The sequence below is a fragment of the Arachis ipaensis genome, chromosome B10 (assembly GCF_059453495.1).
Source record: "Arachis ipaensis isolate K30076 ecotype BB chromosome B10, ASM5945349v1, whole genome shotgun sequence".
In the NCBI taxonomy this organism is placed as follows: domain Eukaryota; kingdom Viridiplantae; phylum Streptophyta; class Magnoliopsida; order Fabales; family Fabaceae; genus Arachis; species Arachis ipaensis.
In genome coordinates, this window is record NC_142435.1 from 122,253,877 (window position 1) to 122,325,965 (window position 72,089).

Below are 72,089 nucleotides of genomic sequence, written 5' to 3' on the forward strand. Positions count from 1 at the left end.
TTTTTATTATTATGTTCGTCATTTGAATACTATCGAGAAACAACAGTTACTTTAAGTTCAGAATATTATTAGATAGCTATATAATAAGTATCTTTTAAATTATGTAACGCATAAAATTTATATCTTTGGATTTATCTTGAAAGCTAAAAATTAAAGTTAAATGATATTAGTTCTTTTATTAAGCACAGAACTAAACATCAAATGACTCAACAGTAGGTTCGATTAGAGAACAAAATATCCTATAATAAAAGAATGACTTAAACTAAAAAATGCATAACAAAATATGACATGTCTCAGCAAATATAAAATGCGATGAAAAAAAAAAACTTCATTCTTTTTGCAGTCATGACTGATTTTGTAGTATATCTTTCATATATGCATGTGCCTTATCCATAACTTCTGACTTCTTCATATTGAATTCCTTGCTAACCAAGTCAATTGCTAGCCTCATCCTATCATTGTCATAGACCTAATAATTTTAAAAAGTACGAAGCAATATATATATATATATATATATATATATATATACACACACACACACTTAGACATATATTACATTTTTCCTAATAATAATAAAAAATTTAGAAAATGAATAAGATTGGTTACCGTGATGCCAAAATTATCAGTCCACCCGCACTCTTTCAACCATTAAGCAACCTAGATACCGCAGTTATTACTGTTTAGTTAAATGTGTGATTGTACTACTTTATCAGTTTAACCGAACACATGATTCGTACATAACAAACTTAATAGACATTAAAGTAAATTTTTTTTAAAATAATATTACTTACGAGCCTTTCCTCTGTTGTGGCAGGTCAAATGGTTCCATGATACGAAACTTAGAAATCCGAGGTACAGTGATTTCACTAAAATTGTAGAAAGATTTGTGTTCTAACATTTGTTCAATAAATATAGCCTGTATGACATAAAATATGGTTAGATACACTGTAGTGCAAGCAATGTAACGGGTTGATTTTTATTACCTGCCTAAAATGGTTAGATTATAAAAAATTTAAAAATTATTAATTCGATATTAGTGTTAAAAATGAATCTTAATTTCAAATTAAACAAACTACTAAATCACTTACAAACCGAATATAGCAATGATCTTAAAATACAAATTCAAATCGTAATTTCAAACGATGTGGTGTTTTTTTTTCGTTATATACAAAACATTCAAAATTAATAGAGAATAAAAGTTGAAAAATTAATTTTACTTTTAAAAAAATAAAACTAGACTACTTACCATAGTTTCAACTGATAATAGCCTACTATAGTTTCTATCTGGTATTTTACAAGAATCAAGCACAAAGATCTTTTCTTTTTTCATGTCTACGATCATCAGGAACCAATGCTCATTGAAGTTGTTGATGGGGACAAAAATTTACTTATTTACAAAATAATGAGGATTGTGAGTCTATGCTATTAAGATAAACATACAATTTGGATTAAATAAATCATATTTTATTTACTAAAAATTAAAGGACTTACCCTTGACAAGTACTCAATCTTATACATGTTATCTGCATATTATTCTCTTAGTTGATTGGGTGGTCTGGACCATGTAAGTTCTAGTTGCTGATTATATTGTAATAAAAAAATATGACATCAAATTATTCATATGTTGCTTGAAACTTAAATCCAAAAAATATCAAATACAAATTTTCTCGACGTATTTTTGTACTGAAACTTACCAAAAAGGTTGTTGGCAGAAATCATACGGATGACAATTTTTTAAGCTTTTTATGCTCTTGTGTGAGAATGCAAGTAAGGGAATCTATAACCTACAAATGAATATATTTGTATATTTTTAATCTTACGATACATAACATTAACATTTTGTACTTTTCATGTTAAATAATAAAAAAATAAATATTTACATCTTGGATGACTTGTTCTCCTGGAATTAACGTGGTTAAACTTTCTCTATTTTCATATGAGGTACGAATTGACACCAGTACTTCATCCCTTTACGAATACACATGCAAATATTTATTTCAGGAAATTGTTGTTACCAAAGTATAAAATAGACTTGCATCAAATCAAATAGCGTTATAAGGATTTACCGATTAACTTGGAACTTTAAATTCGGGCCAAAAATATGAGCGGCACAAGCAAGCTCATCCGTCGTTAGAATCATGTCCTCCGATGGTTTAAAACTAATGAGCATCCACTGCAAACACGAAGCCATCATCATGTATAATTAAACAATAAAATTAAAAATAGTAATACTAAACAATGTCATTACAATACAAGTTCATGTTTTTTTACACATACCTGTGGAATTTTCGGGCCACATGAACGCCGCGGCTACACAAATTATGAGGTACCCTTTTTACCAATATATATTCCCGTATTTGAATTCCAATCTAATTCAGATGATCTTCATGGGGAGTAATGTCGTTTGCGTGCTTATCAGAATTGTTGCTAGGGGAGAATTTGTGTAGGCTGGGTTGTACAACTGTTTTATGACATTCTTGGGATCAAATGAATTTGCTCATTATTTTATCTATGTCAACTTTGTTATCAGTTTTTGAATTATTGATATTTGTCGAATTATTAATAGCTAAATTTTCTATGTACGGATTGTCCGATCTAGTTCTATTAACAGCATACAATGGATAAGCCATTTGTGTTTGTGTTTCGAGGATTTTCGTTAGAGAGGTTATGGCTGTTGTCATCTTATCAACTGCATTAGTAAAAATAATTTCACACTGGTGGTGGTACTGGTTGTCGTTGGGTGGTGAGTGAGTTTCAACGTGTTGAGACTGGTTCTTGTTAAGGGGTGAGTTCACCTCCTTTTGTTTCTTGTTACCCGTATTTAAACTTCCATGAAAGCTGTATTTTAAATGTTGCACATAACACACAAATTACAAACATATATTTAAAGCATCAACAGATACTAAATAATTAATAAACCTTAATATCGTATTCTAAAGAGTACATAAAATTTAATAAAAATTAATTCGTATAAAAAAATTATCACAAAGAAGGTACTTTATTTTTTCCTTTTTAACTAAAAATATATAGTTGATATCTTTTAGGAATTACAATATCGAAAATAATAAAATTGAAAGCAAAAACATATAAATAGTTTTTATTCTAATATATTCATAGTCATAAACATGGAACATATATGAGTAGTGTAGCTTTTTGAAGTTGAAAAAATGATTACATCGTTCTTCACGAAACATACGCTAAAATATTAATCTAATACATTTTTCAATGAGTTATGTTGCAGAATAATTATTACACAGGGATGAATGATTCATGATTTAAAAATTGTAATTAAAAACAATCTACAAAATTTTGGAAAATGTTTAAAATCTTGTACTAAAGATATGTACTAATAAATAATAAAATGGTATTTTTCTATTATATTAAATAGTACAGGATAATAATTAAGAATTAAATTAATGTTAAGAAAAACACAAAATTGGGCTTAGATCTATTATTCACATAGACCGATCATAATATAACGACCATATTCAGTTGTAGAATAAAGTTGGATCGGTTACCTTGATGATGTATCTATTATTTGTTTTAGCATTCTTTTCCTCTGCTTTGTTCTATTCTTGTCCATGACATTTATAAATAACTGTTAGAATAATGTGAGTACTATTCAGCCTTTTTATTAACTTGTTTTATTTTTTTTTGTTATCCACTCCTTTTCAGCACTCATATTACGAATAACGCGACACCATGACTGGTCGTGCAACTAGGAGTAGTTCAAAGAGGTCGTAACGTCAATTTTTTTAATAATTATTTGGTGACTAATTTTATTTTATTTTAATTTTTTTTAAATTTATTCATTCCATACCATACCTTTTTTTATGTCTACGTGTTAGCAATTATTTATAAAATTTTATTCGATTGTTAACTTATTTAATTATCAATCTGACATTATTCATGTGTTTTTATTTTTTTTGAAGATTAAGTTTAACGCAAAAAAAAGTGATAGAAAAGAAAACCGTGCAGAATGAAAGCATCACCACGCAAGATGCTGTTTGTAGTGTATCTTTTAGATAAATCTCAATTATGTATTTCTGATTAAAACCACAAATTATGAAAAAAGTATCTAAATTATATATAATTTGTTCCAGGTAGCATGTGTACCCTTTTATTTTTTAAAATCTACGCCATCATGGTAGCGCGATTTATATGCAACTAATTATTCCGCACCATCTACTATAATTAACATGTAACGACCTATCCCACACTACCAAAGCACAAATCAAAGGAATATGTGTGCCTTTGTGATAAAAATAATCCTATTATTTTTAAATTAAAATTTTGTGGTTCTAAAACATGATAAAATTATATTATATTTAATTCTAAGATTACCAACGAATGTACTTGTATTGTTTTCAAAATGATTTACAATAACATGAGTGTTAATCATAATTTCAAAAATTTAACAAAAAAAATAGGATATTTATTCAAAATATTACAATTTAAATATTTTAAATACATGTACATGTATTCATTAATACGAATACGTTTATTTAAATTAACCCATCAAACCAATAAGAGTACATATTTTTAAAAAATTTTAATTTAAAAAAATTCCATTGTGTTTATTGTGTAGATAAAATTTAACTGTTTTAAACTGTTATTTTTTTTAAATCGACTAAATAAAATTAATGAAATAAATTTAATAATACGACTGTAAACAACTTTATAAAACTAAATTAAATTTATTAATTTGAATTATATCTATTTACATTTTTTATAATACAATAAAAAAAATAAAATCCTAAGAAAAATATGATTTTACTTTGTTTTGAGATTTAATTTTTTTTATCTTTTAGGATTGAATAAAAACCGCTAATTAAGCTGGTTCAATATATTACATAGTTTTGTTTATCCTTAATAATTTTAAATTATAATATAATTTTAAGCTCAATTAAAATAAACATTTAACTATATTTTCTCAATTTAAATGGATCAGTTTGTTTTCATAATAAAAAATATATTCCAAGTGCTTAATTTAACATGATGTGTAGTACCCTCACTACCAGAATGTCATGCTTTCGGCTGCGCCACTCTGATAGCAAGAAGTATTAGGACTACTTTATATATTTAATATTAAAATAGGAGCCTGTGACTCAACACCGTATCGCTGATTTCTTTGAAAATTGGAAATAAATACTTTATCTTAAAAAAAGCAAGCAGGCATAGATTCATATACAAGACTTCTTACATAATATATATATATATATATATATATATATATATATATATAACATACAACTCATATCCCTCTTACAAAATTGTAATAACAAAGACGAGGGAAGAAAATAATCTAATTAATACAGCAACATATAAACCAAATGCAGTATAACTCTTCATAATGATTCTTCATCCGGGCAACATATAAACCAAACGCAGTATAACTCTTCATAATGATTCTTCATCCGGTTCCTGAAAAGGTAAAGCTGTAGGGGGTGAGAACTTAACCACACAGTCTCACCACGGAGTTTCAAAGTTGTTATAAGAAGATATTTAATAAGAAAACTGTTTTCAAGCTCAGTGATTATCATTGCCTTATGAATCTTTTTTAAAAACTAATAGGTAATTGTTCAAAACCTTTTCAAAGAAACAATGTTTAATCTTTCGGAAGTCCAAAGTCTTTATTTTCTCATAAGAAAATCTCAATCAGAAACCAACCACGCAACCAATCAACTCAATCATCAATTCAGCACCAAAGTTCATTCTCAAATGTAGCACACTAGGACAAACACAGGCAAGACAGACAAGGAAAGCACAAGTTTAGGTAGCAGTTACAGCAAATAGTTCAGGTAGCAGTTAAGAACAGTTTAACAATTAGGCACACCAAAACCCGTTTAAACCCAAGCAAAGCATACAAATGCATATGATGCATGCCTGTCCTATGGCTGATGAGGCTCATCTGTCGGTTATCCAGCCAATCCGACAAGTCTGAATTGAACTTAGACTGTCCCCCGACGTGCATCCCCAAGAGTCTATGCATAGTTTTTTCTCAAATAATTAATATTTCTCAATGGGGGTAACATTCCTGGGAATTTATATAGTGCCCGGTCACACTTACGTCGTAGGGTCAACAGAGTATCGAGTTTTCAACCTAGTACACGTGGTGGCAAGCCCCGACACTTAATCCAGGGAACCTCGTATCTCAGATATTTCAAATTCATAAGCCATATGAATAATTCAAAGATCATATCTCAACATTCTCAACATCATAATCATTCATCAATCCAAATCTCATTTCCAAATTCATTCAAAAACCATATTTCAAAGAAAATCCTCATCATCCTTCTTTTCTTTCCATCCATTAACAATCCTAATTCAAAACATAATTCTTTCTTTGATAAATAAATCAATCTTAAAACATAAAATGCTTAAAAACAAATCTTTTTAATTAATTACTTCAAATAAAACTTTCAATTTTATAAAATTTTGGTAGCATCTCCTCTAAAATTCGGACACTGCCACCCTTCTCGGGTCCCATCCAATCATTTCTCAAACCTTTTCCAATTCTCAAACATTTTCCAAAGTTGAACCAGTTTCAATGTCAAATTATTTTCAAATTAAACCAATTCCAACAATAAAACTCTTTTTTAAAAGCAAATCAGCTCAAATATTAAATCATTTATAAAAATCATACCAACTCAGAATCAAACCGCTCCGAAAATCAATTTATTTTCATATCTCAAATTATTTCCAAAATCGATTCATTTATATTACCAAGTAAACTCCAAAACCAAGAAAATCCACCTTTCATAATAATCAAATAAATAACATTTCAAACCGGTTTTTAACAAGAACCATACACCACTCACGCAATCAGGCACCCAATAATCCAGTCCAACAAACCAACACATCCACAAGACAAATATAATCACAGAAGTATATCTTTTTGCATCAATATCTATTTATCACAACTCTGTAATATAAAATAAATTTTAAGAAAAACCCTACCTCAGAAAGTCGAAACCCACAAACAAACACATCAAAGAAAACCTTTCCTCTCGACCTTTGATCAGCAGCAACCGCAACCTCAACCTCAGCTCCACGGTATTTGCACCCACGGCAGTAACTTAAATTCACCAACGTGCAGTGACTGGATCTCGATCCTATTGCATTAACGTCGCAAGAATCTTAACAATATATAATAAAATATTGAATGACAAAGTTCGAAACTGAATAAAGGAATAACTTACCATACTAAAGAGGTGCGACTAAATCGAGCAGCCACAATAACAACACTTGCTGCAACAATGGAACAACTCAGAGCAAGAGGGGCAGAAGCAGAATGATGGCTCCGACGGTGGCGTATGACAGAGCAACTCAAGATAAACAATCCCTGGCACAAACAATCTCAGTAACAACTCTTATAGTAACCAGGATTTTGACCGACAATGAGGAAAAACCAGAACAGGGGTAAAGCTTACCAAGGAGATGGCAGCTCCAACGGTGGCAAAACGGCGACGGAGCACAGATCCTTGAATGACAGGAGAAGAGGCTCACAGCGGCGGTGACAAGTCGCGATGAGGGTGACGATGGCGGGCTCGCAGCAGACACGACGCCTCTTCCTCTCTCCAGTTGGTTCTCCCTCAGCGTGGCGCTCTTCCTCTCGATGGCGATGCACACCTGCGGCTCCATGGATGGTGACAGAGCTTTGGCGGCACAACCCCCAACTCGTGACAGTAGCGGTGACGGTTGGACAGAACTCCCCTTCCTTGCGCGGCTCTCTCTCTTGACGTCACCTCCCTCTCGCGCGAACTCTCCTCTCGGTGGAACTAGCGGCGATGTCGACCCAATAGTGACGGTGAGGGCTCGGTGGCCCCAGTGGCGACGACGAGGCTCGGCGGCCCCAGTGGCGATGGCGATGAGGCTTGGCGACGGTGACGCGTGATGGCGGTGCGGACAGCTCCTCCCTCGACGCTCTCTTCCTCTCTCTCGGATCCGCCTCTGCTCTCATCCCTTTCCTTATTTCCATTTCCTCTTTCTTTCTGTTTTAGAGTGTGTGTGTTGTGCTGCTGAAGGGGAAATGTGAGGGTAGTGTTGAGGTTTGGGGGGAGGTTGCAAGGCGGTTAGGGTTAGGTTAAAGGGGTTAGGATTTGTTTGTTTAAAAATAATTTAGGAATTTAGGGTAAAATCAAATTGGGAATTATGGTTAGGGTTTTTGATTTGGGGATAGAATATTTATTTGAAACCTAAATAAATTCTAAAAATTGCTTTTAAAAATACTATTACTTATCAATTTACTAGTTGGCTCTTAATCAAGTATTCTAATTTAAAATATACAATAATATGATTAATTAATTTTTATTAATAAAACTTAAAATATTAAATTCCAAAATCTCTATTACTTAAATCAAATCTATAAAATTCTTATTGTTTTATAACTACTAAATTTGTATAATTTAAATATAGAAAATAATTCGATAATTGTAACATTAAATAAAATTTCTATTTTAATTATTAAAACTGAAATTTAATTACTTTTTATAAAATAATTTCTGAAAATAAAGTCCTTAATAAATAAATAAACTTGAGATTAGCTCATAATAAGATTTTTCCAAAAATTTTGGGTCTTACATGATGGCTATACATAGATCCTAAAAGTTATTTTATTTAATTAAAATAAAAGATGATTAAATTTACTCACTACAAGAAATTAACAGAATACCGACCGATTTAGCGACCGATATTTCTTGAAAATCGCTTGCTATCCGCTTAGCGACCGATTCTGGTGGTCGCTAAAACCTTGGTCGCTAAATTCAAAATAGTAACCGATTTTAGCGACCAATTTTCAACCAATGCGACCTAACCCATACTAAATAATTTCGATCGCTAAATCAGTCGCTAACAAGTTCGGTCGCTAAATAACAACTAATATTTCGGTTGCTAAATCAGTCGCTGAGGTATTCAGTCACTAAATGGCAACCAATATTTTGGTTGCTAAATCGGTCGCTAATTTTTCGGTCGCTACATCGGTCGCTAATAGCTAACTTCAAAATTTCAAAATCGGTCGATAAATCAGTTACTACTGCTGCTTCCTAATTATAAATTTTGACTAAATTTTGCATATATCAGTATTAAAACTTAATTTTTAAATATAATTCTAATTCAACAAAATATATAAATAATTAAAGATAGATAACTATTTATTAGGATTAAATGCCAACAATTATTGAAAATCAAAATAAAGGCAAAAGTAAAATCGTATAAAGATGAAATGGAAAATGAATTCTAATGCAAATAAATTTATATTTATGTATACTACATATATGTATTGAGAAAGAAAATGATGGCAGAAACAAATCCACACAAATACAACGAATTTATATTTATGTTATACTACATATATGTGATGCTGCCATCTTTGATCACCGATAATAAACTCTTCAGCTTCCTCCTCCTTTCTTCTTCTTTCTCATCACCACAAGGTGGCAGCTTCAATCTCAGGTCCATTTTGTTATTGCACACTTCTTTTGTTCCTCACCATAAACCCTCTGAAATAATAAGAGCAAACAATGAATAAGAGCAAATCACATATTGAAGATAAATTATAATTAAGACTAAAACATACGTTGAGTTGTTCTTGGTGTGGTGACTCATGTACAGTGATCTGTCACTCAGATAAATCCAGGTCTGAGTTTTTCCATTTGCAGATAAATATATACCTCACACTACAAGAAACTGGCTAGCATATTTGGCCAACAAAATCATATTTGCCTTGATCTTTGTCTTTCACTTGTATCCTCATCAAAGCAAGCTCTGGAACTGTTAACGGGAATTCAAACTCTTCTTCCCAAACGGGGAACCACTTGTCCATAATTGAACATATCAATTCATCTAACAATATTTAACTATTAATTTTACATGAAAATAATTACACATGAATCTCTTTCTTATCTTAATTATCAAATGTATTTTTATACCTACTGTTTTTGTATTTATATCCTAGAAAAAAAATCTGAACACTATCTAAATTAACGTTATAAGAATAAAACTCAACATAACTTATGCATTAGAACTGACCTTTACAAAAAAATCAGGGGGAACACTTATCAAAGTGTGTAGGACTGAAATTTAAGTTCCATCCATTCCCCATGTACACTTTTACCTGTTATTAAGATATCATGATCAATCTCAATATGTAACAAGAGAAATTTGATAGTATACATGGTAGTGATAACTGATACATGCTTACCTTTAATGTCTTCTTCACTAGCATTTTAACTTTAGGATCATAATCATTGTCACACTGATGTATGTTTTTGCATTAGAATTTAAGGCATTTTCACATAACCACATCCTCCATTTGCTCTGAACATCCCTTGCATCAACCATAGTTGTTTTCCATGCCCCTGTTACATTCAAATTTTTAACATAACATATATTAGTAATCTCATTTTAAGTTCTTCAACTGAAAATATTTAGCCTCAAGTGTAACATCCTACCACACAGAGCCTTACGCTTAAGTCGTAAAACAGAGGTGGTGTGGTATCACGACCTCTAAAATAAAATGTGTACATATAATATCAGAAAGAATATAATAAACTAGGAGCCTTGAAGAACAGGTGAAATAAAATTTTCAAAATAAAAATGGAATGCTCAGAAAACGAGTTAACTTTCTTACTAAGAAAACTATAGCTATCACGTATAAGATAATAAAAGTAAGAATAGAAGGCCAAAGATACAAAATAGCAAGCTCCTGACTCAGCCCACAAAGTCAAGGCTGGCCGGAGAATATATACACATATATATACATATCCAAAACCCAAATTTACATAAACAAAATCCTGTCTCTCCATAAGCCTCTAAAAGGGTCAAAAGGAACAAGTCATGCGGAGAGAACACTAAGTACATATATATATATATATATATATATACATGACTATACAACAAAAGTAACCCGACAACCACTTCGCTTCAAAAGTCCAGATGCCTAACGAGGTGCCTCTCGACCTGCATCTGAAAAACAACAACATAGCATTGGGTGAGAACCAGAGGTTCTCAACATGGTAAAGGTGCCACACATATAAGATATAAGGTCCTGGGAATGCCAGAGGCAATCCTAGAACGCCGACACTCAAATTATAAAGCTTAAAGTATTAAACAGAAACCATAAAAGGTGGTTTTCTAAGAGTATCTAAGCTTAACTTAACTTAATCTTAAATCTAAGTCCCACTGCCTTTCCTCAATACTTCTATCTTCGTCAACATATCACAGACAAATAAGCAGATAAAGACAAGCATAAGAAGGTTACAAGTATTGCAGGTAACAAATATACATTTAACATAGCAAATACACTTAAGACACCCAGTTAATGCACAAACAAGTAATTCAAGTAATATGCACATGATGCATGCCTGTCCTATGGCTGATGAGTCTCATCTGTCGGTTATCAAGCCAACCCGACAAGTCTGGTTTGCTAAACCCTTGGACTGTCCCTCGACATGCATCCCCAAGAGTCTATGCATAGCTTTTTCTCAAATAATCAATATTGCTCAATGGGGGTAACATCCCCGGAAATTTGTAAGTGCCCGGTCACCTTTACGTCGTAGGGTCAACATAGTATCGAGTTTTTGACCTGGTACACGTGGTGGCAAGCCACGGTACTTTACCCAAGGAATCTCGTATCTTATATCATTCGATTATTTAAGCCAAATATCATACATAATCATTCATAGCATTTCATATTCAATTCGTCACTTTTTCAGCTTTACTTCAGCTCCAAGTTATCCCTATTTCCTAACTTCACTTGATTATTAAGTCTAATACTATTATTTATGACTAGAAGAATGAAAATAGAGGTTTAGAAGTTTGAAATAGAGTTTAAAACTCAAAAAAATCATGTTTGCTGAAAAATGGGTCACGTGTACGCGTAGCTCACGCGTATGCATGGGAGTGTAAAACGGCAGCTTGCGCGCGCATCCCCTTATCATGCATATGCGTGGAAATGCATGTTGACCCATTACGCGTACGCATAGGGATACTCGTGTACGCACGGTCAAAAATTCCATGCCACGCATACGCGTGGGCCACGCGTACGCATGGGCATACGTTTTCCCAAAAAAATCTGATTAAGTTAGAAAGCTGCAGAATTTACATCATTTCAACCAAACTTCCGACGAGCATAACTTAATAATTTTAAAGCATTTTTCATCCGTTCTTCGAACTGCATAAACTTCACGAACCCAATTTTCATTTAAAACAAGTTGGGAACAATTTGAGGGTTTGAAGGCTAAGTTACAGCTCGCCGAAGTTCGGCCCAAAACCAAAATTTCACAAACTTCTTAAACCTCATTCCATTCATTACCAAACCTACAATTATCAACATGTTATATACTTCCTTGTTATCAAAATAACCACCATAATAGTTCATACCTTAAATTAACAATAATACACATACACTTCCCAAAATCCATCAACCAAAACCATAGCTCACAAGTCCTAAATTTATATGTTTATATCCTCAAATCACTAAACAACAATCCATCAAGCTTCGCCAACCAGCCACAAAGCATCAAACCAAAACATACTTCTTAACAAGACACTAAGCAATAAATACATGCACACACATTCCAACCTATCCTATGGTCATCTAGCCTAAGTTTTCATAGAATATTATATATTAAATGCAAGAAACCTAAACCATACCTTGGCCGGCTTCCACGTATTGTCCAAGGCAACTCACCAAAATAAACACAGCCCCTCAAAAGCTCAATAAAACAACTTCCTCCAAGTTCTAATATCCACAATTTCAAGCTCCAATTATTTATTCACAATCTAATACACATTCATAACACATATACACCCAATTTAATATCCAAAACACAAATTCAGAATATATAGATAGAATTATAGTATTCTCACCTTACCCAAGCTTCATATAAGCAAGAGTGAACATTTTCCTCAAGTTAATTGGATCCTAAAACACCAAAAAGCAAAGAAATTCAACATCTCTATATGATTTTCAAAAATTTGGGGGAAGAAGAGGATGAGAGCAATAAAGTGAGTTACCTATGAAATTGTTCCGGTAGAATTATAGAGCTCGACGCGGTGGTCGTGTGGCTACAAACGGTGCGGCGATCGGAGCTCGGATGGAGGAGATACAGGGATTTGAAATTAGCGTAAGGGTTTGGAAATGTTTTCTTTTCTCCTCTCCCCTATTAGCTTTCAGTGCTGCTTCTAATGATTTGGGGAAAAGAAGAGGCTTCGGTTTACTTAAGTGTTGAGCCGGTTGGGCCTACGGGGCCAATTTGGGCCCAGTTCAACTGGTTCGGTCCGTTCGGTCCAATCTTGGGCCGAATTCTTTGAAAATAGTGTCAAAATTCTTGTTTTGATCAGCTCTATCCTAATTTAATATAATATTCACATTTCTAACTTTCTTTATTAAAAATTAATTTATTGACTAATTATTTACTAATTTAACGGAGTTTACATCAACCATAAATAGTTCCCTAACCTGCATATTGAATGCAACCATTTGAGCTCCATAAATCCACCCAATATGTGGTTTAAAATGTGTGGATTTGACTCGCATCGCGCTCAAATATACCCTTAATATATTTTTCTGGGTGAACTTGAAAAATATAATAGTTCGAAATAAGAATGTCCAAAATTTTCATAAAATACATGTAATAGAATGTGATGTGATGAACATTTTTGTGTACCTAACAATGTCTGCTCTATGAGATTCTAAGGCCTTTAGAAGGGTCTTCTCATTCCAACTAAGGCGTCTAAGACCACCATCAGGGTTCAGTTTATCCTTCAAACTACCCTTTAATTTTCTATTCTGAATTGTGATTAAGCTTTTGTAATCAGGTGAAAATTATTGGTATGATTTCTTGTCACATTCACATGAATTGTTATCTCCTTCATTATCACCATCACTTTCATTTTGCTGAAACATGAAGAATGAAGTAACATTAGAATTTAGAACACAAGGGTTTGTATCATTATTTAAGTAAATCTTAGATAAATTCTCACCATGGAATCTGGGGAATCCTTTCCCCATGTTTCTTCCTCAGATGAATCACTTCCATTCTGCATAGGAGAAGAGTTTTCGTTGTCCTTGATTCGATTCTCCTCGAAGCTTTCTTTTGGAGGCTTGGTGGATATAACTATCCTATTTTTAAGTGATTTTGGTGAAGGAAATTTTTTCAAAAAACCTGTTTTAGGTTTGAAAAGCACTTTTCTAAAAAACTGAGTTGCCATCTGCAAGAAACAAAAAAGAAATGAAATTAGAAGAATTTAAAGAATAATAACAAAAGAAAAGCTTAAAATGCATATATACCTCTGCAAATATATCTCTAAGATCTTTTGTTAAATGATCTTCTATAGTTATGATCACTGGATACTCAGATGCAAAAAAAACATATTCCTTTATGGATTCAAGGCATTTGATAGCTGAAACAGGATTTGTAAGTGTCCTGGAAAAAACAATAATAAAATGAATTAGTTTCTTACATTCTAAACAATTAAGATCATGTAAGAAACACAAATCTGAAGCCATACCTTATGAAGGACAGAACCTCAAGCATTTGCGGCCAAGCATGTAGAGCGAAACAGGATTCAAAAGAATCAAAATAAAAAAGAATTCCATAATCAATAGTCATGCATAAATTGGTAGAACAAATAAGAAATTAAATGAACACTATCAGAATGCAAAAGGATTGTCAAATAGAATTTCCCCTCTATAACAAGTTTGATAAACAAACATAAATCTGAAGCCATACCTTATGAAGGACAGAACCTCAAGATCATAACTCATCCATTATTTCTTATTGAAGTTGGTTTCCCAATAAATACATAAAATCAAATATATGAACTAATCAAGTTAACTCAAAAGCAATGCAATCATAATGGAAATATAACCTCCTCCTCTCTAAGCACATGTTATTCTAGTTTGCTTATTTATTCACAATTATAATTTAGAAGACAACATATTTGAACAACCAATTGGTCTTGACCCTATACTAACTACAACCAAAATATAGCTCCCAAACTAACAATAAAGTCAAAATAGTAGAAATTTCATGAAAAATTTACATAACCAAGTTTTATATATCAGATCTGTAGCATGTGGAGCTTTGCAAAAGCTATAAAAGAGGGTTGTCTTCTCTTATGCATTCAATCTCTATTCTCTGTTCTCTGAGTTTTGAATCTATATTATATAGCAATCTACACTATAAATCTTGTTACTAAAATATAGACACAACAAAATTAATCATATCTCAACAGTATTATATGCAATTTTTCCCCTCAATACACAGTGACTGTGTCATATTGTTTCCTTTTTATGCTTAGTCATATTAGTTCCTTCTTTAGTTCCTTAATCATTTCTCCCATTAGTGGTCTACTCCACTAACACTAAGATGCAGAATTTTCCCTTTAATAATTAATAAAAACAAATTAACAAAGCTGTTCTTCTCTCCTCAATCTTCATAAATCATAACACATTTAGAAGAAAATGTCGGTGGAGTAATATACTTTGATAATAATGCAGAAGTAGTAATCAACGTACAAAATCAATAGAAACACATTTTCCAATTCCCTTTCCTATATATGCACGTACAATTGCAATTAATTAAATGTATGCAAAGCATGATCACTCATATATGTATCCTTGCCTCTTGTGTATGCTACATTTCCTCTTTCGTGTTTGGGCCATGCTTCAAATTGGACACTATATATATACAGTATTTAATTCAAGCTAGGTTTAAAACAATTCAAATGTAATTGAAAATTTTTTATATATTGTGGTGTGTTAAGAAATGTAATTAGATCAGAGAATGAAGAAATCAAAAACAGAGAAAAAAAACTGAAAACAGGTCTGATTTGAGAGGAAAAGCGTTTTTATTTACCTCTTTTAAAACAGATATGATTTGCTTCTTCCTCCATGAGCTGGCCTCAATGCGAACGACGAAAAGCGATAATTAGAAAAAGAATTCGAAAGTCAGAGAGAGAGAGAGAGATAGAGAGAGAGAGAGAGAGAGAGAGAGAGAGAGAGAGAATGTGTGAACCTGGCCGGAGCAGGTGGAGGAGGCAGGAGGTGAGGCGGTGGTTTCCGTGGGAGGAAGAAGATGACGAGGAGACCTCAGGAGATAGCACCGTGACCGGAGAAGACGATGCCGACAGGACCTCAAGAGACGGCGGCGAAAAAGACTTCAACGCGAGCAGAAGATTGGAGGAGATGAGAATGGTGTGGGTGGCTTAGGGTTAGATTGGTTAATTTAGATATTATCTTTTTTTTTTTACTTAGCGACCGCTTTTGTGACTGATTAATTTATAAAATCGGTCGCTAATTTAAAAATTAGCACCTGAATTAGTAACCAATCACGTTATTCTATTTACCTATAAATCGGTTGCAAAATTGGTCGCTAAATTAAAAATAGCGACCGATTTTGTGACCAAGAGTCCAAGGACATTCTTTCTTTTGTTTTGGTTGCTAATTCGGTCGCTAAATTAAAAAATAGCAACCGATTTTAATGACCGTTTATATTCTAGTTGTATAAAACTAGCCGGTCGCTAATTTGGTGGCTATTAGTGACCGATTATCTTAGTCACTAAAATCAGTCGCTAAATTAACAATTAGCAACCGATTTAGCGACCATTAATTAAGTGACTGAATTAGCAACCAAACAATTGTTCACCCTAATTCACTATCAGTTGCAAAATCGGTTGCTAAAATAAAAAATAGCGACCGCTTTTGTGGTCAATAGTTCTAAACACATTATTTCTGTTTTGGTTGCTAAATCGGTCGCTAAATAAAAAAATAGCGACCGATTTTATTTTGGTTGTATTTAAAACTTATTGGTTGCTAATTCAGTTGCTATTAGCGACCGAATTTATTGGTCGCTAAAATCGGTCGCTGAATGTAATTTATTGACCGATTTAGCGACCAAAATTGATTTGGTCCTGAAAATTCTGTATCGCTATTAGCAACCAATTTTTTTGGTCGCTAAAATCGGTCGCTATTCCGGTACTTTCTTGTAGTGACTTGATTCTCCTAAATGAAAATTGAAAACGTAAATCCCCTAAATCAATTTATATTTAAATCATACTAGGGTAATATTTGTTAGATATTATATTGTACATCAAGATGTATATGAAATGTGGTAGGGCATAGAGTTTTATCTTTTTTTTTTTTCAACCTAAATCAGCATAGACTAGCATGTTCTACGTGCTACTAACAAATCCAACCCAACCTAGTACGATTTATGTTTAAAACCCGACCTCAACCTCAATTCAACTTAGCACGACATATGTATATTAATCACTTATCTTACATAAACAAATTTACCTAAGTTTTATTTTATAATCAATTTTTTCTAACAACAACTATGGCTTCCTATTTTAATTTACTTTGTATATTAGTTATTTTACATTAAAAAAATATTCACCAATTTTTCTTTACTTTTAAACTCCAGTAACAATAATTTTTTTTATAGAGTACTTTCAAGTTTTTTACGGTCAAACAAAAATTAGAATATGGTAATCTCAGCAAATATGTTACAATTTAAGCCATGTTAAATAAGTAATCATATATTTGAGTACATTAAGAATATTTTTAATTTATATTATATTGTAATTATTTTCTATTTTATTACAATTTTTATGGCTCGTTTATCAAAATACTTTTTTTATGAAAATTTTTTTTAACGGATTATACTATGTAGTATTTTATCATAACATTTGATTTTGATAAAAATACATCATTTTATATTAGTATAACATTAATTAATTAATTAATACGTTAAGTTTTTAAATGTAATAATATTTGTAATATTATATTAATCTAATTAATTAATTAAAATTTTTTTGAATATTAAGTACGTATAAAAGAGTGGTATGTTGAACAAAAAATCTCATAAACTATCTCTTTATTCTTCCAAAAACATAAGATGTTTCATTCCACTAGTCTTGAAGAAATACTTGATACTAATAAACTGCAACATTTCAATTAGTCGGGCTAGAGCATTAAGATTTATCGATTTGTAAGTAAATCGCGGACAAATTTGCTAGTTACATCTTGGTTAAAATTTGTACCGTATTACTAATTTTTATGCATAAATTTATTAATTAACCATTACTAAATATTTAAAATTAACAACTATATAATTTTACAATAATAAAAGTCAATTGTCTTACAATTATTTTTTTAGTATTCGTTTATTAGTTTTATTTTTTACATTTTAAGACTATGTAAATTAAATTATTATTAAATAGATTCTTCTTATGCTATTTTTTTTTTGGTATTTTCTCACAAGAAGAGACATGTATGATAGTCTAAAACAAAAGAAACTGTTAACTATAATTTAGTTTCGCACTTGTGTAGCCAAACTCTTTTCAATGAGAACACGCAAGCCTCCTTCGACAATTTATTTGTCAGCAATCAACATTTAAATTTACTCTCAGATCCTATGTATCAGTGTTTAACTGAATACATTGATTCAAAGATTTTGATAGTGAAACAAGAGGTCCAAAGGACGATACGCCAAGAGTTCAGAATTTGACCGAGACATTAATTCTTCCTGCAAATAGGGTAATGTCTACTTCTGGAGGTGAAGAAGCAAATGGCAATAGGGTAAGTAACAAAAATTAGTTATCTCTGTTTTAAGTATTTTTTTTAAAAATTTGCCAACGGCGAATTTCATGGTTAATAGTAAGTGAATATAGTAACATATGAACAATAAAAATCTGTGTTTAATAAAACTGAAAATGATCTAAATAAATGTTTGTAATGTATATATCTAATATGCAGGCAACTAATTGTGATGGACAACTATATGAGTTGGATGTTGGCAAATGTGAAGTGAAAGGTTGCGTTCATTGACAATACCAGTAAGTAAAAATTATTTTATTAGTATTATGTTCAGTATGAATAATTTGCCTATGATTTCATAATTATTTATATTTCAGTTGACGTTTGAAATCCCCAAAGAAATGCTCGTTAATGAAGAAGAATCAATGGTAGCTATATATTTATATAATGCTAATGACTCCCCCGAGTAAGTATCTTGTTAATATACATATAGATAAAAGTTGTTAGACATTTTATTTCATGTGGTAAGATTATTTATTATTATTATTATTATTATTACAACAACAAGGAAATACTTGTACACGAAGGTGTAGATGGTTGTAGAAGATCATTCGATGCACTTAAGCCTATGCGACAGATAGATGCTAATGTAAAACTCTAAATTCCACTTTAAATTTTTTTATTTTTAAACCTCTGATACTAATTTTATTTGTTATCTTTAATCTTGCTAGAGATTAACAATGGTTGCATGCACAACGACTCATGAGGAAAAAATTCGTTCTGGAGGTCCAAAGATATGGTTTCTTCCGCCTAGGGTCTCAGTAAGTCATAGGAAGTCAAAATTTACTATATGGTGTCATAAAACAACCAATTTGAATCGCAATTTTTCTTGATTGTAAAACTTGTTCGGAACAAGCACTTTCGTTTTGCTACCCACCAACAGCTGTGGTAATGGACCATTCAGCATATTTATCTGATGTTAGCATCTTATCAAAGGTAGCTAATGTATTTGTTTTAAATTTAAAACCTACCCATTTACTATCATTTGCCATGATATGTTTTTATACTTTTGAGTTTTTGTGATTTTTAGATTTATGTACCAATTAAGGACAACTATAAACGCTGGTACTTATTATGTTTTGACGTGAAGAAGAGGAAGTAGATATGTGTAGATCCGATGCAACAAAGATCAAGAAAAACCTTAAGGGAGCGACAGATTCGACAACTAGTGAGTTATTCATGCTTCTAAATTAAATTTGTTGCCCATAACTCATTTAATTTTCAGCAACAATTACTTATAATGATATTTCCTGTCAATGTAGGCAAATTTCATTGACTGGATGATTCATGAACAATTTCTTGATGAGAGATTAGAGGGTAAATCAGATTTGGATGAAGTTGCATATCAACTCGGTGAATTTTGGATCTACTATCCACATAATCTTCCACAACAAGAAAACTCGTAAGACAAGTTACTATATGAATTTAAGCAAATTCAAATAACTATCTAACAAAAGTGAAGCTAATATTTAATACATATGCATCAGGTTTGATTTTGGGATGTGGGTTTCTAGATGGCAGCTATATGCTGAGGCCAGAAATTTATTTATCATACCAGTGAGTATAACATTATAATTGCTGACATTGTATCCTTATTAAATAGACTCTTCACTAATTTATTAATTTTACAACATGCAGCCAGTGGACGATACTGCACGCATGCGACTGGCCTTAGATTTAGTGCTGAGTAATTACAATAAGGCCAAAGAAAACACCATCGATGCCGCAAAGAAATTGGCCACCAAAATAAATTGAAAAGCAGCCATTTATTATCTTCATGATATGAGTTTTATTAATTTGTCTAAGTTTAAGATATTTTGAATTTCATACATTGACAGTGTTTGTTATTTTATTTTAGTAAGACTTCATATTAAAATCATTTCCATTTATTTGTTTCTAATCCTGCCATTTTTTTTCGGCAGTATTATTTTATTTCCATTAATTTTACTAAAAATGTAAAATAAAAAGATGAAATGTTGCAACCTTATAAATTGAATGAAGGGTTATTAGACTTTATTATTATTAATGTATGATATATGCAATGATTTTATATTTTTGATGATGATGATAGCGGTTGAATACAAGAAGTAAAAGTTGAGTGACCGTGGGATTGATATGTGTGGTTGAAAGAATATGGATTAGTGATTAGTACCTATTTTTTTAATTAAAGTTTTTGTATGTATTGTGAGTTGTTGGTGATGAAAAAAGTTGGAAAAATGAAGCACACAAAGCAGGAAAAAAAACTTCTTTAAATATTCGATATTGTTTTAGTTCCCTCAGAGAGCCAAAGCAGGAATTTTTCGGCAAGAATGGATTATCAAAATCCAATATCCTCTCTTCTCCAATTCCCTTCTACGTGTGGGGACTGGACAGCAAAAAAGCAACAAAAAGAAAAATCAAAGTTTCGGTGATCATCATTGAGAAGACAATCTTCCATGAGAAAGATATGGTAATTGCAAGAAAAGAAAAGGCTATTCGAATGCATTCCGCCTTTCATCGTTACTCTCAAGTCTCACTATATTTCACCTCCCAAATTGTACCACCCACGTCAAGACAAACCCTAAATCTATTGAGACTCCAATTCTTGCTCCGCCAATTCACTCAGCACCTACAAACGCAACTTCTTGCTCCGCCCTTTATCTTCGTGTGAACTTGATTGGTGACTGTAGGATCCAAAATTGGAAAAACCCTAATCTGTCGTCATAGAACCTCTTCAAGTCTTCCCTATTGGTCTTCTCATCTTCTCAAGGTTCTTATCTATTCTCTGAATTTCCTTTATGGGTTATACCGTTCTAAGGGTGTAGGGTGTATGAGTTTGTATCTGGGATATTAGCTTCGTGAAATTAGTCGAAATTGATAAACCAGTAACACATATAGTTCCTGAAACAAGTAACTGGAGAGATATATATGCTGCTGAAATGGTAGGTTAGTAAGTGTTCTAGATTGGTATTATTTTATAAATGATCATATGTGTTATTTACTTTGATGTAGTTACAGAATTATAGTATATGATATTACATACACATATGATATAACATTATTGCATTTGAATGATGACTCTCCTATTATTATTTGTAGATGTAGTTCCTAACAATTTTGAAAATTTATCAAAGTAAATGTTACTGCTATCTCCACGAATTATATAGGTAAATATATATCCTCCATTGAGTCCCATGATCCTTGCTCGTTATGATCTTTGCTCGTTATGATCTTTGGGTTTGGAGCATTTATGTGATGCTAACTGGTTAATGAATGTGATTCCTATAGCACAAGAAATTCTATGTTTTTACTACTTAGTTAGCTGTGCTTGCCAATAATTAAGGGTCCATAATTGATTATTATCACTTCACTGTTTGAAGCATCGCCACTTCCCCGATTTGCACTTAAACCATCTTCTTTTCCTCTACTTCCAAATCAGATCATAAGGGTAAGTCTATGGCATTCTCATGCTTCACCCTCTCCTCATGATATTGGGTTTTTTAGGGTCCTGAAAAGGTTATCTGTTACTTTTTTATGTCACTCTTACCTTTATGGTTTACAAAATAAAAGTTATAATTACTTTCTTCATATCTCAATAATTCTTAACTGTATCTTTCATGGAATCCAATGCTCCCTGGTTCCCATTATTGTGAAACTCGTGGCGGAATTCCATATTTTAGAAAAACATTTGTTGCTGTCTTAAGTTTTCTGCTGCTTCTGTCTCCAATATTTGAAAAACATGTACTTGAAAGAGAATACGTGGATCAGGGTTTGATTGTGTGAGTTCTTGTAAATTGTTTCATTTCATAGTTGGTATTATGTCTTCTTACGGAAACATCTTTCATGAAGGCACGAAGGGCATTTAGGGCCCTAAAAGGCATAATAAGGTTGCAAGCACTTATTCGTGGGCACCTTGTTACGAGACAAGCTGTGGCTACATTATGCTGTATGTATGGCATTGTCAAGTTACAAGCACTTGTTCGTGGCAGAAGAGTCAGACAGTCTGTTGTTGGGTTTGAAATCCAAGATAAGTGCAATCTATTGAAGTCTTCGGTAAGGTTCAAGAACTAAATTCTTATCATATCTTTTATATTTCTCTTGGTGCTCTTCTGATTTTTTTCCCTGTGGTGTAAAGTGTAACACCCTAACTATCAAAGCTCACGCTTCCGGCTGCGGGACTCTGATAGCTCGGACATTACGACGACTCTTATACTATTTAATACTAAAATATGAGCCTGTTTAAAACTTTAAACCGCAATACCTCTCCAAAAATACTTTTGTTCAGTAACGTACATCCATACATACCATACAACTTACAAAACTCATAAAGAGTACACACACACACACACACACACACACGCACACATATATATATAAATAAAATCTTCGTGACTTCTGCGTCCATATCCTGAAAAGGGAAATTTGTAAGGGAGTGAGAACATCATCCTTGAAAGGGTTCTCACTATAGGGTTGTTGAATTACTATAATAGGATACGCAAGATAAAATCATTTCAGTGATTAATAACTGCCTTATGCATCTTTTCAAAAGCAAAGGTTTACTATCAAGAAAAATTTGAAATCTTTTCTGAAAGAGGAATCTGTTCATTTAAAATTCAAAAGCCTTTCAAAAGGTTCATCTATGCTGAACCAAATTAGCCTTTCATACTTTTCCAAACCAGAAATATCAACCAGACATGGCCTTCGGCCCACCTCATGATCAACCACGGCACTAGGCCCAAACAACCCAAACAACAATCAATTACCACAGTCCAACAAAGTCTCAGTCGCAAACACAATTAGGAAAGTTCAAGCACAAACAAACAGTTACTACAAGTAGAACAATTAGCAGTTAATCACAAGTAATCACAAAGGCAAACCAAGTACAATATGCACACCCAAATAATCTCACATAGATGCATATGATGCATGCCTATCCTAGTGGCTGATGATATCATTTGTCGGTTATAAAGCCAACTCGACAAGTCCTGGTAGCTAACCATTGGACTGTCCCTCTGTCGTGCATCCCCAACTCGAGTTATTCACAAGAGATAATTATAATTCACATCCAACACCCTCACTGGTGTATGTTCACGGGGCCGAGCTCATCTGGAACTTTCACAGTGTCCGGCCACACTTACGACATAGGGTCAGCAGAGTATCAAGTCTCAACCTGGAGCAGGTAGTGGCTAGCCACTGCTTCTACCCAGGGAAACTCGTATCTCAGATAGTTGGAAGTGAAAAATCACAATATCAATATTTCAGCATATATGCATTTATTCTCAGCCATAAATCAACATTCATTTCAGCCGTCTGGCTTAAATTCATGACTCATAGTCGGCCATCCGGCTCAACATATTCCGCAACCAGCCAAAATTCATTATCATACACAGCCATTCCGGCTCATAAAAAAATAGCACTTCCACCATCCAACATCATCAAATTCATAAAATCAGCATTCAAGCCATAAATCACTTTTTCTCAATTCACTTCACTTTGAAATCAAATTTCAACTCTTTTCAACCTTGGCTTTAAAGTTCTTATTCCTCAAATCATTTCAGGCTCATAAGCCCATTTTACTCAAAGTAAGTTCCCCTTTTTAAAAACAAAGCCACTCTCGGCATCCTCTTTCCAGAACTTCTAAAATCATGGCAAATTAAAGATCGCTTTTGAAATATTCAAAATCATCCATCCAACAACGGGATTTTATAACAAAAGTTCCTCGGCAGAGTCTCAAGTCTTTAGAGGAGAATAACATAACTCATTTCCTCAAATTCACTTAAAATCATTAAAACCTTGGCTTCCTGATTTGAGTAATAAAATAGGATTTGAGCCAAACCGAGTCATGTAATCAATTACTCCTTTCAAAGCCATTTTCTTCACTTAAACAAAACCAGCTTTAACCCCATGATAAATTCTAAAGTGTTTCAAACTGCTCAAAAATTATTTTAGTCTTGCAAAAATTCAGAATTTAAAGAGTACTTAACACTTTTCCCAAAACATTTTAGAATGAAACTTGTCAATAGACGTTCAGGTTCTTTAAAAGTCACTGAAACTCCTCTAATTGAAACCCTCAAGTCAAATTCGAAGACATAAACCCTTTTCACATTTAAAACAGCCTTAAAGCATAAGTTTCATCTAAATAACTTGTTCACAAGGGAGATATAATACTTTTCTTAAGAAACAAGACTAAATCACAACTTCCTTTTTAATAATTCATTTCAAAAGCATAAGTCATCCCCTTCTTAATAATTCAAATAAAATAGTAGAAGTGTTTAACTCATAATCTTCCAAATAGCATTTTAATAAAATCCCAGAATTTATCGGAATTTCGGCAGCACCTCTCCTAAAACTTGGACTTTGCCACCCGGTTCGGGTCCCAACTAAACCGTTCCACAATCCTTTTCAACGGTCCAAATCCAAATCAGTTCAAGAGCAAGCTAAATCCAACAGTCACCTCATTTTCATATCTCAAGGAAACTGTGTCAAAAATCAAATCATTATCAACCGATTAAACTCATTTCCAAAACGTTAAAGAAACAGTTCAGCAACAATTCATTTATCAAAACCAAATCAACTAAAGAAAACCAGGCTGAATCCAAAAGTGTGTTCTATTTTTCACATTATCAAGAAAACCAACTCAACTCAACTCAAATAATTTTCCAACGGATTAAACTCGATCCCAAATCTTTAAAAGAATCAGCTTCAAAAACATTCCGTTTCACAAGGCCGAACAACAATCCAGTCAAACAAACATTCATAATCATTCAAGACAACCAAACAATACATAAGACTGATACAATCACCAAATATACATTGTCTCACATCAGTATCCATATGTAATAATTCCAATATATAAAACATAATTTTCGGAATAAGCCCCTACCTCGACAAATTGAAACCATAACCCAAATGCCTCTCCGAAAGCCTTTCGTCTCGACCCAAAATCAACTGCAGCTTCAAAGCACAGCCCCACACACTTTCGTGCCAGCATAAATAGCTCTAAATCACAACAAGCAACCTCGGTTGCTAAATCCTAAGAACAATAATATCATAAAGGCTTTAATACATGTACAGAACAATAACGCGGAGATTTTCGAAACATAAATACCTACTGGAATGACAAAACAAGGCAGCTGCAAACTCCGAGCACAAAAATGCAAGCACAAAACCACAACCCTATGATGGACAACACCGCAACGCCTCAGTATAAGTTTACAGAGCAGTGACAAAAAGGCCTTTCGACTCAGGAATTCTTACCAAAATAGAGGACTCGGTGGCTGTTTCTGGTGACAGAGGCGGCGGAGGCCAGGTGCGGCAACACCCAGTGGCTCTTTCTCCCTCCACGCGACCCAGACGATGGCTACAGCAACATTCAGTGACTACAGTATTTCAAGAATTCAAAAAGGATCAAAGCCAAAAACAAAACCCTTACCGCAACCAAGAAGAAGTGACTGAGCCAAGTAACGGCATCCCCGGTGGTGTTTCTAGTGGCCAAGAGACTCCTCCTAGCGGCCAGAACAGCGGCACGGCTTCTCCCTCCTTCAACAGCAACAACAGTGGTATTTTTCGGCAACCACCGATCTCCGGCAACAGCAACAGAAGCTCCAGCTAGGCACTGCGGAGCAGCAGATCGGCAATATCGTCGGCCAACATGCGGTGGTGGAGACGCCCTCAACCGCGGTGAAACGCGGCAGCTATGGAAGCTCGGCGACGGTGGTAGGGCACGGCGTAGGCGGCAGAACAACTCTAATGCGGCCTTTGTCTCCCTCTCATGCTCCGTCCTCTCTTCGCGTCATGTTCTCCACTGTGAGCCTCTTCCTTTCCTCGTGCAACGATGGCAACGGCGGTGCTGTCTTCGTGGCAAGGATGACGGCGCAGACGGCTGCAACAGGGTCAACGGGATTCACGGCGAGGATAACGACGCGAGGCAGCGGCGATTCGCGAGGAGGGCACGAGCTCCTCCCTCTTCTGGCGCTCTCCTTCTTTCTCGGATTCCCTCTGTCCTTCACGCAGTTCTGGCGGCAGCTTCATGGGTCGGCGGTGACACGGTGGTGGCAGTGCAGCTTAGCACGCCAGCACGGCCTTCTTCCTTTCTTCCTCCCTTCCTCCGCGGCCCCTTCCCCTACTTGCCCCTTCTTTCTTTCTTTCATTCACTTTGGGGAAACCGTGTGTGTTGTGGCTGCTGGGACATACGGGAAGAACGGGTAACCGGGTAGGGTTTCAAGGTTAGGGTTTTTCCCAATTTGGGATTAGGATTATGATAAAATTAGGTTTAAGGGTAGTTTTGTAATTTCAAATAAAATTAGGGATAATATAATAATTAGAAATGAATTTCAATCCAACAATAATAATGTATAAAAATACTATTTGTTCATCAATTTCACAATTATTTTCAATAAAATGTTCAAATCCAATAATCAGAAATAATATAATTGAATCCTTTATTTTCCCAAAACAGTAGTATTAATATTTTAAAATATTAATTATTTAGTCCAAATCATATAAAATCCTTATTATTTCACAACTACCAACTTTATAATTTGAATATAAAAAATAATTCAATAATTGTAAAATTGGATAATAATCTTAATTTATTTCAAATTCAATTAATCGAAACTTGCTTTAATTTTCTTTAATAAAGAAATTTCTGAAATTAAAGCTACAAAAATACTGAATTTGAAATTAGCTCATGATAGCCCTTTTTCAAAAGTTCTGGGTCTTACATAAAGTGTTCAATTGTATGACTGATGAGTGAGATATTCAAACTATTATCATGTGTTAAATTCTCTGAGGAGGAGGGCACTATGCAAGGGAATAGAGATTTGGTTTGTTAACTTGGTCAAAGTAGAGTTAAATGGTTCCATTAAAATATGAAATTTTTGGCTTCAAGTTTCTGTGTATTAAATCTGTAGAGACAGAAGGGGGAGATTGCAAGTATGTTGTTTTATTTAACTGCTAACAATTTTCCTTCTCAACTACTTGTGCCTTAGGATGGCAAACCTGTCAAGCCAATTGCTGTAGCTACAAAAATTACAAATCTGTCAGCAAATGCTTTCATCCGAAAGGTAACTTACATTGTACCATGTATGATAATTTGTGTTTTATTCAAAGTTTGCCTACTTATTGTGGATATGCTGTATTGTAGCATGTATCTTTTATTGTAAATGTGACAAGAGTTTGATTGAAACTAGAATTCAACTGTAGAATGAATGGCCTATAATTGTATTTGGTTCTGTAATATTAATTATTGACACCAGACTGTAGGTCCTCACCTCTAATTGAATGGGTGCTACTTATTATCTACTAATTTGTTTAAAGAAAGCATTTTGCGGTATTGATTGGATGGGTAAAAGGCACTGATTACCCGTGATGTAATCACGTAGGAGCTGTAGGAATTCATATCATCAAGATAAATATGATTGCCTATCTTAAAGTGATGTGTTTCTATGTGTACCATTTCTTATTAACAATATTTCTTCATCTCAAATTTGAAAAAAGGGTCTTCTGTTGCTACATCATGTAACTCTAAGCTCTTGCAATTTTCTTTTTGATATGTCCATTATGTTGAGCATGTTAAAACGTTGGTATGTTATTTCAGCGTCTTGATTCATCAACTACTATAATGGCCTTGCATTTGCAATATGTTCCTGGAGATCCAAATTCAGTTCTAAGCTGGTTGGAGCACTGGTCAGCAACTAACAATTTGAAAACCAGTCCTCCAACCAAGAAAATTCGAGACGCTAAGCATCAGAGAAAGCAGGGTACTATTTCAATGGGAAAAGCTCCATTGAGCAAGTCAAGACGTACCAGCCGAAAAAATTATTATAAGAAGTTTTACAAATCAATTTCTTTGTTACTTAATAAAATTATGAACTTTTATACAAGTGAGTAATTACTCATAAATTAATTAGTATTAATTTTCTTATGACTTAAAATAGTTATAAAATAATTAATTAATAATATATACCAATAAAATAATTGTATAAATAAAAATTTAATTTATAATTTCACAAAATAATTTTTAAAAAAATAATTATGTATATAATAAGAGTACAGTATTCACAAAGATACGTAGTGAGTAGTAAATCATGTAAATAAAGACTATTTTTTTCAACTTATCCTCATTTTTAAAATCTAACAAATGATAAAACAATTTATTTTATTAAAAGATTTATTGAAAATTTTTTTTTCTACTTAAAAATTACTGAACTTTTTATTATCTATCCAAATTATATTATTTTAGCTAAATAAATTTTATCTTTTTAAGTAGCTCAAATATTAGAATATTTGAATTATCTTTATAATTTTTTATTTTATCTAAATTTAATTTTAAAAATTTGTGTTAATATTAGAATAATTTTAAAAAATAATATTATAGCTTAATAAATTTATTAAAGACATGACGGTTATGGCACGTTAATGTTAGACAGGGAGTACAGAGAGGGAATAGAATTAGAGGAGTACAGAAAATATTGTTTGTTGCAAGAGGTGACCACTGTAACCATATTTGGTGATAAATAAAAGACACGCTCATTTATTTTTATCACGATTTAGCGTTCATAGTTAAAATTTGGTGGCTAAACTCCGTTCTTGTGGTAGTGTACATGATAATTTTTTCAGTAACATCTTAAACATCATATTTTTATTCTAAATGTCTTATTTTATCCTATTTTAGTAAATGAAAAAAGTGATAATATACCAAAAAAAATAAATTTTTGAAAACAATTTAATTTTAAGTAGAGGACTAAAATAGGATGGACTAAAATATTTGGGACTAGAAAAAATAACGTCTCAGATATTAAAGTTAAAATTAAGACTGAAGTCAATTGTTAGGGACTAAAATACTTTACTCGTTATTTTAATTGATACTCTAAGTCTCTAAGTCATTATTGAAAAGCTAAAATTATGTAGATGTATTAACTAATAATTCGTGATTTCCAATATGATCACATGTTGATATCCTTGAAAAATAACAAATTTCACAGCGTAGAAGCAGAGTTTAGATCGGGGAGTGAAAGTGAGTGTGAAGATGCATAGCAATCTTGTGAGATAACCAGTGCATCCATGATCAATCACAACTCGTGGAGTGAAAGTGAGTGAAAGTAAGAATTAACATAACTAATAGAATTTTGACTTATATATATATGGATTACTCTGTACAATGAAATGTTTCATTAATTTCAATGTCAAACTTGGCATTATCAATCCCAACTTGGATTAATTAGTTGCGGATACTAAATAACTTAGAGGTAATGAACACTCGATATTTAAAACCAGTGCATCCATGATCAATCACAACTCGTGCTCAATACTAGTGCACAGATAATGCTCAAATCCCCATCAAGAGTCAGGCAAACCTGGATAAAATATTGCATCATATTTTACTAGGAATATAGGTAATTACTTACTATAGTACATGGGGACACATCAAATGAACTAAAATTAAGCTCAAGTTCTGTTATTGATAGAATAAGTCAAAAAGCAATTTCAAAAATTTGATAGTAAATGAGTAAAATGACATAATCTTCCTAGTTCAATAAATGTCAAATCACTCAATGAATGCAAACTATAAAAAACATCAATAAAAGGTAATTAGTAATTAGTAAATGGTACAAAATTACCAATCATCCCAAAATCTGAATCATCTTCAATCTGCCATTCCAGTTTCAGGGGCCACAACAGGAGACTCAGCCGTTCTGGAACTCATCCCAAACTCTTCGTTACTTGTAGATGCACAAACCGGGATATTGGGACCAGGACTTGATGTTTTCACTTGATCAGTAAAAGCTGATTTAGCTGCTGAGGTTGGTGCTGTTCCACCACCAATGTTCCTATCTTTTTCCATCTTCTGCTGATTTTTCACACTGTCATGTCTTTTGCACTGATCACAAACCAAACATCATCTTTCGTTACAACATCATAAAAATAACATAGTTTATAAATCCAAAACACAATATGCCGAATCACCATACAACGAAATTCTAGACATAGTTATAGTATGAGATACCTTAGTGAGGATGTCGAGATGGCTGCTGATATTCTTTTCTGTATCATCGTCTACCGGCTCCTTTGGGATTCTACCAGGAACATTAGGACAACTTTTGTTGTAGTGTCCTGTCACACCGCAGTTTGAACACCTTCTCTGTTGCTTAAATTTTGAGTTTTTCACGGGAGCTCCCTTACTCTTCACCACCAATGGGTCAACAACGTAGTCATCGTCTAAATTACGATTTCGTGGATTTTCACCTCGCTTTTGGAGTTTTGTAATTGTGTTGACAACATCATTCATTGTTTCAACAAAATCACTTGAGTTCTTACATGCAACATCCATCAACCTAGAACACTCAGCACCCAACACACCCAAACGACACTCTAGTACATTATCAGAATCACCTGGATCGTCGACGTTTGACTTCATGAAATCATTCTTGGCATTCTTCGTCCAACGCTTGCACACTAAGCTTTCTGGAATAACTTCAACGTGTTGGTGCTTTAGGCATGCGAATATGTGCATGCAGGGAATCCCTCTATTTTCAAAAAACCATAGACACTCACAACGAAACATCCCCCCAACTCTGTCAAACTCAACCACATGATCAATCTCTGGCACTCCAAAACTGTTACACTTGAAGTATAGTTTTCCACCATCCTAAATTACCAACTCTGTATTCATAGCACAAGCACCCTCAATTTCCTTCCTGACCTCCCAGAACATGTTACGAGTGAAAGTCTTTGTAGCAAAATATTCAAGTGTCGGCAAAGAAGTCACAAGTACTGGATCGATATATTTACTATTGAACTCTGCAACTCTTTCATTGTTCCTGTAATGGCTAACAACGGTCTCCATGTTATTGATGAATTCAAGAAGGGTATCTTTCTTTCTCACATATGCTTTTATTAGAGAGTTAATCCCTTCACATTGAGATGTTGTCCTGATTCGCCTAAAAAATTGGTCCATCAAATATGCAAGAGCCCATAAATTCCTCAACTCATAGGTTTGGTCGACCCAAGAATTGCTTGATAAATTATACCTCGCCACCATGTCTCCCCACATGACCTGAAACTTTTCAACACTCACATTAGCATAAATCAATTTCTTGAAGTCATTTAGAAATCCACTATTCTTAACCTTCTCGCATGCATTCCTATGTAAGTGCCATGCACATAGTCGATGTGTTGCATAAGGAAAGACCTGATTAATAGCTTCTCTCATTGAAAGATCTCCGTCAGTGACAACTGCCATAGGGTGTTTATTCCCCATTGCTTCCAAAAAAGTTTCCAAGAGCCACTTGTATGAACCAATATCCTCATTAACAAGAAGACCACATCCAAATATGACGGTCTATCCATAATGATTGCTACCAGAAAATATCACAAGTGGTTTATTGTAGACGTTCCTATTGTAAGTCGAATCAAATATCAAGACATCCCCAAAGCACTCATAATCAATACAGCTAGTCCCATCAGCCCAAAACAAATTTTTCAATCGATTTGCCAAAGAAATAAGAATCATTCCCAGCTTTACCTCTCAGGTAGCTTATTACAACATTTGCATCACCACCCTTCACCTTTTTCTTCCTATGTTGAGTAATGAGGTTGTACATATCTTTTTGGTTGAATGACAAGTTTGCATATCCACCTTTTTGAGCAGCCAAGTATCCCAAGATGTGACAGGTCCTGATGCCTATGTCGTGCAAATTCTTCGCCTGAGTTTTATCCGAGACACTAAATGTGCGATACTTAGGCATCATGCTAACGTCGAGTGGATCAACTAATCCATGAGAGTGCTCTTCATAGAACGAAACAACCTTCCATTTATAAATTTTTCTATCGAGTCTTGCACAAATTCTTGCCCGGCAACAACTTCGAGTTAGGGGTCGGTGTTCCTGGATTCTTTCATCCTTTTCAACCTCTTCCTTTCTTGAGCCCGCCCGATTGCAAACAATTTGGCGCATAATTATGCAACCATCGCTATCGTGTCTGACTTCATCCAACCTCATAGTGAAACTGTGCATCATTGCATAAGTCTTGTAGAATCGATAAACAGCTTCCTCATCTGTAAACTGAAGTTGCATGATATCTTCTCGTGACAGCTCTGCTATTCTCTTATCTTGAGGTCTATCTTCATCAGCCTCCAAATCGTCTTCTAGAAAATCTATATTGTCTCCTCTTGGGAACTCCTCATCGGAGTCTATTCCAAAAAAATGGCTATCCAACGGCTCCATCTCCCAAAAATCAACATACACCTACAATTTATAAAAAAACAAACACATCACCACACAATCATATACCTTCAATTGATAACTTAATGCACCCTCCACTTTGTTAGGATTCAAATCCATGCTAGAGTGGAAAATTCTAATAGCTTTCTTCAAGGCGAAACATTGTAACTATCTATTCAAGTCCCGTATTTGTTGAGATCCTCGCTCTAAATAGATAAGTAAATTTTCATAACTAATGAGCCTAGTCATTACTCTTATAAAGCAAAATTTTCCAGAGGTATCAATTTTGAAGGACAAGCTATATATTTTCCCATACAAGAGACATAATATCATCTGATATAAATAATATATGAATTGACAAAATAGAAAAAATTTCTTGTGGCAAAAAATACTCGTTATTTTAGTAACCAAATTTATTTAAGTTGGTCTAGTAGCTTATTAATACAATAGAAACCATTAAAAAAAGAAAAAAAAATAAATTGTAAATCTGATATAAGAGAAAAGCAAATCTACTTTGACTACTCAAGTGATCAATGATCAAAAACTAAATGAACAGAGACACAGAACCAAAAATTACTAATAGTTATAAATAAATTAAAAATAAACTGATCTAGCATGACAAATAAAGAAATACCATCTGTAACACCCTACCATACAGAGTCTTATGCTTAAGTCATAATTCAGAGATGGCAAGGTATTACGACCTCTAAAACAAAAATTTAGTACGTATAGTAGTATGAATAATTGATTATAACTAGGAGCCTTTGTAGAAAAAGGGGTAAACAAAAACCGTAACTCGAACGCGCAACACTCCGATCGATAACGTAACGAGCAAAGGATAAGCTAACGCAAGATCATATATATAAAGAGTGTCAAAAACGGGAATATCAAGACTCAAAATCCGGCTGCGAAGATAACCGGTCCGAGCATAATAATATATACATATAATAAAATAAGGAAACCCCAAAGGAAACCCAAAGGGACACAAATACATACAACCTATTCTCCAAAATCCCCTCTAGAAGGAGTCATCACAGTTTGTATTATTTAATGGAGATAAAAGTATCTAAACAAGATATATAAACCAAAACAGAGTCCCAAGAACAAAGGATCTTCGCTAATCCAGAAGTCTCCAGCATGCCTCAACGAGAAGCCTCGCGTCCTGCATCTGAAAACCATAAAATCCGCATGGGTGAGAACCAGAGGTCCCCAGCACGGTAACAGCTTCCACATATATAATACATAATAATAGAGGAAAGCCAAAGGCAATCCTAGAACTTCCTCCAGATAATATCAAAGCTTATAAACAAGCTAAACCATATAAGGGTATCTGACTAAAGATTCTTCAGTCTAACTAATACTTCCCTTTCCAATTCCTTCAAACCTCCCAACCACCAGCAGGAGTATATTATAGCAAACACAGTTATATCAGACAAAGAATATACAAATAGGAGCAGTTAAGACATTTAGACAATTAGCAAGTAATATGCAGTCAAATAGGCAATCTCAAACAATTCACATAGTATGCATATGATGAATGCCTGTCCCTAGTGGCTGATGATATCATCTGTCGGTTATAGAGCCAACCCGACAAGTCCTGGTAGCTAACCATTGGACTGTCCCTCTGTCGCGCATCCCCAACTCGAGTTATACTCGTTATAAACTTGATCATAAACATGATCCATATCCATCACCCTCACTGGTGAATATTTCGGGGGCGAGCTCATCCGGGTCTTTCACAGTGCCCGGCCACACTTACGACATAGGGTCAACAGAGTCTCGAGCCTCCACCTGGAGCACGTGGTGGCTAGCCACTGCTTCCTCCCAGGGATCTCGTGCCTCTGATAGTGGAAGTGCAAATCTCAATTATCAATAATTCAGCATAAGCATGCATGAATTCTCATCCATGGATCAACATCCATATCAGCCATCCGGCTCACGGTTCAGTCCAGAACCAGCCAATATTCATATTATACACAGCCTTTCCGGCTCACGGTTAAATCCATAACCAGCCGTTTCATTAGCAATTATAGCCTTTCGGCCCATGGCTTAACAAGCACTTCCACCACCATCCTCCGCATCTCACATAATCATCTTGATCCTCATTGATCATTCATTTTTCCCTTGCTTCACTCGCAAGTTACCTCATTCACTAGCCCCTTTTTAATAGCTAGGCATGTCATAATGATTTAAGACATAAATGGTGAGATCGAATGCTTAGAAGTATGAGATTTGGCTTTTAAAACTCAAAAATCAACTTTGGGATGAAAACAGGGCCACGCGTACGCGCACTCCACGCGCACGCGTGGATGGCCTCAAAAACTCATCGACGCGCAAGCGTCATGCACGCTAACGCGTGGATTAAAGATTTGCCAATCGACGCGCACGCGCCAACCACGCGTACGCGTGGGTGTTCTCGTGCCCCAGGCACAACACTGGCACAGTTCTGGCATAACTCTCTGGAAAATGGCTGGGCATTGGGTGCAGCACAATCGGCGCGCCCGCGCACATCACGCGCACGCGTGGATGGCGCTTTCTGGAAGATCGGCGCGTACGCGCCAGGTGCGCCCACGCGCAAGGGGTCATTCTGCTAAAAATTTTCTAAGTTAAAAGCTGCAGAATTCACAGATTTAAACCCCAATCTTCCAACGGACATAACTTCCTCATTTTAAATCGTTTTTCACCCGTTCTTTGAACGGCATGGACATCCCGGATCCAATTTCATTTCTAAACAGATTTGGTACAAAACGGAGATCCGTAGTCCAAGTTATGTCCCGCCAAAGTGTGCCCAAAAACCATATTTTCATACAAAACCACAAAGTGCCAATTTCAAAACAAGCCATTTCCAACTCTTTTCAAAACCAATCAAAACATGCTAGGTTCATCCCTTTTCTTTGAAATCAATCAAAATATATCAAATTCAACATCAAGCCTCCTCAACTCACACATTGACACACATTACCACAAATTACCAAAATCACTATCTCATCATTTTACCCCACTTCACCCAAGTGGCTCAAACTCAAACACATTGACATATCATATACTATTCCTCATGCCAATTCTCAACAACACCAATTCCAGTAAATTATTATTGTACACAATCAACATCATACTCACCATCAACATGGTTCAACCCACAATTCAACCATAACCAATCATCAAGTATATATCACAACATGCATATTTCTCATACATCATACCACTAAGGCCTTAATAATCATCATCACATATATGACCACATCATATATCTCAATCATTCAACAACATCAACAATTCAATGCCTATCTTAGGGCCTCTAGCCTAAGTATTTCCTACCACATTACATATTAGATACGGGAAACCGAAACCATACCTTAGCCGATTCCCCAAGCTCAACCGGAGCACTTCCAAACCACTTGTCCACAAGCTCTCAAGGTATCAACACCTCCAAGAACAGATTTTATCACACAAAACCCTCTTCCAAGCTTTCCAAAATCACCAATCAAGCTCCAATATTCACATATACACAACCTAAGCCACAATCATCATACCCATACACAACATCTCAATACCCAAACATCATAGAACAACAAATTATACTAGGGTTGAGAATCTTACCACACCCAAGGTCCAAGGAGACAAGATTAACCTTCTCCTTCAAGAGAGTTGGGTCCTATAACATCAAAGAACCCAAAATCTCAACATTTTTGCTCATGAAACTCGAAATCAAGGGCTGGAATTTCGAACAGTAAAACGTGGCTTACCTCAAGATTGATTGTATGGGTTTTGTAGAGCTCTCCGCGGTGAACGCGTGGTCGCAAACGGAGCGGCAATCGGAGCTCTAGATCAAAAGTTATGGTGGTTTGAAGATCAAGTGAGAGAAGGAAGTTGAGAGAGTGTTCTTCCCCCTTCCATCTCAATTTTCAGCGTGTTTTGGTGTTGTGTGAGGAGAGAGAGTGCTGAAAACTAGGGTTTTGGTTTAGTTATGTTGGGCCAAGGGCCCACCTTGGGTCCGGTTGGTCCGGTTTGGCCCGTTCGGTCCAATCTTGGTCCGATTTCTATAAAATTGGTACCGAAATTCTCGTCTCAATTTCCTCTATCACATTTAGCCATAAAAATAATATTTTTGGCTTTCTAGAATAAATTCTCATTTATGAGTTAATTAGCCATTAATTAACCGGGTCTTACACCATCTTGAATATTACCTATTCTGTGGAAAAGTCACTCTAATTTATTCTAAATGAAAAGTTAAATTTTCATTCAAAAATAAAAAGGGTCAACTTTGGGGTTGAGTCTCTATACCTCTAAATATCATACATAAGACATTTTTATAATCTTATATTTCCAATCAGGCTCGTCTATATCCGGATCCAAATCATTTGTACATATATACATAATGGAGTTTCATTAAACATAATCATTACATATTTTAGTATACATAGCCATATGCAAATAAACTGCATAATCCACATCCATGCAAGTTTTTTGTTTCAATCTTACTCATCTCTGCATCAGACTAGAGCAATAATTTAAGTAAACAAGTGACACCTTCACTTATCTACATGATTATTTCATTTTCTTTGAATTTAAAATACTAATAAAAAATATATAATGATTCCCATAAAGTATAGAGAAATTAATCCATCAATTTACATTAGGTTTCAAAGGTGTCTATACTTCTATAAGAGGAAATGAAGACACAAAGCAAATATCTAATTGGTAAGATAAATAAAAACCTGTTTTGTTTTGAAATTTTTATATTTTTTTATTTATGTTTTAGTTGTTTTTTTTTCCTTGTCTTTCCTTTTTAAGATTTAATGATTAAAAAAATCTGGTGTTCATTGTTTTATTCACAAAAATCTAAAATCAAGAAACAAAATACAGACAATGTAGGCATGAATTTAATCCCAAAAGACCCAAAGCATGCTAAATATATTGAAGGCAGAACTAAGAGAACTAAAAGAACATTATTAAAGAACTAAAATATTTTAATACTGTAACACCCTAACTTTCAGCACATCATGATCGTACCAAAAGTGAGGCGTTATTGACCTATTTTCCGTATTTACTATTTAATATTGAGCATTTAGTTCGATTTCACGTTTCAATTTTTAAGAAGAAGCCGAAAAGTTTTGTTTCTATTAATTAAAATCATATATAAAAAAATCTCCAAGCAATACTAGTCACATAATTAGTAAGAATAATAAATATCATACAAAAGAATTCAAATCAAACTCAAATACAACTCCTATCCCTCTGTATAAGATAAAATCTTAACTAACAAAGGCGAGGGAATTCTATGAAAGCAACTCAACTCATAACTTAACTCAAATAAAACTAATAACCGTTTGCAGCTTCAAACTGAGTCTTCGAACCTGTGTCACTAAAAGGGTGGAAGATTTTAGGGTGAGAACAAATCACGCATTCTCAGTAGAAAATGGGAATGTCGTAAGAGTAATGAAATAAAATGCACATAATTAACTTTACTCAATAAAACTATATTTTTGTCAAACCTTTTGAAAATACTTTTTACTATTGCTTTATATAATTAATTACCTTCTTTAAATTTCTGAACTTAAGACAAATCTCAATCACAACCTCAGTTCTCAGTCACCTCAACACACAAACTAATAGTACAGGAAACAGATCAACACACAAACAAATAGCAATAAGACAAACAGCACAATCACAGAGAGACAAGATAAGCAAACACAATCAAATGCAAATGTGCAAACAATGATGATGCATGTCTATCCCTAACGCAGGCCATGAGCTCATGTGTCGGTTGCCTACCCGCTTCCGACATTACCCGGGCACGAGTCTCAGATATGGCTTTCCAGATGCATACAGTGTGCTTATAAGTCGTACGGCTAGGCGCATACAGTGTGACTTTAAGTCGTACGGCTAGGCCGCATATAGTGTGACTTTCCAAATCAATAAGCGTACTTCTGGAAAACAGTTCTCAGTGTGTAGGCGTCCCCACTTTACATTTGGCACTAAGGCCCAAACAATGTTACAACTGCTCTCCTGTGGCAGTCATTTCATTAATTAATATATTCCTTTAATCTTTGTTCTCTGCTCTCCTACGGCAGAGATCCTTTTAGTTAATATATTCTTTAATCTTTATTCTCTGCTCTCTTGTGGCAGAGATTCCTTTAATTATCTTTTTTTTCCTTTACTTTTCGTTCTTCTTCTTCTTTTCTTTCTTATCAAACCAAACTCAAAACATAACTTAAAGCAAAATCCCTTCTCAAAAGATTCAGTTTAAAACATTATACTTTTCTTAATAAATCAGTTTGAAAACAAAACTCTTTTCGTAATAAATCAAAATCAAGTAATATTCTTAAATTAGATTTACTTTTAAATAATACTTTAAATAAAGTCTTAGAATTTTATAAAAATTTGGCAGCATTTTCTCTAAAATCCGGGCTTTGCCACCCTTCAAGGGTCCCAACCTAACTACCTTTCAAACCCTTTTCAAAACATTTCCAAGTAACAAATCATTTTCAATTTTCACACCGTTCAAAATATCAAACAGAATCAAATCATTTTCTTTAAAGCTAAGCCTCTTTCTATTTCAATAAAATTAGCCCGTTTCAAATATTTTGCTTTCGAAATTAAAGAAAATTTATTTCTTCATTCAAACTTTACAAAACCCTCTGACCATACTCGTTTAACATTTAATACTAACCAAAATCACCTTCTTGCGTATTTTTACTAGCCCTTCATTAGCACCTATTCACCATCATACTAATACCAAAATCAGTTACCATCCACTTCCAAACCATAAATTCCAGCATCAAACACAGTCTCAATTCCAATCAAATTCATAAACTCAAATCACATTTCAATTTAACAAGCAACACCAAATTGACCAACACTCACAATTACAATCAATTCCCATCAATTAGACACACAAAATACATGTAAATTATCTGCAATTACTCAATAAGCTTTTTGGCATTTTTAAATTAAAAACTTGTAATTTTAAAAACAAAACCCCCTACCTCTGTATGAAATCAAAATCAACGAAATCTCTGGAAAAACTTTCTGACTGAACTGCTGAAGAGAAAAGCGACAAAAAATCATCTGTTCCTCCTAGAACTCCAATTGGCCGAACTCTAGGGGAAGGGCAGCTATATCACCATTAACTTCTACCGGACAAGAGTAACACCAATATGAAAAGGAGGAGGATACGAACATTTTTACCGAATTAAATTTTTAATTGGAGTTACGAATCACAAAAAAATCGAAGTCGAAAGTTCAGAGGTTCCATAGTTTCTCACATTTCCTTTCTCTCTCGGTTCTTCCTTTTTCTTTTCTTTCTAAGAGTGGTTCAGTCAAGAGGAAGAGCAAATGTGATTTGTGATTTTAAGTCATGCATTAGGTGTCAAGGTAACACATATATACAAGCCACGTTTTTCTTTCTTTTCCTTGTTTTTTTTTTTTAATGGCTTCACCAAAAAAAAAATGAATGATACTATGGCAATAATGATTATGAATGGTGATTTAATGAATAACCATGAAATTAGAGACTTTGTGCATACATATATATTTCTTGGGAATGTATATATATACTCGTATTAATATATATAATGTAACAATAACAACAACAACAATAATAATAAATTTAAATGTGTGCTTATCAAAATAATTTTTAATAAATAATTTAAATTTATAGAATAATTATAATTAAATTAAATTTCAATAATCATAAAATTCTATTTAATTATTTTTATTAAAATAATTTTTTTTAAAAACAAAATTTCAACAAACATAATAACTCATAAATAACTAATTATTTAATTTGCAAAAATTCGGAGTCTTACAAATACAATCCCATTTGGTTGACTAGCTTCTTTGTATCTTAAAGACCCAAACAGACATTCTTATTCTTACTTGGAATATGCTTTTGCTTGCAACATATTTTTAGATTGTTGTTTTTCTCCAATTGCTAAGTAACATCCATCAAGTTTGTTAAAGTAAATTATGCAAATACATAGAGATGAACAATAAAGTAGTCAATTTAGTTCTAAGAATCTTAGTTGTAAAAGAGCCATCAATAACCAGTACCAAAATAAAAAAAAATTAACTTCAGGTTAAAAGAACTTACTGTTGGTGTATATTATTTCAATTTTTTCAAAACAAATATAGTAATAACTTGGAGAATGCACAATTGCACTTAGTGTGTGCTAATAAACTAAATGCAAATCAAACAATGATATAACTATAAACATAATAAAAGGTAATATATGATAAGACTTTGACCCTTCTAGTGTAAGAGTGTGGGTCTCCCAACATTTGTGGTAATTTGAGCGCCACCCTTACACTCTCCGGACTGAAATCCAAGAGTCTCTCTCGGACCATGGTGCGCCAATTCTTAGGGCTTGGGTTTACACTAGTATCATGCCTTTTAGTGACCCATGCATTAGCGAAGAACTCTTGCACCAGTAGTAATCCAACTTCTGGATAGGATTGGTTAGGACTTCCTAATCTCTTCTCCAGATTTCTTGTTGGATTTATGGGTACTCATCCTTTTTGAGCCTAAAGGGTACTTCGAGGATCACCTTTTTTTTTGCCACTACTTCATAGAAGTGGTCTTGATGAGCCTTGGTGAGGAATCTCTTCCTTTCCCAAGGTTCAGAGGTGGAAGCTATGGCTTTTCGTTTCCTCTTTCTAGAGGATTCTCCGACTTTGGGTGCCATGAGTGTAAATGAAAAGCAAAAAGGAAAGCTTTTCCAACACCAAACTTAAAAACTTTGCTCGTCCTCGAGCAAAATATGTAACACCCTAATATTCAAATCCTTATGCTCGAGTCATAAGTCAATGATAATAAGGTGGTACGACTCTTAAGGGAGATTTTTAATACATAACTGTAAGTAAGATTGAAAGGAGTATTAATCAAGAAGCCTGAAAAGAGTAAAAATAAAATCGCGAAGTCGTATCACTCAAGTATCGACAACTAAAAGATAAAGCATAAAGTCAAAAGCGATATGCAGCTAAAGGCATTAAGGAGAGTAAGAGAAGGACATTATATAGATATAAAATATAAGTAAATAGCCACTAGTCGCGACCTATGAAGTTTAGGCCGGCTAGGGTACAGTATGAAAGTAGTTGACAACAGTATCTCCTAATCTCTCCCAAAAGAAACATAAGAGCCTCTATAGGCAAGTTTCAAAAGGATTAAATACATAGCATGAGTTCTTTAAAAACAAAAGTGGAGAGAATCTAAGCAAAAGTAAATAAGAGATCTTAGAGTTCTTCGCCGTCTTTCAGACAAACCACAGCTCACTGCTGAGCACCTGGACCTGCATCTAAAAATAAGAGATATATACGGAATGAGAATCCCCGATCCATGGGTTCCCAATACGGTAAAAGTGCCAAATAAATATAATGCATTATAATAAAAATTCACTGAGCTCCTAAATTTCCTTTCACCAAATATTCTTCTTATGTTCTCGCTAATCCATGAATAGGCAACTGTCATAAGGGAATGCTATATCTGATTCATATTCCTCATGCTTCCCAACTTTCTAACTCTCTGATAATTCACAATTAGAATTATAAACGAAACCATCCCCAGCCATTCTGTCTTAGCAATTCTATATCGTTACCTCATATCCTCACCTGGAACAAGTGAAATCACTTTACTGCATCTACCCAGAGAGCTCAAATTATCTCATTTTCTACCTGGAGCAAGTGAAATCACTTCACTGCGTCTACCCAGGGAACTCAAATTATCTCATTCTCTACCTGGAACAAGTGAAATCACATCACTGTGTCTACCCAGGGAGCTCAATTACCTCATTCAATAATCATCATCATTATTCAATTACATCATCAACTCATCTTATCAAGAACAGCCCTCAATATCCACTGACACCAGCATGAGGGACCTCTCAGTTATACAAATAACAGTAATACAGGCAAGCAATACACAATTAAAGTACAAGCAGAACAAGTAGCACATAATCAAGTAACATAGCATATATGATATAGCAATCCAAAACAAATAGGCAAACGCAAACAATTCAAGCATATGCAAATGATGTATGCCTGCCTTATGGCTGATGAGTCTCATCTGTTGGTTATAAAGCCAACCCGACAAGTCCTGGTAGCTAACCATTGGACTGTCCCTCTGTCGTGCATCCCCAACTCGAGTAATTCTCAATCATAAACATAATCATAATCATAATCATACAACACCCACACTGGTGTTTATCCACGGGGGCGAGCTCATCCAGAACTTTCACAGTGTCCGGCCACACTTATGACATAGGGTCAGTAAAATATCGAGTCTCAACCTGGAGCACGTGGTGGCTAGTCACTGCTTTCATCCAGGGAAACTCATATCTTAGATCATCATTTCACATTCATTCATAACAGTCCATAATCATTCATCGTGACCATATCATCACTTATACATCACATAATTACACATTTTATACATCATTCATCATAACCCGGGGCAAGTGGGGGCAAAACCACAACCCTTGCGTCCACCCGGGGAGCTCTATACTAACCAACATGGAACAAGTGGGACGCAACCACAACCCTTGTATCTACCCAGGAGGTACGTTCTCATATGCCCAGGAGGAACCAATGAGGGGATCCTAACCTTCCATCATCTCGTTGGGAGTGATTTTACAATACCAGGAGGAACAAGGAAGGGGATCCTCACCTTCCTTCATCTCTCTGGGGTCGCACTTTCGAGAAAGAGAGCACAAGATAAAACAATCATTCAAAGCCATATTTTCATTTCCAGCCATAAATCAATATTTATCATAGACATCCGACTCATAACATAACCCATAACCAGCCAATAATCAGTATTAAATACAGTCCTTTGGCTCACGGCATACACTGCACTTCCATCACCACCCTCAGCAACTCATACAATCATTATTAATGATAATTCATCATTACTCTCCCTTTACTTCACCCTCAAGCTACCACCCTTCCTAGTCACTTCTCATTTCTAGGCCTACTATAAGGCTTTAAGACTTAAAGGGTGAGAATGGAGGCTTAAAAGTCTGAAATTCGGCTTTAAAAACTCAAAATCAACTTTTGCTGAAAATAGAGTCACGTGTGCTCATCGCCCATGCGCACGCGTGGAAAGCGGAAAAGGAAGTGACGTGTGAGCATCGTCTATGTGCACGCATGGAAAGCAGAGAGATCAAGTGATGCGTGCGCATCATCCACGCATACGCGTGAGTGCGTTTTGTGCTCCTCGCACAAAACCAACACAATACCAGCGCAACTCTCTGGATTTTCTACTGGGCATTTGCATCCATACATCAATGTGTACGCGTCGGCCAGGCGCACGCGTGAGAGAGTAAAAATCGTGAGTGACGCGTGCGCGTCAGCCATGCGTGCGCATCGGAGTACATTTTCTTAAAAATTTTACTAAGTTAAAAAGCTGCAGGATTATATTTTCAAACCCCAAACTTCCGACACACATAACTTTTTCTACAAAATTCCTTTTTCAACCATTTCTGTACCATTGGAAAGGTCGTTGAATGAACTTTCATAAAAATTAAATTTTTAAGAATTCCTAACTCTGAGGACCGAGTTACGGACCACCGAAGTTGGTCAAAAATCAGTTTTTACCCAAAAACAGAAATTACCAATTTTTCTAATGTTCACAAGCCAAATTCATTTCCACTCATCCAAATGACTACAACCCAACCATATTCACATAATTACACTCAACCAAAACTAAACCTACTTCATCTACACAATTTCACACAAAACTATCAAATTCCACACCTCAATTCCTCAAACCTTATTATTCAATAATCAAACCAATTATTCACACATTTAATATCTAAAATCCATCCAATCTCTTATATCATCACACAATACACACATCAACTTACCTTCCTTACCTCTTTCCGGCCTCCAGCCCAGGATTCATGGCCTCCGGCCCAAATTCACAATTTAAATGTATATTCCACAAACTGATATTCATTATCCAATTCATCAAATCCTCAACACACCAAACATACAAATTCACACAATTCTCAACCCAATCATTAATTTACATTACATATCAACTATGCATATTAGTACCAACCATTTACACAATCCAAACTTAATCCTAGGGGCATCTAGCCTAGGAATTCTCATCACACCACACAGTACTTAAATGAAACTTAAACCATACCTCTTGTAGCCAAAATAATTGAGCTTCTTCTTGAGAGTCTCTACCAACCCTTATCTCCAAGTCTCACCAAGGCTCCTCAAGCAATATCAATCTTCTAATTGTGCACCAAAATCACCCAATACTCTAACATAATCAATTTTCACACTTATAATCAACTTAGGGTTCATGAAATTGATAAATCACAAGGATTAGAGGGTTCCTTACCTTAACCCGCAAAATTGGTTGATGGAACTCACCAATGGCTCATACTAGAGCACTCCTAAACAACCAAAATCATAAGATTTTCTCAAAACCCAAACCAAATTCAAATTTAAAGAGAAAAATGAAAACTAGGCAGAGGACTGTGGGATACTCACCACAAAACTTAGGACACTTTGCGGGATGAAGCGTAAGAGAAAGATGTTTCGTGGTTGGCATTGTAAATCAAGGCTCATTATGGTTGATACATCAAACATGAAATATAAAGGTTGGAATAGTGCTCAACTAGATGGGTCTAAGAGGATTGTTGGGCACTTCATGGAGAATTCATCCTGCTTGCCACCCGGTTGGAACAATAATGATCAATTTCAAGACGGGTGTGAAAATAAAGTGTGGGACCCCGGATTACGCGATGAGGATCCAATTTGGGAGCCACTAGCTTGTGCGGAACTCCATCAAGGCTTGGAGTCATTATTTTTAAAGAATGAAACTTATTAGAGATTCAAGCATTGGTGGATGTTCCAAGATGAATTCAAGCACAAACCACCTTGAGAGGAGCTCACCCAATGTCCAACTTAAGGACAATAAATAAAAGTGCTAGGTGGGAGACACCCCACCATGGTAAAATCTTTCCTTTTTCTCTCTTTGTACATATTGGTAATTAGTTTAATTTTATGTTTGGTTAGTTTGTTGAGTCTATTTGGTAGTTTGGTATGTTAAATAAGGTTTTATGGTGTTTTGGTAGCTGTTTGGAGGTTTGGAATGCTTGGTTTGGTACAAAAATATGAAAATTTTTGAAAAATATAGCACCAACCCACGCGTACATGTACATCACGTGCACGCATGGAACAAGCATTTTTGACCTTCCACGCGTACGCGTAGATGAAAAAATTTCACCTTCAAGCCATTTGCCCGAGAGTTGTGCCTACATCGCGCGAACATTGTGCCTTTCGCGCAAAACAAACTCACGCGAGCGCGTACACGACGCGTACGCGTCACTCTCCAAATAAGCCACCGACGCGCACGCGTGATATACACGTACGCATCGTTTCCACTGCACCATTCCCACGCGCACGCATGATGCACGCGTACACGTGGATGCCCTTATTTCATCCATCTACTTTTCTCATCATCTTTCCATTTCTTCTCTTCTCCTTTCTTCTTCCCTTCTCCTATACCTCATCCAACACTACCATACACCATCAACCATTAGTTAGTTTAGTTAGTTAGCTATTTTGATGGTTTAAATTTTGTTTAATTTTCTATTTTTCATGATAAGTGTTGGATTATTGATTTTGTTTACTATATATTGCTGCTTCTTACTAATTGAATGCTATCTTAGCATAATCATTGTTGTTATTTGTTGTAGGATTCCTTGTTGAAGATCAAGATGAACACTAAGAACAAATTTTTAAAAAAAATTTTAAGTAAATAAAAGCACAAAAACACCAAACTTAAAATTTTTAGAAGATAAAACACAAATTTTCGAAAATTTAAAGGAAAACACAAATAAGACACCAAACTTAGAATTTTTAAAGATCAAGAAAGGACTAGGAACAAGCAAATTCAAAAAATTAAAAGAAAATAAAAGCATGCAATTGACACCAAACTTAAAATGTGAAACTAAACTCAAATAAAAGACTCTAAACCAACAAAGATAAATTATTCCTAATCTAAGCAACAAGATAAACCGTCAGTTGTCCAAACTCGAACAATCCCCGACAACGGCGCCAAAAACTTGGTGCACGAAATTACAATCACACTTTTGCAACTCCGCACAACTAACCAGCAAGTGCACTGGGTCGTCCAAGTAATACCTTACGTGAGTAAGGGTCGATCCCACGGAGATTGTCGGCTTGAAGCAAGCTATGGTTATCTTGTAACTCTTAGTCAGGATATTAATAATTCTCAGATTTAATTGTAAAAAGTAAAAGAACATGAAATAAATACTTGTTATGCAGTAATGAAGAACAGGTTGAGGCTTTGGAGATGCTTTGTCTTCTGAATCTCTGCTTTCCTACTATCTTCTTCTTCATGCACACAAGGCTCCTTCCATGGCAAGCTTTATGTTGGGCATCACCGTTGTCAATGGCTACTTCCCGTCCTCTCAGTGAAAATGTTCCAAATACGCTGTCACCACACGACTAATCATTTGTCGATTCTCGATCATGTCGGAATAGGATCCATTGATCCTTTTGCGTCTGTCACTACGCCCAACACAAGTGAGTTTGAAGCTCGTCACAGTCATCCCTTCCCAGATCTTACTCAGAATACCACAGACAAGATTTAGACGTTCCGGATCTAAGGAATGGCCGCCAATAATTCTAGCTTATACCACGAAGACTCTTATCTGAATCATGAGGCTAAGAGATATGCATTCAATCTAAGGTAAAACGGAGGTGGTTGTCAGGCACGCGTTCATAGGCGAGAATGATGATGAGTGTCACGGATCATCACATTCATCAGGTTGAAGTGCAAATGAATATCTTAGAATAGAAGCAAGCGTGATAGAATGGAAAACAGTAGTAATTGCATTAATTCATGAAGAACAGCAGAGCTCCTCACCCCCAACAATGGGGTTTAGATACTCATGCCGTAGAGAATACAATATAAAAAACGTGTAAAGTGTCATGAGGTACAAGATGAATCACTAAAAGTAGTTTTTATAGTAAACTAGTGACCTAGGGTTATAGAAAATGAGTAAGCTAGGGTGTTTAGTGTAAAAATCCACTTCCGGGGCCCACTTAGTGTGTGCTTGGGCTGAGCATTGAAGCTTTCATGTGTAGAGACTTTTCTTGGAGTTAAACGCCAGCTTTTGTGCCAGTTTGGGCATTTAACTCCAGCTTTTATGCCAGTTCTAGCGTTAAACGCCAGAATTCTTAAGCCGACTTGAAACGCCGGTTTGGGCTATCAAATCTTGGGCAAAGTATGAACTATTAAATATTTCTGGAAAGCCCAGGATGTCTACTTTCCAACTCAATTAAGAGCGCACCAATTGGGCTTCTGTAGCTCCAGAAAATCCACTTTGAGTGCAGGGAGGTCAAAATCCAACACCATCTGCAGTCCTTTTTCAGCCTCTGAATCAGATTTTTGCTCAAGTCCCTCAATTTCAGCCAGAAAATACCTGAAAACACAGAAAAACACACAAACTCATAGTAAAGTCCAGAAAAGTGAATTTTAAATAAAAACTAATAAAAATATAATAAAAACTAACTAAAATATACTAAAAATATACTAAAAATAGTGCCAAAAAGCGTATAAATTATCCGCTCATCAACACGCACGCGTAACCCACGTGTACGCGTCGACGCTCGCACGTGACTCACTTAAAGGCAAAACGCTGGGGGTGCATTCTAGGCTTCCCAGGCCCAGATCCAACTCATTTCTGATGCTATTTAACCCAAGGAATGAAGAGGGATCAACAAGCTAGACACATTAGTTTAGTTTAGTTTAGTTTTGGAGGAAAAGTTAGTTTCTAGAGAGAGAAGCTCTCTCTTCTCTCGAGAATTAGGTTAGAGGTAGATTAGGATTTCTTAGATCTAGGTTAATTTCATGCTTTGATTTACTTTCTCTTTTGTAATTCTTGTTCTTCTATATCTCTTCTCTCTAGTTTAACATTTAATTCTTGTAATTCTCTACTTTTATGTTGATGCACTCTTGTTCCTCTTATTTCTCTTTTAATGCAATTTATGATTCATGTTCCTGTATTGTTGAATTGCTTTGTTGTTGTTTAATTCCTTGCAATTAGTAGTTATAGATTTATAATTCTTGCAATTTGATTTTACTTTCCTTTTATGCATCCCAAGTGTTTGACAAAATGTTTGGTTGGATTATAGAGTAGGTTTTTCTCCTCTTGGCCTAGGTAGAGTAATTAGTGACTCTTGAGTTATCTAATTCTTTTGTTGATTGATAATTAGAAGTTGCTAATTAACTTGAATGCCACTAAAGCTAGTCTTTCATCATGATTAGGCTAGGACTTGTGGAATCAAGTTAATTCATCCACTTGACTTTCCTTCATAGTTAGAGGTTAACTAAGTGGGAGAAATGGACAATTGTTGTCACAATTGAGGAGGATAATGAGGATAGGACTTCTAGTTCTCATACCTTGCCAAGAGCATTGTTAAATGTTAGTTTATTTCTTTTGCCATTTATATTTCTTGTCTATTATTTCAAAAACCCCAAACATACTTCATAACCAATAACAAGAACACTTTATTGTAATTCCTAGGGAGAACCACCCGAGGTTTGAATACTTCGGTTATTTTTATAGGGGTTTGTTACTTGTGACAACCAAATTTTTGTATGAGAGGATTCTTTGTTGGTTTAGAAACTATTCTAGCAACGAGATTTCATTTGTGAATTCTAAACCGTCAAAAATCCATCATCAAAATGGTGCTGTTACCGGGGAATTGCAATGGTGTTATGTTATTGGTTATTGTATATATGTGAATATTGTGAATAGCTTGATTTTTGGATTTCTTGTTAGTTTTTGCTAGTTTTAGGACTTTGTTTCATTCTTTCTTATTAGCTTTTGTTTCTATTTTCTCTTTTCATTATGAATTCTCACTTTGGCTATGAGTGTGATTAAAACTATGTTGTAGGAAATGGAAGCTTCAATGAGAATGTGCATCAAGGATGGGACAATCAAAGGTGGGAGGAGCCATATGCATATGATCAATCCTATTGGCAACAACCCCCACCAATGCACTATTAACAAGAGCCATTCTATAATGCATATCAATCTAATGGTTATGGTGAATCTCCTTGTGACTTTCAAGAACCACCACCATATGCTTATGAACCTTATCCTCAACATAACTCTCAACCATACTCACAAGCCCCTTTTTACCATAACTCTCAACCATACTCTCCATATGACCCTAATCCATATCTACCATACTAACCACCTTTTGAGCTATATGAGTCACATATAGAACCACCACCATTCCAACCTCAATACTTCCAAGAATCACCTCCTCCATACCATGACCAAGATGAGCCACCTCTAATATACATTAATTTTCAACCACAAGATGAATTCTACTCTCCACCACAACCCTCCATGGAAGAGTATCCATGTCCATCTTTTAAGGAGGCAATGGACTGGCTTCAAGCAACCATCCATCAAAAGTTAGATGCATGGGACTCATACCACATGTCCACGGATGATTGCGGGAGAGCAACCGAAGAGGGTAGTTTGAAGGGGATTGTAGAATCTCAACTTGAAAACAATGGATTGGAGTGTGTTGAGCAACAAGAAGAACAAATGGAGAACATGGAACCACCACATCCTTACTATGATGAACCACCTTCCTATTATGAACCCCTTCCCCAAGATAATGAGCCCTCTCATCCACCCCAACCTCCAATGGATGACATCCTTGGTGTTCTTCTTCAAGGGCAAGAGGAGATGAAAAGGGATGTATAGTAATTCACGGCCGCCTTGGACGAGGTGGTAAACCGGTTAGCATCCCAATGCTTAGGAACTCAAGGAACTCACATGGCTACATGTGAAGAATCTAAGGAAGAGCATAACATGAAAAAGAGATTGGATGATGAGAAATATTGCTTTGTGTTGGAACAATTAGAGGAAGCTATAATTGTTGAAGACAAGGAAGAAGTGGTTGAAGACTTAGGAGATGCAAAACCTCCATGGGAACCTAGAGTTGAAGAAAACCCCTCCAAGATGATTGAATTTGATGCTAAGGGGGAATGTGCACAACCTCTAAGGCATGTTCCATATGAAGAATTGGACGGGATAGAGCAAGAATTGAGTTTCATTGGTGATGAAGATCAAGCATCAAGTCTTAGTGGTGAAGAATCCTTTGAGCATGAAGAACCTTCCCCCAGTGGATTTGAAAGCGTTATGGAGGTAAATTTTTCTCACCCTCCCATTTATAGTTCGAGTAAGGGAAAAGGCTTCTATAAAATTGTTGAACAAAGGATTACATTTGAGAAAACTTGTGAAGAGGTAGAAATCCTTAGAAAGAGAAGGACGGGAGTTGGATACGCTTTGTTAAGACCCTTGGAAGCGTCTTTGCCTAGGTTGCCATCTACTCCTTCATTTGAGTGGGTAAAACTTATTTCTATATTATCCCACTTGAATATGGCTTGATTGAAACGGATGGTCAACTTAGAACACTTTGCGGGATGAAGCGTAAGAGAAATATGTTTCGTGGTTGGCATTGTAAATCAAGGCTCATTATGGTTGATACATCAAACATGAAATATAAAGGTTGGAATAGTGCTCAACTAGATGGGTCTAGGAGGATTTTTGGGCACTTCATGGAGAATTCATCCTGCTTGCCACCCGGTTGGAACAATAATGATCAATTTCAAGACGGGTGTGAAAATAAAGTGTGGGACCCCGGATTACGCGATGAGGATCCAATTTGGGAGCCCCTAGCTTGTGCGGAACTCCATCAAGGCTTGGAGTCATTATTTTTAAAGAATGGAACTTATTGGAGATTCAAGCATTGGTGGATGTTCCAAGATGAATTCAAGCACAAGCCACCTTGAGAGGAGCTCACCCAATGTCCAACTTAAGGACAATAAATAAAAGTGCTAGGTGGGAGACACCCCACCATGGTAAAATCTTTCCTTTTTCTCTCTTTGTACATATTGGTAATTAGTTTAATTTCATGTTTGGTTAGTTTGTTGAGTCTATTTGGTAGTTTGGTATGTTAAATAAGGTTTTATAGTGTTTTGGTAGCTGTTTGGAGGTTTGGAATGCTTGGTTTGGTACAAAAACATGAAAAATTTTGAAAAATATAGCACCAACCCACGCGTACATGTACATCACGTGCACGCATGGAACAAGCATTTTCGACCATCCACGCGTATGCGTGGATGCAAAAATTTCACTTCCAAGCCATTTGCCCGAGAGTTGTACCTACATCACGCGAACATTGTGCCTTTCGCGCAAAACAAACTCACGCGTGCGCGTACACGACGCGTACGCGTCGCTCTCCAAATAAGCCATCGACGTGCACGCATGATATACGCGTACGCATCGCTTCCACTGCACCATTCCCACGCGCACGCGTGATGCACGTGTACGCGTGAATGCCCTTATTTTATCCATCTTCTTTTCTCATCATCTTTCCATTTCTTCTCTTCTCCTTTCTTCTTCCCTTCTCCTATACCTCATCCAACACTACCATACACCATCAACCATTAGTTAGTTTAGTTAGTTATCTATTTTGATGGTTTAAATTTTGTTTAATTTTCTATTTTTCATGATAAGTGTTGGATTATTGATTTTGTTTACTATATATTGCTGCTTATTACTAATTGAATGCTATCTTAGCATAATCATTGTTGTTATTCGTTGTAGGATTCCTTGTTGAGGTTATTAATTATTACTTGGTCTGAGTTTTTAATGCTTAATTTTGTGAACACCAAGTACATATGACTTTGCCTTCAAGCTTGTTAATCTTTTTTGAATTGCATGATTTGGCCACCATGTGATTTGAATCCTTTTCTTTGATTAGGCAATTTCTTGATGGATGTTGTGCATTTATCTTAATGCATTGTATTTCATGATCATATGCATCCATATGTTTCTGGCTTGAATGCTTTCAAGCTTCTTTATCGCTTGTTTGGTTGTCTTCGCCGCAAGTTTGGAGCATCTCAAGCACGCTAGGATGAGTGACGTGCATGCTTCTTTTGTGACATCACCTTTCATGCTAGTGTGTGTTCTAAACCGCGTGCAATTTAGAAGTCACACACCTATTTTTTATTAATGTCACACTAATTCACTCACCCCATTCTAGTGATTTACCTCATTCCAATAATTTACGCTTCTTTGCTTTGTATTTTCTCATCTTATGGTGTTGTTCTCTATTTTTCATGAATGATGCACCACAAGCAAAAACGGAAGCGAAAGAAAGAACAAGCAACAACCGGTTGATCTACCAGCTGAATGTGGCAATCCGAAGAGTCGTTGTACCCCCTTGCTCATCTTTGAGTGCACCGAGTACGGTGCAAACTTTTAAGTGTGGGGAGGTCATCCGACCAGTCGGCATTTTTTTTTGTGACAACTTTCTAAGCCCAACACTTGTGCATTTCATTTTTAGGTTTCTTAGGATTTTTAGTTTCATTTTCTTAATTTTGCATATGTATACAAAATAAGCTTAGTCAAAATAATGAAATTTTTCGAGGAAATTATCTATAGGGCATTGACATTCCAATTGATTTGAGTGAAAACTTTTCATTGAACTTGCTTGAATTATATATATATTATGGAATATGTTTTGAGCTAAGAACACACAACCTTGTGAGATTTGAGCCTTAATTGTGTGGTTACATCTTATAACCACTTCATTTCCTTCTTGTGTTCATTGTTCTCTTCCTATGATTGTAATCCTTGATTTGTTTAATTCTATATATCCATTATTTTGTGTATTTATGCATTTATATGATTGAGGCCATTGTTTCATTAGCTCACTCACCCAAATAGCCTTACCTTTTATCTTCCATTGTTAGCCAACTTTGAGCCTACGATTAACCCACTTTGTTCTTAATTTTAGCACATTACAAGCCTTGAAGCGAAAAATAATAAATGTCCTTAATTTAGATCTTTGATTAGCTTAGGCTAGTGTGTGTCATTCAAGTGTGGGAAACTTGGGACATTGGTTGAGAGAAAATGGTGTTTTTGTTTTGTAATTCTATATTTAGAAATTAGGTACATACTCATGTGTTAATTAAATGTAAAACCATATGCATTGATGCTCTTATATATATTTTAGTTTGAAATGAAAAAGAAAAAAAAAAGAGAAAAATGAATGATAAAGAAAAAGAAAGTATATATATATATATATATATATATATATATATATATATATATATATATATATATATATGAAAAACAAAACAAAAGAAAAAAATAGAAAGAAAAGAAAAAGAAAAAAAGAAAGAAATAAAAAGGGAAAAAATGCCCCAAAGTAAAGTTCAATAAGAATCAATGCATAAGTGTTGTGAAATGAAAAGGAAATGCATGAGTATGTGAAAAATTGAAAAATGGGTAGTTAGGTTAGCTTTGAAATTGTATAGGATGTCATAGGTTAGGTGGGAAGTCTAAGCTTATCAAGGATTCAAATTTCAAGTCCACTTGACCAAATATGCATCCTACCTTGACCCTAGCCCCATTACAACCTATGAAAAGACCTCATGATAATTGTATGCATGCATGAAATAAATGTTGATTGTTAGATGAAAAACAAATCTTGAAAAGCATGATTAGGAGAGAATTGAGAGAATCAACCCTAAACACTTGAGCGACTAGAGCGGATACACATCTGGTGAGGGTTCGATTGCTCAACTACATGTCTCCAACTATGATCATCTCTTCTTGCAAGTTTATAAAAATATCTAATAACTCAATTCAATTGTGGATTAGATTTCCTATTGCCTTAGCCCTTGTGCCTATATATGTTCTCTTCGGAATTGATTTATTTTGACCAAGTAGTTGTATTCATATAGATAGTTGCATTTAGGTAGGTTGCATTTAGTTAGTTTGCATTGAATAAATGTTGATACCCTTTGTTTCCTTCTTGATTTTGCATGAGGACATGCTATGGTTTAAGTGTGGGGAGGTTGATAAACCCTATTTTTAGGGTTTATCTTGTGCTTAATTTAGGAAATTTTATGACCTTTTACCTACATTTATTCAATGAAATAGTATGGTTTCATGATTGTCTCCTAATTTGTGCTTAAGTGTGAAAATATGCATTTTAGGCCCTTAATTGTTAATTTTGATTCACCTTTGATTCTACAAGATGCCTTGATATGTTTGTTAGTGAATTCAGGATGGAAAGGCTAGGAATGGATCAAAGGGATGGAGAGGAAAAGCATGCAAGAGGAGAAATCATGGAAAATCAAGGATTGAGAAAAATTCACTCCACGCGCACGCATGGCATACGCGCACGCATGAAACGATGAGGTTGCATGGCGACGCGTACACGTGGAACGCAAATTGCCAAGCGACGCGCACGCGTGACCCACGCGTACGCGTCGACGCTCGCACGTGACTCACTTAAAGCCAAAACGCTGGGGTGCATTCTGGGCTTTCCAGGCCCAGATCCAACTCATTTCTGATGCTATTTAACCCAAGAAATGAAGAGGGATCAACAAGCTTGACACATTAGTTTAGTTTAGTTTAGTTTTGGAGGGAAAGTTAGTTTCTAGAGAGAGAAGCTCTCTCTTCTCTCTAGAATTAGGTTAGAGGTAGATTAGGATTTCTTAGATCTAGGTTAATTTCATGCTTTGATTTACTTTTCTTTTTGTAATTCTTGTTCTTCTATATCTCCTCTCTCTAGTTTAGCATTTAATTCTTGTAATTCTCTACTTATATGTTGATGCACTCTTGTTCCTCTTATTTCTCTTTTAATGCAATTTATGATTCATGTTCCTTTATTGTTGAATTGCTTTGTTGTTGTTTAATTCCTTGCAATTAGTAGTAGTAGATTTATAATTCTTGCAATTTGATTTTACTTTCCTTTTATGCATCCCAAGTGTTTGACAAAATACTTGGTTGGATTATAGAGTAGGTTTTTCTCCTCTTGGCCTAGGTAGAGTAATTAGTGACTCTTGAGTTATCTAATTCTTTTGTTGATTGATAATTGGAAGTTGCTAATTAACTTGAATGCCACTAAAGCTAGTCTTTCATCATGATTAGGCTAGGACTTGTGGAATCAAGTTAATTCATCCACTTGACCTTCCTTCATAGTTAGAGGTTAACTAAGTGGGAGCAATGGACAATTGTTGTTACAATTGAGGAGGATAATAAGGATAGGACTTCTAGTTCTCATACCTTGCCAAGAGCATTGTTAATTGTTAGTTTATTTCTTTTGCCATTTATATTTCTTGTCTATTATTTCAAAAACCCCAAACATACTTCATAACCAATAACAAGAACACTTTATTGTAATTCCTAGGGAGAACGACCCGAGGTTTGAATACTTCGGTTATTTTTATAGGGTTTGTTACTTGTGACAACCAAATTTTTATATGAGAGGATTCTTTGTTGGTTTAGAAACTATACTAGCAATGAGATTTTATTTGTGAATTCTAAACCGTCAAAAATTCATTCATCAAAATGGTGCCATTGCCGGAGAATTGCAATGGTGTTATGTTATTGGTTATTGTATATATGTGAATATTGAGAATAGCTTGATTTTTGGATTGCTTGTTAGTTTTTGCTAGTTTTAGGACTTTGTTTCATTCTTTTTTATTAGCTTTTGTTTCTATTTTCTCTTTTCATTATGAATTCTCACTTTGGCTATGAGTGTGATTACAATATGTTGTAGGAAATGGAAGCTTCAACGAGAATGTGCATCAAGGATGGGACAATCAAAGGTGGGAGGAGCCATATGCATATGATCAATCCTCTTGGCAACAACCCCACCAATGCACTATGAACAAGAGCCATTCTATGATACATATCAATCTAATGGTTATGGTGAATCTCCTTGTGACTTTCAAGAACCACCACCATATGCTTATGAAGCTTATCCTCAACATAACTCTCAACCATACTCACAAGCCTTTTTTTACCAAACACCTCCATATGACCCTAACCCTATCCACCATACCAACCACCTTTTGAGCCATATGAGCCACATATAGAACCACCACCATTCACACCTCAATACTTCCAAGAACCACCTCCTCTATACCATGACCAAGATGAGCCACCTCCAATATACACTAATTTTCAATCACAAGATGAATTCTACTCTCCACCACAACCCTCCATAGAAGAGTATCCATATCCATCTTTTCAGGAGGTAATGGACCGGCTTCAAGCAACTGTCCATCAAAAGTTAGATGCATGGGACTCATACCACATGTCCACAGATGATTGCGAGAGAGCAACCGAAGAGGGTAGTTTGAAGGGGATTGTAGAATCTCAACTTGAGAACAATGGATTGGAGTGTGTTGAGCAAGAAGAAGAACAAATGGAGAACATGGAACCACCACATCCTTACTATGATGAACCACCTTCCTATTATGAACCCCTCCCCCAATGCTTGGGAACTCAAGGAACTCCCTTGGCTACATGTGAAGAATCTAAGGAAGAGCATAGCATGAAGAAGAGATTGGATGATGAGAAATATTGCTTTGTGTTGGAACAATTAGAGGAAGCTATAATTATTGAAGACAAAGAAAAAGTGGTTGAAGACTTAGAAGATGCAGAACCTCCATGTGAACCTAGAGTTGAAGAAAACCCCTCCAAGATGATTGAATTTGATGCTAGGGGGAATGTGCACAACCTCCAATGCATATTCCAAATGAAGAATTAGACGGGATAGAGCAAGAATTGAGTTTTCTTGGTGATGAAGATCAAGCATCAAGTCTTAGTGGTGAAGAATTCTTTGAGCATGAAGAACCTTCTCCCGGTGGATTTGGACTCAGTGAATTTATTTAAAAAACTATGTTTTCCGACTCAGAAAAATTCACTGAGTCCAAATATCATATTGAAATTATCAAATTCTGATTGCTAAATTTTCTAGCCATATTCGCTTCTATTTAATTTATTATTTAATTAATTATGGTTTGACCGGGTTTTAAAAAATAACAAAAGAAGAAGAGAATAGTAGAAGAAGGAAGAAAGAGATGGAGAAGAGAGGGGGAAGAGGCTTCGGCCTTGTGTGTGGGAAGGGGAAGAAGAATGTAGTGTAGAATGTAGAGTGTGAGAGAGATGACAGGGATGTGGTTGTGTGTGTATGAAGGGGTGAATGAGGGGGTATTTATAGGGGAGGGTGGGTTAGGGTTCAGCTATAGGGGAGGGGAGAAAAGGGTGGGAAAGGTTTAAATTTGAATTGGGTGGGGGTTGGTGGGAGTTATGATGGGTTTAGGGAAGTGTGTGTGTGTGTGTGTTAGGAAGAAGAAAAGTAGGGTGTGGCTTTCAAGGTATAGAAAGGTGAGAGAGAGTGTGGGGTAGGTGGAGATTCTGTGGGGCCCACTAGTCCTGAGAGGCTAGGGAATTCTAATTTTCTGTCCCCTTGTGGGCGTTGAACGCCCAGCCTTGCTCCCTGGCTGGCATTGAACACCAGCTTCTGCTCCCCATAAGGCATTTAAACGCCCAGAGACTCCCTTCCTGGCGTTCAACGCCAAGTCTCTGCTCCCTGTAGGGCATTGAACGCCCTTGCTACCTCCAGGGTGGCATTCAACGCCAAGTCTCTGCCCCCTGTAGGACATTGGACGCCCATGATGCCCCTTGGGTGGCGTTCAACGCCAGCTAGGGGTCTTCCCAAGGTGTTCTGCTCGTCCTCTTTCGATGTACTTGTCTCTGTTCTAAGTACTGTACATGATCACAGACATTAAAAAGCAAAGGAAACAACTATGAAAACAACTTAATATAACTCAAATAGAAATAAACTTCAGGAAAAACAGAAATACTCTAATCATGGTTGAGTTGCCTCCCAACAAGCGCTTCTTTACCGTCACTAGCTTGACGGAGAACTCCTTTATGAAGATGGATAGGGGCTCAGAACTTCGCCCCTTACGGTGAACTTCTTCCCTGTGCTCTCGTGAATGAGCTCCACATGTTCTAGAGACAGGATTCTGTTCACAGTGTGTGGAATGACTGGGTTATCCGTGAAGACAACTCTCATGCCAGGTGAGAGGCCTTCAGTAGGGATCTTCTTGTCCTTCCAACCCTTAGGTACCTTCTTCTTGGTGCCTGCCTTCTCAGTGCTTGATGAAGATTGCCCAACACCAAACTTAGAGTTGGTGTCTGGGGGCTCTGTATAGCTCTGCACACAGAGAGAAGGTTCGAACACTATGTGCTGTACGGTGGTACCTCTTTTGTCAGAGGGGGAGTTAGGTTTGGACATCTTGAATAAGATGCAATCCTCATGCAACTACAGAACTAACTCTCCCTTTTCCACATCAATTGTGGCTTTGGCAGTGGCTAGAAAAGACCTTCCAAGGATGATAGACTTGTCCTTGCCCTCTCCAGTGTCTAGGATTATAAAGTCCGTAGGGATGTAAAGATTTTCAACCTTCATTAAGACATCCTCTACCATGCCATATGCCCTTTTTAGGGTTCTGTCTGTCATTTCTAAGGAAATGTTGGCAACTTACACCTCTAGAATTCCCAACCTTCTCATTACAGAGAGAGGCATGAGGTTGATGCTTGATCCAAGATTACATAAATCCTTCTCAAAGGTTATTGTCCCTATGGTGCAGGAAATTAGGAAACTTTCGGGGTCTGGCTTCTTCTGAGGCAGCTTCTTCTGAACCAGGACACTGCACTCTTGGGTAAATACTGGAGGTTCCTCCTTCAATGCCTCTGTTTCACAAAATTTGGCATGCAGCTTCATGAGGGTTCCCAAGTACCGAGCAATTTTCTCTTCCCTAGTTTCCTCTTCCTCATCAGAAGAGAAGTATTCTTCAAACTCCATAATCTGTAATAGGGCATTCAAGGGGACTTCTATAGTCTCCTGATGAGCTCTAATTTCCCTTGGCTCTTCAATATGAGAGTCCTTAGTGGGTGTTGAACACCCATCCTCTTCTATTGTGGCGTTCAACGCCACAACTTGCTCCTCCTTGGGTGTTGAACGCCAGCAAGAATGCCCAGCTACTCCCTTGTTGGCATTCAACGCCAGAAGCTCCTTTTCAGATTCGGCATCAGCTTCTATAGTGAGAGCCTTGCACTCTTCTCTTAGGTTTACTTCAGTATTGCTTGGAAAAATGCTAGAGGATATCTCAGGGATCCTCTTGCTCAGTTGACCAATCTGTAACTCCAGATTCCTGATGGAAGACCTAGTCTCTGTCATAAAATTGTGAGTGGTCTTAGAGAGATCAAAGACTATGGTGGCTAAATCAGAGAGACTCTACTTAGAAGTCTCCATCTATTGCTGAGAAGGTAGGAATGGTTTGTTATTGAACCTATTCTGGTTTCTTCTACCTTGATTGTTGTTGAAGCCTTGCTAAGGCTTCTATTGATCCCTCCATGAAAAGTTGGGATGATTCCTCCATGATGAGTTGTAGGTGTTTCCATAAAGCTCATTATTGAGATTTCCTAAGGAATTTCCCATATAGTTAACCTCTTCCATCATGGGTTGATCTGGATTATAGGCTTCTCCTTCATAGGATGCCGCTTGAGTGCTGCCAGCTGCAGCTTGCAATCCAGTCAGATACTGAGAGATCATGTTGACCTGTTGGGTCAGGATCTTGTTCTGAGCTAATATGGCATTCAGAGTGTCTACTTCCGTGACTTCTCTCTTCTGAGTAGCTCCACTGTTTACAGGGATCCTCTCAGAAGTGTACATGAATTGGTTGTTTGCAACCATATCAATGAGTTCCTGTGCCTCTTCAGGCATTTTCTTCAAGTGGAGTGATCCACTAGCAGAGTGGTCCAATGCCATCTTGGACATCTCAGAAAGACCATCATAGAAGATATCTAGCATGGCCTAGTCTAAAATCATGTTAGGAGAGCACCTTCTGATCAGTTGCTTGTACCTCTCCCAAACTTCATAGAGGGATTCACCCTCTTTCTGTCTGAAGGTCTGAACTTCCACCCTAAGCTTGCTCAGCTTCTGAGGTGGAAAGAACTTGATCAATAATGCATTAACCACCTTCTCCCAACAGTCTAAGCTTTCCTTAGGTTGAGAATCCAGCCATAACCTAGCTCTGTCCCTTACAGCAAAGGGGAAAAGCATAATCTTGTAAATCTCTGGATCCACTCCATTAGTCTTGACAATATCACAGATCTGCAAGAAATTAAAGATGAATCTGTTGGGATCTTCCTATGAAACTGGTAGTTCTGTTGAACTAGAGTGACCAGTTGAGGCTTCAGCTCAAAGTTGTTTGCACCAATGGCAGGTATAGAAATGCTCCGTCCATAGAAGTCAGACGTGGGTGCAGTAAAGTCACCTAGGACCTTCCTTGCGTCTCCTCTATCATTGGGATTGGCTGCTATCTCTGTATTCTCAGCTTCTTGTTCAAAAATCTCTATGAGATTTCCTCTAGAGTGTTGTGCTCTAGCTTGTTGTAGCCGCCTCCTTAGAGTCCTCTCAGGTTCAGGTTCAAGATCAAAGAGAGGTTCTTTATCTCTGTTCCTGCTCATAAACAAGAAAAAGAAAACCAAGAAAGAGAAAGAATGGAAGTTTCTATGTTAGAATATAGAGAACTCCCTGTGAGATATTTGAAGAAGAAGAAGAATGAATGTGGAAGATGAGATGGAATTCGAAAATAGAGAGGGGGATTTCGAATTTTAAGAATGAAAAGGGAAACTAGAATTAAAATATTTTTATTTTTATTTTATTTATTTATTGATTTTCGAAAATAACAAGGGAATTAAAAGCTAAGACAACTAATTAACTAAAAATATTTGAAAATTAAATGTGATTTTAGAAGTAGTTTTCGAAAATAAAAGAAAGAAAAAGTCAAACAAAGATTTTGAAATTCAAATTTAAAAGAAAGTAAAGAATTGAAATTTAAAAGTTTTAAATTTAAAAAGAAGATAAGATAAGTAAGTTTTTAAAATTTAAAAAGAAAGATAAGATAAAGATTTAAAAAGATTAAGGAAGATAAGATTTAAAAATTTTGAAGATCAAATTTTAAAAGAGAGTAAAGATTTAAAAAGATAAGAATTTAAAAATAAAAAATTTTAAAAGAAGATAAGATAGGAAGGATTTAAAGTAAAAAGATATGATAAAGATTTGAAAAAGATTTGAAAATTAAAATTTAAACTTTACTAACAAGAAAACACCAAACTTAAAATTTTTAAATCAAGATAAGAAAAAATAACAAGATTTTCGAAAATTTAAACAAAGACAAAAGAAATTTTTTTTTGGATTTTTGAATTTTAAAGAAGAAGAAAAACAACTAAGAGATACCAAACTTAAAAATTTAAGATCAAATGACACTAATTTTCGAAAATTAAAGGAAAAACAACTAAAAGACAATCAAACAAGGAAAATTACCAAGAACAATTCGAATATCAAGAAGGGAAAATAAGAACACTTTTGAAAATTCAAAGAAAAAGATGAAAACAAAGAGGGACACTTATTTTTGAAAAATTGGAAAAGGAAAGACTCGAAAAAAAACACAAAACTTAAAAATTGACACAAGATTCAAACAAAAGATAAAGATTACTAAAGGAAAGAAAGGTTTTGAAAAGGTTTTTTTTTTTTAAAAAGAAAATAAGAAACACAAGTAAAAGAGCAAATAGACCGTAGAAAGTACCTAATCTAAGCAACAAAATAGTCCGGTAGTTTGTCAATCTCGAACAATCCCTGGCAACGGCGCCAAAAACTTGGTGCGCGAAATTTAACTCCGCACAACTGAACCGGCAAGTGCACCAGGCCGTCCAAGTAATACCTCAGGTGAGTGAGGGTCGAATCCCACGAGGATTGTCGGATTGAGCAAGCAATGGCTACCTTGTAAATCTTAGTCAGACGATTCGAAAAGATGGTTGTTTGTTGAAAGCATAAATGAATAGTAAAAGAAAAGAATACCAGACTGATGTAAAGAAAACAATGATAATGATTTAGTTAAGGCTTCGGAGATGCTTATTCTTTTCGGACTAACTTTTCTTACTGTCTACTTCAATAACGAATGATTCATTCAATGGCAGCCGTAAGTGATTAACTCATGTCCTCTCATCAAGTTAATCTCTTCTAAACCATAGCAATCCACCATATTCGAGTAACTCATGTCCTCTCATCAAGTTAACCCATGGCTTCTCACTATAGCCGAAGGTGAAGCTCTAAGCAATCCACTCACCTTCACGATCCTACTTAAAATGCCACAGACAAGGTAGGATCTTCCGGATCAGAGAATGATGCTTTTCTGACTCTAGCCTTAGCGCCACAGAAACCTCAGTAACCCATGGTCAACGGGGTTATATGTCATATATCCAAAGTTGTCCAGGTACTCTCTTGGACTCCGCAATGCATTCTCTAGCTTTAGTTCAATGCTATCCAGGTCAAGATTCACACGGAACCCATGTAGAACAAGGATGAATGTCACGGTTCACCCCCAATTCATTAAGATTGAAGAACGAGAACGCATAAGAGAATAGAATCAGATATATTGAAATAGAAACAATAATATTATTAATCCATGAGAATCAGCAGAGCTCCTAACCCTAATTTAGGAGGTTTAGTTGCTCATAGCTTACAGAAAAACAATGATGAATTCGAAAATAGGGTCGAAGAAGTCATTCCTAACATGGGTGATCTTCTCCTTTAAATACTAATATAATAACTAGAGATTACAGAAATAAGATAGACTGGACTCTTAGTGCGAAAATCCACTTCTTGGGCCCACTTGGTGAGTGTTTGGCCTGAGCTTGAGGTGAATCCACGTGTTGAGACTCCTCTTGGGGCGTTGGATGCCAGGCTTGCTCCTTTTGAGGCGTTGAAACGCTAGGCAGGGCGTCAGTAGGGCGTTCAACGGCCATTTTGGGCCATCATTTCCAAAGATAAGTATAGATTATTATATATTGCTGGAAAGTCCTGAAAGTTAGCTTTCCAACGCCATTGAGAGCGCATCAATTGGACCACTGTAGCTCTAGAAATGCTCGTTCGAATGCATGGAGGTCAGAATTTGACAACATCTGCAGCCCTTTCTCTGTCTCTGAATCAGACTTTTCCAAAGCTTGCTAGAATCACTCAAAAAACACCTAAAAACATAGGAAAAGCACCAAAACTCAAAGTAGCATCCAAAAAGTAATTTTTGCACTAAAACCTACTAAAACTTGATAAAACTTAACAAAACATAACCAAAAACATTAAGAAAATAGTACTAAAAAGTGTATAAAATATCCGCTCATCAAACGGCGCCAAAAAACTTAGTGCGGGACTTCGAGATTCCTAACAGCTTAACCGGCAAGTGCATCGGGTCATCCAAGCAATACCTTAGGTGAGTGAGGGTTGATCCCATGAGGATTGTTGGACTGAGCAAGCAATGGTTGTCAAGTTGGACTTAGTCAAGCAAATAAAAAAGTGGTTTGGTGAGTTGCAATTTGCATAAACAATAAATAAGCAAGTAAAGAAAATAGTAAACAGTTTGGTGTGAAAGCAGTGTGAGAAAACAGTTAAGGTTTCAGAGATGTTTATCTTTCTGGATTAAAATTTCTTACCAACTATTTTAACAATGAATGATTCATTCTATGGCAAACCATAAATTTCTAAACCCTAATCTCTTAGTGATTTAGCCTCCTCTAACCTTCATTAATTGCCACTCTCGTGGTCACTTAATTTTGATTAGAGGGTTATGTTCAGAAAACTAGTTTAACGCCACACTCTAATTATCCAAGACTAACAGGATTATATTATCACATATCCCAATCAGTTTATGTAATTAGCAGTTCAGGAGGAATTTGTTTTCAAGTTGTAGTTCAAGCGAGATAACTCTCTCGAGAATCACAAGAACTCATGTAGAAAAGGGTCATACCCTCGCTCCACCCAGTTCATAAGATTAAGAATGAAAACAATCCTTAGATTTGAATCAAAATATTAATTAAAATAGAAGAATATTAGTTCTAATCCATAGAAATAAACAGAGCTCGTAACCTTAACCAAGAGGTTTAGTTTCTCATACTTATAGGGAAAACTAGGGTTCTTCCAAAAGTGTGCCGTGTGAAAGAGAGAAGATCCCAATTACAAGAGATCTTTTCCCTTTTATACTAACCTAATTTGATTTGAAACTAAAATAAAATATTCAATTCTAAATCTAAAAGATTTTGTTTATAAATAAAAATAACTAAAATAAGATAAAAGATAACAATTAAAATCTAAATCCCACTAAAGATGCTCCCTTGGGTGAGTTTGACCTGAATTTGGGCGTTTTCCTGGTGTTTTTCTGGCGTTAAATGCTGGTAGGGGGTTTTGGCGCTAGTTCTGTCCTCTTTGGGCTTAGCGCCAGGTTTGGCAGTGATTCCAAAAAAAATATAGACTATTATATATTGTTGGAAAGTTCTGAAAGTTGACTTTCCAATGTCATTAGAACTGCATTAAATGGACCTTTGTAGTTTAAGTTATGCTCGTTGGAATGAAAGGAGGTCAGGGTTGACAACATCTACTTTCTTCCTTTATTTTTGAACAAAATTCTGCCAAATTCATCCGAATTTTACCTAAAATAAAAAAAAACACCAAAATAACTCAAAATAGCATCCAAAGAAGATTTTATACTAAAATATAATAAAACTTAATAAATTCTAACTAAAAACAACTAGAAAATAAAGGGGAAAAGGGTATAAGATGCTCACGCATCATTGCCTCTGTGGTTGCACAACTGGTTTGGCATCATCCTCAAGCAAGATCTTGTGCATACACTTGGTTGGACTAATCCTCTTTAAATCACTGATGGTCCACCCGAGAGATATTTTATGACTCTTGAGTAGCTGAAGTAGGCCTCCTCCTCATGTCTCATAGAGGAGCTAATAATCACTGGATAAGTATCTTGTTCTCCCAGGAAGGCATACTTCAAAGAGGGAGGCAAGGGCTTCGACTCAAGCTTCGGAGGCCCTTCCTCAGTGCTAGGCATGTGAGACTTCTCCTTCTAACATGGTGAATCATCAATCTCAAGTAAATCATTCTTAGAAAGAGAATCCAGAACATCATCAAGCTTTTCTGCTTTAATTGCCTCTTCAATCAGAGGGTCAATCATATCAACTCTCATACACCCTTTAGATTCATTAGGGTGTTGTAAGGCCTGGAGCACATTAAGGACAATTTCATCTTCGTTGATCCTTAAAGTCAATTCACCCTTTTGAACATTAATAAGGGCTCTTCCTGTGGCCAAAAAGGGTCTTCCAAGAATAATAGAGGCATTTTTGTCCTCTTCCATATCCAATATGATAAAATCAGCAGAAAAGATAAAAGGTCCTACTTTCACAAGTAAATTCTCAACAACTCCAAGAGGGTATTTATTAGAATGATCAGCAAGTTGAAGAGAAATACGAGTAGGCTTTACCTCATCAATTTAAAACTTTCTCATCAATGAAAGAGGCATGAGGTTGATGCTAGCTCCAAGATCACATAAAGCTCTTTGAATAGTGATATCTTCAATGGTACAAGGAATCAAAAAACTTCCCGGATCCTGCAATTTCTCTAGGATATTTTTTTGGATAATTACACTATACTCCTTAGTTAGTACCACTGTCTCACTTTCTTTCCAATCCCTCTTGTTACTCAACAACTCCTTCATAAACTTTGCATAAAGAGGCATTTGCTCAAGGGCCTCTGCAAAAGGGATGTTGATCTGAAGCTTCCTAAAGACTTCCAAAAATTTGGAAAATTGCTTGTCTTTGGATGCCTTCTGAAGTCTCTGAGGGTATGGCATCTTAGCTTATATTCAGGAGCCTTAGGCAATGTCAGATGTGTATCAAGAGTGACCAGAAAGGAGTTGTCAGGGTGTCTAGCTGGGATGTGTTCCACCTCTTTATTTTTCCCTTTCGGAGTTTTTTCTTCAACCGACTCCTCACAATCCTTAGCCTCTAATCCTGCTATTTTACCACTTCTCAATTGGACGGCCTTGCACTTTTCTCTTGGTTTGGGCATTGTATCACTACAAAGAGTATTAGGAGGTCTCTCAGGTGCTTGTTTTCTCTACTAACCCACTTGAATCTCCAGGTTTCTGAGTGAGGCTCTAGCTTCCTGCATAAAGCTGTGTTGATTCTTGGAGAGTTCCGCAACAATAGATGCCAAGTCAGGGACACTCTGAGGTTGAGAAGGTGCTTGATGTGGTGGAGAGCTTAAAATTGACGATTGTTGAAATAATTCTGATTGAAACCACTCTGAGAGCTTTTGTTAAAATTCGGTTGTTGCCTCTGAGGTTGCTCTCTCCACCCAAAGTTTGGGTGATTCCTCTACCCTTGATTAAAATTCTTGGAATATGGATCATTGTTGGGATTTCTGGAGGAATTTTCCATATAGTTAACCTTTTCAAGAACAAACTGGCTATAGTTGTAAGTCTCACCTTGAGGAAAGCTGCCACTCATATTATAAGAAGTATCTTGAGCATTAATGGCTGAGACTTGCATTCCACTCAAGTGTTGTGTAAGAGCATTGATTTGTTGAGACATAGCCTTATTTTTGGCAAGAATAGTATCTAAGGTATCTAATCAACTCCATAGCTTCATCAGAGGTCTTCATGTGAAGTGACCCTCCTGCAAAATTATCTAGAGACATTCTGGCGGTCTTAGAAACTCCATCATAGAATATCTGCAACTGTATCCAGTCTGAGAACATATCAGGAGGACACTTCCTGAGCATCAGCTTGTACCTTTTCCAAGCTTCATAGAGAGACTTATCCTCTCTCTGTCTGAAGGTCTGAACATTTGTCCTCAGCTTAGTCAACCTCTGAGGTGGAAAGAACTTGGTCAAAAACCTGTTGACCACCTTATCCCAAATATCCAAGCTCTCCTTAGGTTGAGTGTCAAGCCACTACTTATCTCTGTCCCGTACAGCAAATGGGAAGAGAAGTAGCTTGTAGACATCAGGATGAACTCTATTAGTCTTTACAGTGTCACAGATCTGCAGGAAATTAGAAATAAACAAGTTGGGATCTTCCTATGGGAGTTTATAAAACTAGCAATTTTGCTACACTAGAGATATCAACTGAGGCTTCAGATCAGAGTTGTTAACAGCAACAGGGGATACAACAATGCTATTCCCATAGAAATCCAGGCTAGGAGCAGTATAAGAGCCAAGTGTTCTCCTCGGTTGTTCAGGCATATTAGGAGGATTAACAATATTGGCATTAATCGCATTATTGTTATTGTTGACCTCCATAGTAGACTCTTTAGTTTTCTTCTGAGAGTTATCCCTGAGATTCTCAGCAGCCTTGTAAGCTCTAGCCTACTACAAACGCCTTCTTACAGTCCTCTCAATCTCAGGATCAAAGTCTAGAAGGGGTTCTTTGTCCATGTTTCTGCTCATAAACAGACAGAAAATAAAGAAAAATGAAAATCTCTATGCCCGAGTGCAGAGAATTCCCAGTGAGGTATCCCGTGTAATAGAAATAAAGTAAAATGAACTAAATGAATAATACTAACAATTCAAAAATATCACAGAGAACTAAACCACTAAAATCGAAAAATAATGAAAAGAAAAATGATCAGGAAAATAAAATAAAATTACTAAAGGGGGACACTAAACTTAATTTCATAAATTAAGAAAAAACTTTAACTAAAATAAAGCTTAAATTTTTGAAAATTTTGAAGAGCAAAACAAATAAAAATCAAAATCTAAAATTGCTTAATCTAAGCAATTAGACAACGGTTAGTTGTCAATCACAGTCAATCCCCGACAATGGCACCAAAAACTTGGTGCGGAATTAGAATACCACAACTGAACTGGCAAGTGCACTAGGTCATACCAAATAATACCTCAGGTGAGTGAGGGTCGATCCCACGAGGATTGATGGATTGAGTAACAATAGTCGAATGAATCACTTAGCCAGGCAAGAAGAAAGTGATGTTTTGGGGGTTCAAAAGCATTAAAACAGTACTTTAGGAAGTAAGAAAGAAAACAGTAGAATTGGTGTGAAATGTATGTGAGAAAACAGTTAAGGTTTCAGAGTTATTTATTCTTCCGGATTAAGTTTTCTTACCAACTATTTTAATCATGCAAGATTTATTTCATGGCAAACTATGATTGACTAAACTCTAATTCCTTAGTGATTTAGTCTCCTCTAACCTAAACAACCGCCAATTCATTGGTCACTTAATGTAAATTAGAAGGTTAGGTTCAATTTTAGTTTATTAGCCACAAAAACCCTAATTACCCAAATATAAGAGGATTATATGACACGTATCCTATTAAGTCCAAGTAATTAGCAGTTTAGGAGGAATTTACTTTCAAGCTAGTATTCAAGTGAGATAACTTTTCCAAGAATCATAAGACTGCATGTAGAACAAGGGTTGTTCTTCCGATATACACAGATAGGGGTGGCAAAACGGGTCGAGCCCGTCGGGCCGATCCGCTAAACCCGCTAAAAAAGGTGGGTCGGGCTAGGATTTGGAGCCCGCTAAATTAAAAAAACCCGCCAAACCCGCACCGCCAAATTGGCCGGTTTTGGCGGGGCGGGGCGGGCCGGTCCGCCGGGCCGAAGATTTTTATTTTTTTTTATATTAAATAAAAGAGTGATTACTATTATAAAATTAATAATTATAAAATTTTTAAACACTTTTTTTCATTTTTTGTTTTTATTCTTCTTTTAGTTATTAACTTTATTTATTTTATTTTACAATTTCATATATATGCTCAAATTATGTGACTTATTTTATAAAATAAAGATGATTCTATTGACAAATATTATTTTGAACAATTTTATTGAAGTTAAAAATTAAAAAAAAGTATAGTAAAAAAATTATATTATAATTTGACTATTTTTTATTTGTATTTGATTTTTTAATTATTATTTTTTGATTAATTTTAATGAATTTTATTTTTCAAAAAAAAAAAAAGAGTCAAGCGGGCTAGCCCGCCAACCCGCCAATCCACCATAAAGCGGGGCGGGCTAGCATTTTGAACCCACTTTAGTTGGCGGGGCGGGCCGGTCTGCCCCGTTTATGAGGCGGGCCTAGGCGGGGCGGGGCGAGTTGGGACGGGCCGGCCCGCTTTGCCACCCCTATACACAGATTCATAAGATGAAGAACAAAAGTAATCCTTAAAACTGAATCAATACATAAATTAAAATAGAATAGTAATATTCTTAATCCATAAAAATAAACAGAGCTCCTAACCTTAACCAAGGAGGTTTAATGGCTCATGATTCAGAGAGAAAACTAGTCAAAATGTGAAAATGCGTAAAGGTCCAGATCCCCTGAAGGGCTGAATCTTTTCCCTTTTATATCTAATCTAATTTGATTTGAAAATAAAATAAAATAATAAATTCTAAAGCTAAAAGATTTGTTTGTAAATAAAAATAACTAAAATAAAATAAAATAGAACAAATAAAAGCTAAATCCAACTAAAGATGATCTTTTGGTATAGCATGATCCGTGTTGCTGGCGCTAAACACCAACTTCGGCGTTTAACGCCCGAGGGGACAGAAACGCTCCTTCCAATTCTGCCTTGCTGGCGCTAAACGCCAAGCTTGGGGTTTAGCGCCCTAGTGGGCAGAGAGCTCCCTTGTGTTTCTGAGTTGCTAGCGCTAAACGCCCATGTCCGCATTTAGCGCCAACTTGGCAGCTTCTAAACTCTTCTCTTTTTTTGCATACGAACTTTGCCAAACCGATCCAAACTTCACCTAAAATAATTAAAATACCAAAAGAAACTCAAAGTAGCATCCAAAGAGGTTTCAAACACTAAAATTCAATTAAGAATCATTAAATTCTAACTTAAAATAAACAAAAAATAAAGGGATGATGAAATTATATGGATTAAAACCAAGGAGAAAGGAAGATGAAATTATGAGGCTGAGATATAAGGGGGGTTTAGTAAACATAGTGGGTATGGATTGTGAAGGTGAAGGCAGACAAAGAGCAGGCAGACTGGCTATACTTTGGGACAACTCAATAAAAATAAATATTAGATCTATGTTAATTAATCATGTGGATATAGAGGTAAAAACCAAAGATTCAAAGCAGATTTGGAGGGCAACCGAGTTCTACAGATGTCCAGAGAATGAAAATAAACAACTGAGTTAGGAGCTTTTAACTTCCTTAGGGCAGAATTCCAACCAACCGTGGATAGTATTTGGTGACTTCAACCAAATAATGGCACAAATGGAAAAATTAGATGGAAATCCAGTTACTTATTTCCAAGTGTAAGGCTTCTGAGATGCAGTTCAGACTAACAAATTATTAGACTTTGGGTTTGTAGAACACTCATTTACATGGACAAATGGCCAAGCTAGGGAAGACAATATTCAAGAAAGACTCGATAGAGATTTAGCAATTATAGAGTGGAAAGAAGAGTTCCTGAAGACAATGGTTCATCACTTGAAAGGATTCAAATCGGACCATAGCCCGATCCTAGTAGACTTACTAAGGGAAAAAAGGAAGAAGAAAAAGGCACTACATAATATTTTATTCGAAGAAAGTTGGCTTACAAATGAAGCATGCAAGATTGTGAGAGAGGCGTGGAGCAATGCAAACATCCCTGTTAAGAGCAAGGTGGTAGCTTGTGGTAGTATATTAAACAAATGGGGTGAAGAGAACTTTGGTGATATACCTAAAAGTATCAAAATCCTTCAAAATAAACTACAACACCTAAACACCCTCAAACAAGAAAAAGACACAATCAAAAAAATAAAAGAGACCGAATTAGATTTGGATGAAGCCCTAAAAATAGAGATTTTGTGGCTCAAAGATCAAGAGTTGAATGGCTGAAATATGGAGACAAAAACTCTAAATGCTTCCACCAAAAGGCACCCCAAAAGAGAAAGAGGAATCAGGTGAAAAGAATTAAAGATAATGCAGGGTAGTCCATGAAGATGAAGGGAAGATAGACGAGGTGATTATTAGCTACTTTGAAGAGTTATTTGCCTCAGATGGAGTAAAAGATGCCCAGCAAATAGTAGACATAGTCAAAGGCAGAATTGACGAGCAAAAGGAGTTCTGGATAGAAATTTTACAGAAGAAGAAGAAGTGGAACATGCATTCAAACAGATGTACCCGACAAAAGCTCTAGGGCCAGATGGCATGCCAGCTCTCTTTTACCAAAAAATGTGAAAAATTGTTGGTAAGGATGTAACAAATACTGTCTTTAATATTTTGGATAGTAATGATAATCCTTCCTCTATTAATACTACTCATAGTTGCATGATCTCTAAGGTTAAAAATCCAAATCACACTAGAGAATTTAGACCTATATCTTTGTATAATGTTGTTTTCAAGCTTGTTACAAACATTTTGGCAAACAAACTCACATAAATCCTACCGAAAATATTAAGAAAATTCCAAAGCGCTTTTGTACAAGATAGACTAATTATAAACAACGATTTGGTGGCCTTTGAGATCTTCCATTTT

At 35.6% G+C, this 72,089-nt stretch overlaps 5 protein-coding genes across 5 annotated transcripts; all 5 read right to left on the reverse strand.

The window, feature by feature from the left end:
• Window positions 1-13,828: 13,828 nt before the first annotated feature.
• On the reverse strand, window positions 13,829-14,615 carry LOC107620933 (phosphoinositide phospholipase C 2-like). Its single transcript, XM_088491753.1, has 4 exons — window positions 14,515-14,615; window positions 14,294-14,429; window positions 13,987-14,214; window positions 13,829-13,900 (listed from the first exon to the last, which is right to left on the reverse strand). Exons 1-4 carry the CDS (start codon window positions 14,613-14,615, stop codon window positions 13,829-13,831), a joined length of 537 nt encoding a protein of 178 aa, XP_088347879.1.
• Window positions 14,616-24,916: 10,301 nt separating this feature from the next.
• Window positions 24,917-26,236, reverse strand: LOC110267584 (uncharacterized). The gene is made up of 6 exons (XM_088501572.1): window positions 26,198-26,236; window positions 26,016-26,067; window positions 25,841-25,943; window positions 25,696-25,759; window positions 25,467-25,616; window positions 24,917-25,060 (listed from the first exon to the last, which is right to left on the reverse strand). Exons 1-6 carry the CDS (start codon window positions 26,234-26,236, stop codon window positions 25,052-25,054), a joined length of 417 nt encoding a protein of 138 aa, XP_088357698.1. The 3' UTR covers window positions 24,917-25,051.
• A 3,994-nt stretch (window positions 26,237-30,230) lies between these two features.
• Window positions 30,231-32,925, reverse strand: LOC148581537 (protein FAR1-RELATED SEQUENCE 5-like). The gene is made up of 6 exons (XM_088492457.1): window positions 32,875-32,925; window positions 32,128-32,829; window positions 31,615-31,925; window positions 31,287-31,524; window positions 30,591-31,232; window positions 30,231-30,464 (listed from the first exon to the last, which is right to left on the reverse strand). Exons 1-6 carry the CDS (start codon window positions 32,923-32,925, stop codon window positions 30,231-30,233), a joined length of 2,178 nt encoding a protein of 725 aa, XP_088348583.1.
• Window positions 32,926-59,238: 26,313 nt separating this feature from the next.
• Window positions 59,239-59,937, reverse strand: LOC107620931 (uncharacterized). The gene has a single exon (XM_016323015.1). The coding sequence runs from the start codon at window positions 59,935-59,937 to the stop codon at window positions 59,239-59,241; it is 699 nt and encodes a 232-aa protein (XP_016178501.1).
• Window positions 59,938-65,671: 5,734 nt separating this feature from the next.
• On the reverse strand, window positions 65,672-66,454 carry LOC107620930 (uncharacterized). The gene is made up of 2 exons (XM_016323014.1): window positions 66,269-66,454; window positions 65,672-66,079 (listed from the first exon to the last, which is right to left on the reverse strand). The coding sequence occupies exons 1-2, from the start codon at window positions 66,452-66,454 to the stop codon at window positions 65,672-65,674; spliced, it is 594 nt and encodes a 197-aa protein (XP_016178500.1).
• Between the last annotated feature and the right edge of the window lie 5,635 nt (window positions 66,455-72,089).

Bases quoted from the DNA above. Each gene is read 5' to 3' on its own strand.
- LOC107620933 (XM_088491753.1), bottom strand. From the start codon at position 14,615: ATGACTATTGATTATGGAATTCTTTTTTATTTTGATTCTTTTGAATCC. The intron at 14,430-14,514 runs GTATGGCTTCAG...TGTTTTTTCCAG, and splicing joins GAGGTTCTGTCCTTCATAAG to GACACTTACAAATCCTGTTT. The intron at 14,215-14,293 runs GTATATATGCAT...TGTTTCTTGCAG, and splicing joins TTAGAGATATATTTGCAGAG to ATGGCAACTCAGTTTTTTAG.
- LOC110267584 (XM_088501572.1), bottom strand. From the start codon at position 26,236: ATGTTGGCCGACGATATTGCCGATCTGCTGCTCCGCAGT. The intron at 26,068-26,197 runs GCCTAGCTGGAG...CTTGGCCACTAG, and splicing joins CCGATCTGCTGCTCCGCAGT to AAACACCACCGGGGATGCCG. The intron at 25,760-25,840 runs GTAAGAATTCCT...TGTCCATCATAG, and splicing joins CCACCGAGTCCTCTATTTTG to GGTTGTGGTTTTGTGCTTGC.
- LOC148581537 (XM_088492457.1), bottom strand. From the start codon at position 32,925: ATGGATTTGAATCCTAACAAAGTGGAGGGTGCATTAAGTTATCAATTG. The intron at 31,233-31,286 runs GTCAGGAAGGAA...TTGGTAATTTAG, and splicing joins CTCGTAACATGTTCTGGGAG to GATGGTGGAAAACTATACTT. The intron at 30,465-30,590 runs GTATCTCATACT...GTTTGTGATCAG, and splicing joins ATCTCGACATCCTCACTAAG to TGCAAAAGACATGACAGTGT.
- LOC107620931 (XM_016323015.1), bottom strand. From the start codon at position 59,937: ATGACAGAGACTAGGTCTTCCATCAGGAATCTGGAGTTACAGATTGGT.
- LOC107620930 (XM_016323014.1), bottom strand. From the start codon at position 66,454: ATGCCATACCCTCAGAGACTTCAGAAGGCATCCAAAGACAAGCAATTT. The intron at 66,080-66,268 runs GTACTAACTAAG...GATGAGGTAAAG, and splicing joins GGAAAGAAAGTGAGACAGTG to CCTACTCGTATTTCTCTTCA.